Raw genomic sequence first — 72,089 nt, 5'->3', positions numbered from 1 at the left:
ACTCAGCTCTATGTGTCTCCTGATTTACTCTCTTGTAACTGTATTTCAAATATTTAAGCCTGGAGGTCACAGAACTTCTTAAGCTCAAAACAGAAGTACTGATGATTTGTTAAAAGGCTCAGAGAGAGAAACTGGCCTACAAAATTAATGCACTAGGACTCAACCCAAGCCAGGTAGCAGGAAATCTAGGAGTGATAGTTGACTCTGATTTTAGTTATAAGGCACATGTATGCCATGTCACAGAAAACAGCATTTTATCATTTAAAAAAACATTTCCAAATTAAGTCCAATGTTCTCCTTCCTGGTCTACAAAAGAAAACAATAAGTCATCTGCAATGAATTAAAAATTCTGCTCACCATGAATGCTGACTGAGACCAGCGGGAGAGTTCACATTACATCTCTTTGAAAGTCTTCACACTGGTTGCCTGTTAGTTTTCATATTGATTCTTTTAATGGTTTATAAACCCGGACTACATCACACAAATTCATTGGTTTATAAGCCAGAGAGGCCCCTCAGATCCTCCGACTCTTCTCTTTTAGCTGTTCCACAAAGCAGAACTAAGACATTTGGTGATGCTGCTTCCAGCCGGCCTGGATTATAAATATTGATAAATCAAAACCCTTTTTATTCAGTCTGGCTTTTATGTAGTATGATTTTATGGTCTTAGTGTTCATAACGTTTGTTTCTATCATAACTTTTTATTCTTTTTTTATCTACATTTCATTTTAAGTTTAAGTTATATTTCACTGTTGCTATTGTAATTATAATTATAACAATTATCAAAAGAAATGTAATCAACTTTTACGTACAACATTTTTTCGTCTCCGTCATTTTTCTTGCTTGTCTTTATTTTTTCTTTTGATATTTTTCATTTTTTTGCAATCGGTGTGCATTAGTCCCTAAACACGTTTTTGTTTTCTTAATATCCCATGTCACTTGGAAAGCACTTTGAAATGCATTTGGATTTGTTTCATAAATAAAGTTTGATTTATTGACAAAATACACCTGATCTGTTAAGATGACACATTCATTTTATTCTGATGATTTAATCTAATGGGTGGCGGGTGTAGGACAACAACTAGCTCCAAGGTTAACATGAGCACCAAACTGTGTTTGGATCTTTCAAAAGGTCACATTTCCCATAAACCTTGCTGCTTCCTGTCTCCTTGTCGTTGTCTTTACATGTTGGAAGTGTTTTTTTTTTTTTCCACTGAATGTTCATTCCTCCCAAAAATTGCCACTGCCAGATGTTCTGGAAACTTTTGGGTGAGCCCTGCTACTGGTTAGTGTCATTCTGTTACTGTCGGGAATGTAGACAGATGAGGAGGAAGAACAGGAAATCACACGATGACAGGTGGAATAAATGGGACTGTGAAGTATACAATATATGACTGACTTTGTCCTGTGACCTTTATATGTCAAAGATCACATTAAAATACCAGGCAAGGTATAGGTTCATCATGTACAGTGTGTGGACATTTAAAACCTGTTTTATCCCAGCAGAAACACATCCACTTCGTCACAATTTATTTCAACACTATTCTTATTGTTCATCAAGTTTTATTGAGTTATGCAAGTCTTTATATGAACTGCTGCCATATTATTTCAATATATAAATACAAGTTTGCTATAAAGACTTGACCTGTTGTTGCTTTATGTCACTTGCAGTCACAATAGATAGCATAGTTAAACCCAGAATATGTCATTTCTGCCACCAGGGGTCTCTCTATCAAAACAACAGACACTAAGTGTTGTGTGGGCTGGACCGGGCAGAGAGGGGCAGCAGAGCCTCTACTCAGCTAGCCGGCCAATTCAGGAGGAGAATTCATATATTACTTTAAGTTTCGTTTCGGTTTCGTTTTCTTTCGTTTTCTTTTCCGCTTTTTCCGTGAGGGTTGCGGGATGTTGCTGCTTTTTATCCCCCTGAGGGGTTGCGGGGCTTACTGGGGCCAAATCCAGTTCTACTCATGGGCGAAGGCCAGGGTACACCCTGAATGAGTCGCCAGCTCATTGCAGGACCCTTACTGATGGCAGTGGCTGCCCCACAGGGTGCCAACTGCACATCAGGAGCAATTCTGGGGTTCAGTATCTTGCTCAAGGATACTTCGGCATGTAGCTCAGTCCCACTCCAGGGGACCCGGGGATTCAAACCAGCGACCTTCCGATCACTGGTCCACCAGCTCTACCCACTGAGCTGCAGCCGCCCCTACTTTAAGTTTGTGGAATAAAAAAAAGTATGCTTCATGAACACAGCGTAACAGACAGGAGAGGAGGAATGGAGAGCGAGACCGGGAGTCTCTGGTGAGTGCTGAGTTTAATGAGGGCTCAACTGAATCCAAACACAAAGAAGGAACTTTACATTGTTGGGCTTGGCAGCACCATCAGCTGCTCCAGGATCCCTCTCTCATTGGTAGTTCTGGTCTTGCTCAGATAGTACAGCACTGTACTGATGAGTCTGTGAGCAGGTCAGGAGGCTAAAGACCGGATCTGTAAATCTTATCATTACCTGATAACCTGTGCCGAACAGCCCGGCAGAGGTATCTACGACAACGAGGCCGTGCTCCGTACTCATAATGTAAGTCACGTTTACCAAAAATAAACCATTGTGGCGGCCGTTCGGAAATACTATGGATCTTTAGTTTTATTGTGATTTGTATTTGCATCGGACACAGTCTGAAAGGTGGAGAGAGGTTGTGTTTGATGGGGAACATTTCAGAGAGCTGAACTAACTGTGTAGCTCAAGTCAAAGTTGGAAGCTGAATACATACGCAGCGAAACAGTGTGAAGCAGGAAGAGCTCAGTAAGAAATTAACTCCTCCTTTCTCAATTGTAAACAAAAACTAAACAAAAAGAAAAAAAAAAACCTCTATTTACTCTCTGAGCACAGATTCAGAACAGAACACATTGTTCTCCACAGGCAGAGTGTTGGGGCCAGTAAATATGGATCTGGGCACAGGATTATGCTCTATTACAATTGAGAGTGACATTTTCCCTTGTAATTGACCACATTTCATTTATGAGCAAGTGCTTAGTGAGTCAACCATGAGTGCAACATGCCCATAAATCATTTGGGTGTTGCCTTTGTTGTGTGACTCTCATTTGAACGGCGAAAGATTGAAACATTTCTTCTGTTATGGCAAAGATTAGTTTTCCATTTAGTGTTTGTTTTGTTCCAAAGGAGAACCGTTAATAGGAAAGTTTTACCACCAGCAGCTTGCCTTGGCTGGAAAAATACAGCTGCTGAGACACAAACTCAAAGTCATCTTATACAATGAGACCATGAAATAACAGAGTGACATGAGGTCACGTCTTTTACATTACTGTAATTGAGCTATGTTTGTATTGCCATGAAAACTGTAATTGCCTGAGAGCACATTATGGAAAATACCAGTACTACTAGTAGTTGTTTGTTTTGGTGTTGGTAACACTGGCTGGGGAGATTATTAGGCATTAGGCTTGTCATTTTCTCCGTTCAACTATAATTTATGGACAACTTTTGACTCTGTCATGATTGTGATTCTCACTTGAGTCCTTCAGTTGTTCAGATTGTTTTTAGTTGTTAGATATCTCTTGCATCCAACTGACTGTATAATGTCAAGTGTAAGTATTATTAAACAGGACAGAGGAAACCATAGCATGAACGTGACGCTAAAAGAGAGAGATCTTTGCAAAGTCATGGTAGGCTACTAATATTTTACTATAGAAGGAAAGCAGAAGTAGCCTGACTCAAATAAAAGGTCAAACAAATTGCATACCAATAATAAATGCTGTCCTATTGATTATCAAAGGACATTGTTCAAGTCATCTTTTTCTTTTATCTAACACCAAAAATGTCGTATTGTAGAAAACGTATTGCGATGATATTGTACAGAGAATTTTTGGTATTGTTACATCCTTGATAGTTATCATCTGTAATCTATCTAATGCTAGAATAATGATTCATGATCATTAAATCAGCATTTATTGGTATGTCATTATTATTATTATTATTATTATTATTATTATTATTATTATTATTATTATTATTATTATTATTATTTCCCCGGTTTGTTTCCCAGCTGGGAGAATATCTGTGTCTTTTGTGCATTTAATCTTTGGGCATTATTGATCAATGCCACGCTCATGAACGAGGCAGCTGTACTGTAACTGTGCTTTATTTAATCTTTCTTGAAAGTGTGAACACATCGCATGTTACAAATGTAACTAGTGTTCATGCTACTGGGAAGAAGCAAACTGTATTAAGACATACGTAAAATATGGTAGCGTCACTGACTTCTATAAAACGTGAAACTGCACAACAAATATCAGCAGGGAGTTCCTGCTGCACAGCTCTCGACTGTTGCTTGAACAGAGCTGCCCTCCCACCCTCTGGCGCTGACTCGCATTTTTTTAGCCTTAGGCATATTGAAATAATTCTGGGACTTATTTTGAGTTGCATTCAATTATATCAAACTTGTTGTACAGCAATAAATGTGTATTTTATGGACTTAACCAGTGTGAAAGACATGACAATATATTTGCTGTGGAGCTGAGCATAATGGGCAGAGCTGAACGAGGATCAGACCCCGATGCAGAGCGTTACATTGGGGATAAATTTATGAGCTTTATAAATATTGCTTGAGTAACCAGAACACTGGGCACTTTCCCATTTCCTGCAGTGAGGTTTCTCTTGATCTTTATTGTAACACACTTTATAGTGTGGCCCAGCGCAGAAAACACTAATGGTACCATGGGGATAGCTAAATGGCTCAGAGTTATTTCAGAGGTTAGAAGGTAAAAAAAAACAAAAAAAAAAAAAAACAAGCTGTTCTGTATTTTGATACACATACTCATTTTGGACATTCCGTCATGGGTTTTCCTCCCTTCATTCTGCTCACAACGTTCCCATGTCCTCGGTCTGCTTAAACAGGCCATTATGTTCAATTCCAGTATTTAACCCAACTCCCTTTACATTAAACACAATTTATTCTACCAATTACATTGCGGTGACAATGTCTGGGTCAAAACTACAGAACCATTAAGGATACTTGCTCTGAGAATGTATGAACTCTAAACTTAACTTAAAGGGGCAGAGGTGCATGGCCCAGAAATGTTATGTCTCTTTAAAAAGACACCGACATAGTTCCTCTCATTTCAGTTTGTCCGTATTTGTGTTTTGTGTGCCTTCTGAGTTTTTGTGGTGTCTTTTACTCTTTGTTTGTGTTCCCCTCCACAACTGCACTGCACCTCCTCTGCGGGCCACGCCCTGCTCTTTTTGTTTTTTCCACTCATTCCCCTCACCTGTGTTTCTCTGCCTCACTCCACCTGCACCTCTTTCCCTCATTAGTGTAGTTCGTATTTAAGTCCAGTCTTTAGTTCAGTCTTTGTGGAGTCATCTGTTGAGTTTTCTTGTTGCTGATGTACCATCACGTTGCCTGTTCCTTGTGTTTCTACGATCCTGAATGAATCTCGATCCATTGCACTTCCTGCTGTTGTCTCCTACATGTGGGTCACCTGCTCCATTTAAGCTCTAATATTGTAGACAATGTCTTTAACAATTTTTTACACGTTAACATTTATCCTGATGTTGGTTGTTCTAACGTGTATACAAGTCTACGTGCATCTAATGCAATCTCATTAGAAAGCAGAGGAAAACAAAATGAAATGGAGACTGACGTGGTGCAATAGCTTACTTTAACAATGCTTTGCAGTGGAACAAAATAAAGGTTCACTCAAATTAGCCATGGGTCCTCATTTTCACAAACAAATCCTAAATGATTTTGGTGACCCCCTGACCTTTACTTTAGCACAACCTGGAGGAGACATTCTTTACTTGTGTAGTTTGATATAAAGTACAGGTAGCCACAGAATTTACTGAGTATACTCATCCCCAGAGAATTACCCTTTTGTAAAAAAAAAATATTATTATTCTTTACCCTTACCCAACCAATACAATAAAATCCTTGAAATGTGAATGACCTCATGGCCTCTCCTGTAATGACACCCCCTCGACCAACTTTACTTTGCTGTAGTATTGATAGGACAATTGGTTCACAGCAGTAAGTCACTACCATGGCATTATGTTCCATGATGCCAATGCTTCACAAAGCATGCACTCTGAGGAGGACTGGTATGAAAACTGATGGTCACACTTTATTTTAGAGTACACTAATTAAATGCATTAAGATATACTTTATGTAAAATAGGATTAAAAACTAGACGAAAATGAGTTCAAAACTTGTTAGACCTAATTTCACACCTGTTAGTGTGGAATGTTAGAGAAACACACTGACAAGAAGACAGTTGATGATTGATCCTGTTGCCACTTTTCCTGCCAGGCATTTTAAAAGTACATTTTACTGGAGATGTTTGTCAGAAGTATGGAACTGTAGCCAAACAGGTGGCGTGTTGTCATGTGTTGCTAATTAACCTCTATGAAAGTAACAAGTTGGAAATAACATGGTTTTGTAAGATGGTTTTATTTTTGCAGTACGATTTTCTTCTAATGTGTTGCTAATTAACTTAGGTAACATGGTTGTAATTAGCAACAAATTACCCTGTAGTAAAGTGAAAATATGTTAAATAAAGTACAAATTAACGTGTCATCCTCTGACCATTATTAATATAGCACTACATTAGAGCCTGTGTTGCCTAATTAAGCCATCATGGGTCTATGTTGGTAGCATTAAGTGTTGTGTCTACACTATTATTTGGTAATAAGGTTAAAATAGTGTGAGTTATAATGAGGTTATAAACATTACATACATATATATATATATATATGTGTGTATATGTATATATATATATATATATATATATATATATATATGTGTGTGTGTGTGTATATATATGTGTATATATATATATATATATATATGTGTGTGTGTGTGTATATATGTGTATATATGTATATATATATATATATATATATATAACGGCACACACTCTACCAACTGAGCTACTGGGGTGCCCCAGTTGTAATTATCTTAACAACCGTACGCTATCGTCCCCAGCAGTGGCAGCTGTTACTGTGAGCTCTGTGCTATTATGGCTGTGTAACCCTGCTGTATTAGGGTGAAAAGGCCATCAAAACCACGTGGAAGTGATTTTCATCAAGACCTGCTTTCACCTTCCTGGCCTTCTCAGATCCTGCTCTATAATTGTTGGAAAGGAGGGGGAGGACTTTTCCTCCCTAGCTGGAGGAAGTCTGAGGGGGAACAACCGGTCCCCGTCGGCTCTGTGTCTGTCATTTGACTGTGCGTCCATCCTGCCACCCTCCAACTCACCCTGCCGGTCGGAAACTATAAATGTGTCAGTGACCCAGAGCAACATCTACTGTGTGAAGCACCACTTTATCCCCTTCATGCCCTCTGCTAGTCCATCCTAAATCATTCAGTTAAGACAGTAGCAGTGAATGACATTTCCCCCAGGCCCAGAGGACACAGAGGTAAAACCAAGGCCAAGGGGGGAAAGTCATTCCCCTCAATGTTAGCTGAGCTTATATGAAAAAATATACTGTAAGTAGTACTTTTTGTCATACACTGTGGATTCACATATGGAATGCTTATGTAGTGTGTGTGGAGCATATATAAAATGTATTGTTTCATTCCTTATAAAACAAATTAAATCACAAGAGGGTTGTCAACTACAGACACTTTGGGTTGGCAGAGCCACAAATCCTGTCGTTGATGACCTGGGGATAAGACTCATCAAACTTTCTCTTTCTCCAGAATTGCTCTAAAAGTTACAAAGTCTCGATTTGAAAGGTTCTTTGTAAGAAATGGCAAGAATTGGAAGGAAGCTCCAAAACTAAAAGGTGTAGCATAACCGACTGGTTCACCGACTGCTGCTCACTGTACTCTTCTAACCTAGCTTTAGAAGACATCTTTGTTACACATCGCACTGACATCTCTGACATTACATCAACACTGCTGTTTTTACTCACATTCAGTTGATGATGTGTACTTGTTGAATGTGTTCAATTCAAATTCTGGCCATATCTTACAAATTGCCCCTCAGTGACAAATAATTAATGTATCACGCTACACCCTTCCACCAAATTTAATGGCAATTCGGTGGGCAGTTTTTCTGTCATCCTGTGACCAATCCAACAACATAGCCTCCTTGGCAGAGGCAATGATCAGACAATATCTACAGCCCTATTCATTTAATATTAATTTTATATTAATTAATGAAGGATATCTCCCAATGGGACAGTTGTTTTTAAATACTAAACTCTGTCTTTTTAGTTCTGTCCCTTTATCACTGCTTAACAAACTAAAAAGCGAAGTAGGAATGTTGTTTAATGAAACAGGGTAACTGAGAGATTCCCACTTTATTTGATGGCCTCTGTGACTGTAGATTTTGTCCCCCATCACTGACATTTCAATCACTTCCGAATGCAATGTAGTTGCTATGTAGAGAATAACAATTTGACAAACCAATGATGTTTCAGTGCTAACATTTTAACAGTAAAAGGCCAATTTATTCAATATTTTTTATACCCTGAAACAATGATGTTCCAGTGTTTCAGGGGTCATATCATGTAGAGATTGTTAGTGTGCACCACCCATTCTGAGTAGCCAATCTATCCCCAAACAAACAAAACCAAGTATGGCATGGATATATGAGATATGCAGTGATGATGCCTTAAGCCTGTGAATTATAAGGCTGTAGAAACTGAGCTAACACACATGACCCTGCATTAGGACATGACCCCTGCGGGCACCACTACACCACTGTAATGTTTGTGTTATACACATATCTGGTAGCTGTGCTCTTTAATCCCCATTGTTGTAAGGGTCCGTCATTTTTCCAACAGCCTGAGGACAGAAGGCCATGTAGCAGGAGTAGTGTCCCCCCCCGCCACAGGCTCGACAAGCCTTATGTCACGTACACCATCCCCTGCCATCTCAACCTGCCCAGCTGTGTGATAGTGTGTGTGTGTGTGTGGGTGTGTGTGTGTGTGTGTGTGTCCCTGGCTACTCAGGGAGTTGGTGACAGACTGATGAGTTCCTGAGTACAAGAGAAACGGTGAGCAACAGGCCGGCCATCCGCTCAGTTCTCCTCCTTCCCCTGGACCAGCAGCTCTCTTCCTGCATGACACGCTAAAACATGCCAACACACATAAATACAGACATGGGCGGAGGGCAGGGGCTAGCTGGTTAGCATGCTAACTTCAGTACAAATCTCTGCAACACAAATATAGACGTCTATGGCAAAACAAACAAACTTGATTTTTTTTTTTACCTTCTGTTGATAATCTTTTTTTTTGTTTGTTTTGTTTCATGTTATAGCCATTAATTCCTCCATATATAAAATGAATGCAAATGTCTCCACACAGGACAGTATGTGAATCATAGCCTTTAAAGTCACTCTAAACCAAACTGAACACCTTTTTTTTTATTTTGAGATTTTGGAGCAATGTGTTAGACAGCACTGTCCATCATAAAAAAAAAAACAAAACACCAAACAAACGTAAAACGTTTTGGAAATACGGTGTTCATTCCTCCAGTAGACACACACATTATTAACCAGAAAGACTGGAGATCAACTAGAGGTTTGTTGTGGCCCTTTAAACCCTTGGGTTGACAGAAGACATTTCTTTTTCCTTCTGGGTAAAGCAGGGAATGAAAAGAAATATACAAATATATTTGCCTTGACCACCGTGAGTAAGTTCCTCTAGAATAAATGTTCAAGCAGGATTGCTGAAGTGAAATTTCTGGATCAAGTCGATCATTGAGACACTCAGATACAATAGAGATTTGCAGAGAAGCAGAAAGATGTGTTCAGTATTCTGACTTCTCTCAGCAGGAATGTCCTCGTTTCATCACTGGTGGACTGATCTGCAGTCCATGGAAGAAAAAAGTCCTTGATCATTTCTTTACTATTCCCTCTATCACATGCTCAGTAGTTTGCTCCATACTGACCACCACCTCGCCAGAGATTTGTTTTTTTCACACAGGCAAATATTACATTGTGATTTAAATAAATTAATAAGTACATCAATAAATACTGAACATGCCATGGACACTAGTTTCTTTGTACAATCCTGGGAATGTATTGTGTATACATCTCACACTGACACACGGAAGTGAAAGACATAAGGCTCAACTTTACAAATGCTGTGAAGTGCTTTGTTGTAAATTTGCATTAAACACAATCGAATAACATGTTTCTGTCTTTGTAAAAAAAATGTCAGTTTTTGTAGGTTGTCAATGTGTCGCAGACGTCAGCTCTGTATCTAGCAGGCTTGATATCTAGCTGGGCTGCAGGTGGGTCAGGCAGAGAGCAGATCCTCCTTGTCTCTCTCCTCTGCTGCCTTCCGCAGTGGCTGTCTGAACCCAGTCTCATGTGGCAACTCTGTTTATGAAGCAGGCACAATAATAGCATATAGTTTCTATCAGAAGACAAGCTGTGAATCCATGGTTAACCACAGTAAAAGCAGGCAGTCACACGTTCTCAGTGCAAAAATGGCTGCTTATCACAAAACATCCCCTCACACATGTTTTTATTTTTATTTATTTATTCATTTTTCTTCTGTTTTTTATTTTTTTTTATTTTTTTTTGCTGCAACTGTTCACCATCATTATCCTCATTATCAGGATCATGGTGAAAACATTATGCTGTCCGCTGAACTTCATGTAACTTCTAACAACCTGCTGACATAATTCTTACCTCACACAGCAACATTTAATTAACTAACTAACAAACAGACACACACACCTGATAGTTACAGTAAAATACTTTATTTAGAAATGATTATTCATTTTGAAAATAAGTTTAAGAAATCCAGTGATATATGTAAATAATCAATAATCAGGTTAAAGTGCAAAAATACATTTTTTGATATAATGTATCTGTACAAAAATAACATTGGAATGTGATATTGAAAGGGAGGAAAATGTGTCTATGCTAACATGGCTTTGATCATTCTCAGCTTTTTGTAAAAAAAAAAAAAGAATTGCATAAGATTCATGTCCCTTTTATAATGTCTTTGGATTATAAGCATCTGAGCGATGTATTTGCAGTGAGCACCCACAAGGCTTCTTTTTTTTTTTTTCCCGATGTCCATTCCACACATCCACTGAGCTCTCAGCCAAGTCGGGCTTGGACAACTAAGCGTACACTTCTCCACTAAGGCTTATTTCGGTATTACTTCTTAGGAACTGGCTGGTGAAATTATTCATCCTTGAAAAGTATTCCCATAGAGGCAGAGGGCTCGACCTCCAACAGCTGAGATGAAAAAGTCTTTGGTTGATCTTTGGCTGTGGTTGTTTTTGGTTTTGTTTTTCCAGTGTCCCCATCCCTTCCCTGCTGGCAAAGTGAATCACTTGATCTTGGCTGGCTTCAGTTCCTTGACCTGCATGTGTAATGTTTTGTGGACAGCCAGAGTCCTGGACTGACAGAAGCCCTTCCCACACTCCTGACATTTGAAGGGCTTTTCTTTGGAGTGAATGTACCTGCAGGGGGAACACAACAGTGACGCCTGTTAGTATTTAAGAAGATTTGTGAAAGATTTGAGAACATCATCACTAGTGCTGAACAGATCAATGGGCCTGACGTATCCTTCCAATTAAACAACAAAAATACACATCTTCAGAAACAATGCTCAACAATGATTTGGTGCTAAAGTTTGTTTGGGTAAACACCTACGCATAAATCCCTGATTGGTTTTGAGAATTCACATTGTGGCAGTCAATGTAGGAGCTTTTCCTCATCAGAAAAACAACCACATAGGATGGAATTGAATGGAGGTTAACATGACCCCTTTTTATGTTTGTAATAACGTGGTTGTCGTAATTATTACACCTCCAAATGAGGGAGAGTAGCAGTAGTGTATGGAATGAAACGCCTATATGGTGAGGAGGTTGTGGATGGATGGATAAACAAGCACAGGACTTCCATTTAGGAGACCACTGTTCATGACCAGTGAGAGACCAAAGGTCAACGGTGAGTTCTTTTAGCCCACTAACTAAGCGAAGTTACATCACATACATTGCATTAGTTTGTTAAGTAATGGCGGTATGTTTGTAATGGACATTTCAAAAGTAACAATGTTTCCCTTCACCTAACCAAGTGGTTTTCTTGTCTCAATCTAACCAAACTGTGACAGTACGACGGATACTGGCTACATCTGTCACTGGTCATGTTGTTTCTGGAACAGTGATATATAGTCATTTTGGAAAACGGTGATTTGGTTGGGTGATACACGGTATTGATCTGTTTTCTTACATGTCACAGCTTGGCTTGGAAATTCTCATGAGTTCCAACACTGCCTGAAAGTAGCATAAAACGCTGCATTACAAGATATTCTTTACCATTATGGTCACTAAAGTGTCTTCCTGGAGCAATGTAAATTAATGACATTGAATCAGGCATTAATTAACTGATTTGAATTTGGTTTGGAATTGTACTCTTCTAGTTTTCTATGTTCATTTCTTTGGTTGTATTTATTTATTAACCACACAACTAGTTAATCTAACCAGCAAAATATCTCGACATTTGGACATATTCAACATCTTGTGTCCTGTTGTTTCAGTGACAAAAACCCACCAAAGAAACAAACTTTTACTTGTAACATTCATAACTCTTCGCCAATACACTGAGTAAGATTCCGTAACTCACTTTCTGTCATTTAGAAGTAGAAAATGTAATTAATGTGATTGCGATTGGTACCACACCTATGGAACAGAGTCTTTAAACTCTGCCTGATGGAATATTTGTTCACCCTGATCCAAGCTCTTTAACCTGCTGCTGCATGTCAGGTTACTGCTGACATAGAGCTGATTTATGACAGAGATGAGGGCAAAATATATTAAGAACATGATTAATCAAAGTCTTTGACAAGCTTGGTAAAGTGGTAATGAAATGCAGATGGCAATCAAATGGTAGAATCATTGTGTTCTTTGCACTATTAGCATTTAACAACTCACCCTTTCTCAATTATTCCTGACAGCATGTCTACACAGAGGAGGCGTTTCAGCTTTTCATGTGGCTCATGAGAATCTCATGTAACAGTTACACAGTGTACACGGGCTTTGGATGGCTTGTGTGTCACTCCCGCCACACACATGTAAACATAACTCTTTTGGGTTTTATTTGACTAACTACAGTGCATTCATAATGTGCCTGAACGCCTCCACTGGAGGACTGAAACTGTATTCCCTCTCGCTAATGTGCTATTTATGTGTGGTCTCCGGTGTATACATGATATGCAGTTTTATATATTATCAATAAAGTCAGCATTATACATTTTTGTCTGATGTCGTCCAACTAGCGAACTACCACAACCATTTTTTAATCCTCGTAAAATAAACAAGCATACTAGTCTTCTGTGACAGCAGCAGTCTACAAGCTTCTTCACCAGCATTCAAGCTATTCAGTCGTTCCAGCCTGAGTATGTTTTGAATTATTAGTTATAATATGAAGAAAGATAATGGCTCATATTTTTTGGGCATTAGTTGAAAAAGACTGAAAAAGTGACAGCCCCGAAAAGACAACAATATAGGTTGATTTTCACAGTCGCAACCCTTTGTGACCTATAATTACGTTGTTATTAGGCAGCGACCTCTAGAGGCTGTAGTAATTATTACATAAAAGGTAGTCAGGTAAAGTAGCATAAAGTGCTACGACATCCGCAAAGGGAGGAGGAAGGGCAGAGGATGGGGTGGATGTACATAAGATACTTATGTTCGTAACTGAAGTTAGAAAAGGTAATACATTTTAATTACGCTAATCCAAACCACAATGTTTTCCTAAACCTAACCAAGTAGCTTCCTTGATTAAACCTAACTGGCCTGTGTCTGTTCAACGAAGGTATGCTTGTTGCTGCTATGCTGCAGAGGTCATGTTGTTTTGGAAACAGTGATTTGTTGGCATTCAAGCTAATCAGTCATTTAGGTATGAGGATGTTGTGAGAACAGTGTTTGAGTCTGTTACCACACCTAGTCACAGTTTTCAGAAAGTAACCCTTTATTCACACTGAAAACACAGTGTTCACTATGTCATTTGTTCTCACCTGTGGTCCCGAAGGTGGTCCTGTCTTCTAAAGGCTTTGTGGCAGATATCACAGGTGTATGGCCTCTCATCCGTGTGCGTCCTCTCATGGATCAAAAGGTTGTAGGATTTGGTAAAATGGCGGCCACAGAACTTGCAGACAAACTCTTTCTTGGTCTTGGAGGGCAGTCGGCCTCGGCTGGACTTGCGCTCAGGAGAGGAGAGTTTGGTCACATCCAGGAGGCATCCCAGGCCAGCTGAGGTTTGGTGGTGAGATGAAGCCTGCGCGGCGGCGGCAGCAGCACCCGACATGCTCAGGTCCTCTGCCTTCAGATGATCCTCCTGGGTGGCTGCTGCTGCCAGGTTCGCAAAGTCAAAGCGGGGCTTGTTCTTGGAGTTCTGCAGCAGCCCTGCTGAGTCCTGCTTGGGCTGCAGTAGGTGAGGGAATATGGGGATGGAGGCCATGGAGGAGAACTGGGCCGGGAGCTTGGAGATGGCGCAGCGGGGCAGGGCCAATGGTGGGTAGCCGAGGGTCCACTGGTGAAGGTGGATGGCGTGTAAGGCGCTGAAGCTGTAGATGCTGTGAAAATGATCCGCTGGCAGCTGGAGGCCCGTGGAGCTCTGGAGGAGGGAGTAGTTGGCCAGCTGGAGAGACGGGTGTAGGGGGACTGGTGCTGGCAAAGTCTTGCTGCCCATGGCTGCTACACAAACTCCAACCCGCCTTCTGGTAGAGACAGAAATCATGAGCAGATGAAAACATGCTTTTTGGGCCAAGTCGCATTGATTTCACAAGTGAATTCAGTGAAGACAGCAACTAAGACGAGCAGGTCAATAAAACACACATGCACACAAACACAGTACAGTACATACATATACAGTACATATAGTTTAACTTCAATAGTAGTACACCGGTACGCTAATGACTGCTAAAACAAAGTTTACAGGAAGACAGTAAGTTATCAAATTTCTCCTCTCCTCTCTCTGTGGAGAAATGGACTCAGTGTTCCATTATTTTTCACGTTTGTTCTAACGTTCAGGCATGGAGCTGGAGCTGAGCTGTTCACTGTCTTGACAACACCGGACTATGCATGTCAATAAATATTTTTTACGAATTTAATTCCCATTAAAACGACATTCATCATTTTTACATTTTGGTTTGAATAAGAGCTAAACAAATTAGATTAAAAGAAGGTGTTAATTATTGAGCTTTAGAAGTGCTGCTCGCTATTTGTTACCTTTACGTTGAGCCGCCTGCTTTCGCTACTTATGCTAAGCTAACCACATCCTCACCCAAAACTGAAAATTGTCATTGTGTACTTCATAGACATGACTGAAATGTATATTACTGGTCTACTCACTCCCCACCCCCCATCTACCCAGATCCCTGCTGCTTCCCCACAGCCCCTTTTGACATCACACACTTCTATCAGGAGCCAATACACATCCAGTCTGGCTAACTGATAAAGCTGTTGAAGGGGACCTCTTTATCAGTTTATTAAGGCTGTGCATGTGAAAGGCCCTTGATTTGGATCCTCACTGTAGAAAGCTCCAAAAGTTCCATCAGTCTGCTCTGACCTGTCCACCATTTCTTTCTTTTTTACTCTAAAAACACTGGTATGGTCCTTTAAAGTTGAGTCGTTTTCAAATCAAAGCTGTGATTACAGTAAAGATCAGGATTATCATCATCACACCATCACTGATGGTCCTCACACGTGTACTTAGACACTAAGGCAAGCATGTGCATATGTGTAGTGAATGTGTCAGAGAAAGTGAACACACAACAATTGGCAGCATTAACACATACACACACACAGACACGTCAGACAGAGAAGAACGCAGTGTGTGTGTGTGTGTGTGTGTGAGGGTGTTTCCTGTTCCCAGAAACATGCCTGGGGCTGTTCAGGGCAGAGGAACAGAATGGCAGCATTCAGCCAGAGAAATACCTGTGAGCTGTTAAATCAGGTTTGATAAGCAGGAATAACAATAGACAATAATGTATCTTTGTTTGAGGCTCACGCTGATGGACGGGAGCCACAGCAGCTCCGAGTCCCTGTTCTCACAGGCCGCTCCTCTCGCCTCATCTTCTCATCTGACAGCAGACAGCTTTCTGAGCCACAACTGCTGTATCACTGCCGCACACTCAGTAATAACCCAGGTGCTGCCTTTCAGCAAAAGTTTTTTTCTTTTTTTTTTTCAGTTAAATCTCAGGGGACAATATACATTTTTTTTTTTACTTCATTGCAACATTTATCTGATGGCAGTAGGTACTACCCCAGGTGGCAGAAGAACGTTTATATAACAGCTCCTTGTCAAATAAAAAAATCGCATCCAAAACTCATTAAATCAAACTACTCAAAAATGTATAAAGTACATCATCAGGCTGCTGTTGATTTATCAATGCATCAATATGAAAATTCAATCACATAATACTTTTTAATAAAAACAATGCAGGTGCATTTCTGCAACACCAAGATCGTTTTCGGTTCTGAAATGTTCAGTATATGTTGTTTTAGTAAAGTGAGTATTTGTATTTTTGTATAACTGCTTTAATTCTTCTCCTACTGGTTACTACTGTAGTTACACCAATCCTACTACTGTGCATATGACAAATATGAAATTATGAATGATGAAAGATTACTTAAGATTAAAATGACAAAATCATGAAAGAATCATGAAAGATGACATTGTAGTTGTGGTTTAAGTGACCCAAGTTTGCCAGTGTGCATGTACCAAGAACACTGAAGTAGAGGACATTTTTCAAAATGAGTACTTATACTACTTGAATTCAGAGATTTGCAAGTTAATAGAATATGTTTTCCTTGTGGTGTTGCTGTGTCTACATTAGGACAGGGTGTGTTTACTTCTTCAACAACTGTTTACAGAGTAAATCATTAGTGAAACACATTTGTAATCATAACCTGGATAAACATAGATAGGATTTTCTTCGGTTTTTCAACCAACTCATTACCGTAATTACAGTAATGACTTTAAGGAGTTGTGACGAGTAAAAAAAAAAACATTCAACTGAGCACGTGTCAGGCCGAAGATTTCTTTGTAATTTTTTTTCTTAAATAATGCTGATTAAAAATTATCATTCAAACCCAAATTCCTGCTAACCCTGAGCTTGGGAAAGAGGCCAGACATGTTGGTCTGAATTTGGGGACATATGTTTGTCTTCAGTGATGGAAAAAACAAGTAGAACATTTATATTTTCAGTAACACTGAGCCTTTGAAAACATATGATTTTTATTTCATTTTCAACTATTCAGGGTAATAGTTATTGGCAAATCGATTTTTGCATAGATTAAAATTGTTTATCAATAATACAAATAAAAACAAACAAACAAACATAAGAAAAAGAAGAAGAAGAAGACGAAGAAGACCATGATTAATATGTCAATATATCATAGTGAGTTCTATAGCCAGTGGATTCGATGATGCATGCCGTAAATTAATTTGTGGCCGCCAGTCATTAAATATAAAAGAGACCAGTGCTGCTTTAATAAACATTTACATAAACACAACAAATTGTATTCATGTCAGCAAGGTGAGGTTTTTATCGCTTTGAGGTGACTCATTCTTGTCTGGTTGTTATATTGCTGCCTGAAGTGTTGGTGAAAGAATAAGAGCACCTTACAGCCAGAGAGAGTTCACCTACATGTGGCAGCTCTGATGCTACATGCTGCTGTTCAGAAACAAGACATTTAGAGAAGCCTTAACCCCGAGCCTGAGGCCGGGCCGCTCATCCAGTAAACTGCAGTGAAGTGGTTGTAATGAGGAGCAGCGGAGCCCAAACAGCCCCCTGTTGTCTCTTCCCCTCTGATCATGACGCAGAAGTAATTGACTTTTACTTAGGAGGTCATTAGAGGAGATAAGTGCAGCGCTGCTGAGCCTCTGCTCACCTTTAACCCTTTGATGTCTGCATACCAGGGGCCTCCACATCCAAACAGCCATGTGGCCCTTCGCTTTGGTAGAGACTGTGAGATTTAGCACCTCGGACGGCCTCGTCGTGAAGACTGAGACGCTGCTTCTCACCTCTGCGTAAACACGATCAGGCCGGGTGTAGTACACACTCCAGAGCCAGGGATGATTAACGGAAGGGAGCTTCTCTTCTTCTACAGTAGTGAGCAGGTCCAACTCACGCCAAACTATTAAAGACATAGATCATGTCTTCAGATTTTTCTTCTTTTTTTTTTTTTTTACCGCCCCGGTGAAGTTTATGTTCTATAATTAAAACCTTACACAGGGTGCGTTTGTAAGCTGCTTCCAATAATTTGTCCCTCAGTTTATTTCACTTTGACGACTTTTAGGTCAACAGAATTTTAAGAAAAATACAGGCAAGAAAAACCACGGTGAGAAAATATTTAATTTAAAGCTCACCACTCCAAACTTGAGAGTTCACAGCTAGCATCGTCCAGGCTGGCTCATGTGGTCGTGGTTATAACTAACTCAAATACTGTTTCACAGTTTAACAGCCTTTTCGACTTGTGACCCCTTAATGTCACACATTATGACCCTGTAGATTAGATTAGAGCTGTGAGCAGCTCGGCTGTGGTGAGTGTTTCCCTCTCAGACTGATTGATTTGAGGAAAAGAAAAGAAATACTGAATAGTGTTATTTAAAATCAAGAATTAGATAAAAGTCTGAAAAAGCAGTAATGCTGATCGACATGGGATTTTTTTTTTTCCCCCATTTTTCTAAACATCTGGGGACTTCTCAGATGTATCTACAGACTCCTCAGGTCTTCTCAACTCAAAGTTGAGAACCACTGGTTTAAACTATGAGCAGGGTTTATAAACTTGTGTTAAAAATAAAAATTAAATAAACACAAATAATAAAAAGTGCGCACAAGTAACTGTGAATTACGATCACTGCCACCCTCTGACGTATGGCACGTAACAGGTTTTCATGTGCAATAACAGGACATTATCCGCAAATCCCATTTCCATTTAACTGGTTCCACTTACCTGTACTTCAGGTTGGAGACATATACATACACACAGACACAGCAATAGGTCCCATCTCATACGTTTCTATATGCAACCAACCAATTATGAGCCTCATGGAAGCCTGTTTATAATTTTAGCATTGTGTATATTTTTGGATGAACACCTCACTGATATTAAACATTAGGCAGTCCATGTACTTGTATCTCTACTGCTTTGCACTGAAACTGCTGCATAACAATTTTCTTTTTACATAAATAACTTATCTTATCTTATCTTATCTTATCTTATCTTATCTAGAGCCATCAGATGAAACAGTCAAAGAACAGTCTAAAGCCGTAAAATGTGACTTAGTTAGGGGAAGTTATTAAAATGTACATGTGAAAAGATGTTATTACTGTAGTTGTGATAACTTTGGTTATTGGCGTAATAAGACACACATCATTGTGATGGTAAAATGAGTTCTCCATGATGTCTTTGACATGACACTGACATACATTTCTGCCGAGTTTTGCACGCTCTCTGTTTGGCTCAAACATAGAGAGCCACACCTTACGGCCCGTTCGCATGTCGTCTCTTCATTACGCAGTAAATCCATATGATCCTCATTTGTACCTTGGCATTAATACCCCAGAGGGTCACAGGGGCGTGGTTAGATATATCCTGGGGGCCCCTGGCCTGTCTATGGCAGAGGGTCTCGTTTTACCCTGCTGGTCAGAGTCTTAAATCTGTCCTTCATCAGAATGCAGCAGTGACTCAAGCTTACACTGCTGTGTTCAACTCAGGTGTTTTCACCTGAGAAGTAAAGTCAAAGTAACAACACAACATCAACAGGTAAGAGGAGCCGAAATCTTTTAAATCAATATGTTCCCAATTGAACTCCTTTCAGTTTGATTTTGTCTTCAAATGAGGGAGAAAAAAATAATAATCTGCCAGTCCAGTAAGAATGTTTAACCTGTTTCCAATAAAAATCAAGTCTGTGATTTTCTTTTCTTTTTTAAATTCCACAGCAGGGACCTGGTTTGACTTTTACTGTGATGCTCAGAAAAGCTGTGTTACTGCTAGACAGATGTTTTATTTTATTTTATTTATCAAATGACTTCTAGAAACAATTAAAACAATTGAACAGACTTACTTGATTACAGAAAAAAAAGACTTATTAACGCGTACATTTCACGTTAAACAGCCACCTGTAGTTACTCTAAATCTAAAACAAATGCTGGGAGTCATTCACGTAACGCGGACTGCTGTTAAAGCCGTTTGGATTTCCATGAAATAACTTGTAGGTGATTTGTTCCCATTAGTGGTGGAACACTTTTGCACCTTCACTTATTTACTACAATTTAAAAGGAACGTATTGGATGGTTTGGATATGTCCAGGTTAGGATCCTGCGCGCAGCCCAGTGTGGCTGCTTCACGGACGGATCTGGATAGTTCTCCAGCACCGGGACCTTCTCGGTAACCACTACACTGGCAGGAGAGAAGTGAGCGGTCCGGTCTGTCAGCTGGTACCCCGCAGCCTGCCTCCACAGCGGAGAAGCGCTGAGACACATCCACCACCGCGGTCTGATCTTTACGCAGGGAGGTGATGAGGAACAGGCCACATCTGCACTCAGCGCCTCTGATCTCATGCAAATGGGACTTCATCAAATGCGGGTCTTCATTAAGCGGAGCAGCGTCATTAATTAGTGACCGAGCCGGCGGAGGATGAAAGTGTCAAAGCTCTCGACTGATTCCACATTAATGAGCGGAGCGAACAGACACATGCAGTGGGATCAAAACTTCGGTTCTGTCTGTCTCCTGTAGAAATATGTGTGCTGTTAAAATTGACAAAACTGTGTATGGAGTGTTGCAAAGAGACGGAACCAACGCATGTGCACCGGGAATATTATTCTGCTGGTCGGCTGTATTTAAAAGACGTTTACATCTTATTTCCATGGGAAGGACATTTGAGCGCAATGCCCCTTTAATCATATACCATCAAATTGAAAAAAAAAAAAAATAAATAAATCTATTTGTTGTCGCTTGAAAGCCTCAATATCATTTAACACATGCAGACACATCAGAGCTGATATTGACAGTATGGACGCACTGTGATGGTACCATGGAGGACTGAGTCACACCTGGAGCGCAGTCCTCAGGTCTAAATCCTCCAACTCCTGCGGACTTTTAATAAGTGGAAATAATTGCCATTCACTTTGAATGTTGAGCTGCAATTTAAAACCTAATAAAAATCCAGATAATGTCACACAGAGCGGTCTCCTTAAGTTCGTCTCATTAATTTCAAATATATATATAAAAAAAGTGAAGACTTACCAGAAGACACAGATCTTGTGAAATTCTCCTCCTATATCTCGGGGGGTCCTGGTGTGTGTTCAGGGTGTGGAAGCCCGCTGGACAGCCGTGTGTACCCGCTGTGGATGAGTTAACGAGTCGGCTGGAGCGGCAGCATGTTCCTCCGCTGCTGCTGCTGCTGCTGCTGCTGGTGCTGGTGGTGTGAGCTCAGACAGGAGGGTGAGCTGCAGCCGCGGCGGTGTGGAGGAGGAGGAGGAGGAGGAGAAGGAGGAGGAGGTGGTGGTGGATGGTGTGATGGTGTGTCTGTGGTGTTGGGACGTCTCTCCGCTGCACTGTCCTGCGCTCTCAGCTGCCGCGGCCTCTTTATTGCAACGCAGAGTCCGACTCCTACTGGCGCGTCACTCAGCCAGCCCACATACAACACAACGCACAGGACTCAACACCACTGCTGCTCTGCGAGCCCCGCGTGTCCGCCGGGAGCGCGTCTTATATGTGGAAGAGCTGTTGTGTTTTTTAATGGGCGCAAACTCGACCGGACTGAGTACATGCAGCAGTGCGCACACGCTCTACTTACATCTGGAGGACTGATTTTTTTCAATATAGATATATTTATTTTTTAAATAATAATTAACTGTAAATAAAAGTAGTGCACTAAAAGCATTCGAAGGCATACGGACATGTTTCCCTTCTTATTATCAATATCGTGCCAGGCCTTTCAGCTCAGCTTTGCAATTTAAACGATTCTCTGGGGGGAAAAAAAGAGGTTCAGTCCATCAGATGAGGGTTTGTGACTTCACAGCATCGAGCATTAAAAAAAACAAAACAAAACAAAAACAAGCTCTGTCGACCTTTTGTCCCGCAGCCTACATGTTCTCTACGTGTTCTCTACATGTTGTCTTTAACATCAATTAAACTTATTGGGGAGTTTGTAAAAAATGTGCCGTCGCTGATTTCCAAAGCGCAAAGTTGTGTTATCGGATATTAAAATACAACCAAGTCAGATGTGAATTAAAAAGGTGCCCGAGGGTTCAAAGAACCAAATGAAATCTCAGTGGAACTAAACTTTAACTTTAAGCTGCATGGTGCTGCAGAATATAGGTCACCCTGAGGTTGTTTTGAAGTTCTGAGCAGATGTTTGTCAGCGATGACAGGTGTTAAATACATGTGATGAAATATCACGTTTCACACTATGGATTTCAGTATCACTAAAAGAAAGATATGTAATATTATAAATTGCTTCACTATTAAGTGTCAAGTCATTTCACCTTCAAATGAAAACATTAAAACATCTGCAGGTTTGTGGATGTGAAGTCAAATCAGTTAAATCATTAAAAAAAAAAAAAAAAAAACATAAATCAGCAGAGACAATTTTGTTTAAACGCTAAAATCATATTAGGAAGCACTTCTTTTTAATATACCATGGATGCAGTGAAGACGGTCAGTGTGGGAAGCTGAGCAGGATGACAGCCTGTGGTGCTGCAGTGAACAGCAGCCTGCACCGAGCAGGACGACCATGCTAGAGTGAACAAAACCTGCCACCTGCTGGAGAGCTGCTCCACTGAGGTGACCGCTGATCACTCAAACCATCACCACTGACTGTGGTCTGCATGGTCAGCCACAGCACACATGTCACCGTGAGCGTGATGAATTAAAACAGACTGATTCTGCATCATTTGACTAAAACACACATGAAGTGGACTGTCCCGGTGTAAGTGTGCCTGATGACAGCCGTTTTGGAGTTGAGGCTCGAATAAACTGGATCGCATTTTCACAAACATTTTTTTTTACCTAAATAGACAACAAATACTGTACACTGAGAAACGATCCTCTGCTTTCCATGGTCACGGAATTGCTCGTCATGACCCAACTGTGCTGTTACAAGTACTAATTTGTTCATGTAGATGCAGCAGGCTTCCCTCTGCGCAGGGACACAGCTGGCTGGTGTAATAAGAATATAGTTTGCGCATGAATCTGTTCACAGCAAGGTCAAATGCGTGTGCCATTTAGTTCCATTATATTCAAGAGAAAGCTGTCAGTATCTCCAAAACTCTGCAGCCCACAGCAAAACAACCAGGATGGATAAAGAGCACTACGGGTATGAGGAAAACATGTATTTCTGATTTTAGGGCGAACAACAGGTGATTTGATTGGTCTGAACTGACGCCAGCACCTGTCACTCTTATATGCCTTCACATCCCAGTCTGTTTCCAAATAACGTTTGCGGGGGGGGGGGGACTGAAAGTGCATCACCCCAACCAGAACACATCGGAGGGTAAAATGACGACAGAAAAAAAAAACCCAGAGATTTGTTGCCCTGGAATGTTCCGTCACTTCTTGGATCACAGCGACTGTCACTCTGGGAACAGCATGATTAGATGAGAGAGCAGCGCACCCAGCGCTGCACAGCGAGAGGTCTTCAGGCGAGTCAATGAGATGCCCCCAATCTGAATTATGATTCACCAGGTCTTTACAGAAAATCGCTGTCAGCAGGAAATGACGAGAATGTCATGATATTACATTATAGTCTTCTCGTGCCAGTTTCTGTATCCAAGTGGATGTACACTATGCTTAAATATCAAGTTATATAATTATATCTGATCAGGGAGGAAATTGAATCAAAAATCACCGGGTCACATGGTCTCAACACTGGGCAAAGTGTTGGACGCACAGTGCAACGTGATCCGATCCACAGAACAGATCACAAACTCAAACTACGAAGTTAACCGACATCTCCTCTCGTCTGTATTTAAACATACATTTTACACACATGGGTTAGAAGTCACCCACTATGGAATTTTAAAGGAACTTTTGATATCTGGAAAAGTTTGCACTCAGGAACATATTTACTGCAGCAAACTATTCACCTGCCACACATGACCCGACCCAACACGGCTGCTTTTGCACATTTTATGTATGCAAGTCTTTTTACCGGCCGTGACACCATGGCTGGTATTGGTTTCAGCTTTTTGTGTGTGTGTTTGTGTGTGTGTGTGTGTGTGTGTGTGTGTCATCATGGTCCAGGAGACACCTCTTGTAACAAAAACTACCACATAAGTGGATTTAAGTATTTTGCCAGGTGTACGTCCTTCCGTCTCTTGTCTAGGATCTGTGGGCAGATTTTGTCGTAGCGTCACAAACCTGCAGAATGCAGTCAGGACACTTGAAATGTGTTTACATGAGAAATGAACACGGGTCATTTCTGACCCATGTTGCGCATTAGTAGGCAGAGCTTGAGCATCAAAGGGTTGAAAGTATTCAGAATTAGCCATTAGCAGTCGATAATTGCAATGTGCCCACAGACGTACAAACAACTATAACTATAAGCAATGATACTCAAAGTTCTAAGCCTCTTTTTTTTTTTTCTCTAAAGGGTTAGTCAAAATGAAAATTGGATTAAAGTTCTGACTGTTTTTCTACAGCGTCTCTCCTTCAATTCAACCTTTTGGCTTTGTCCTGTGGTTTGCCCACGTCTGTTACCATCCCAGAATTTATCGATGTTTAAAATGCTGTTGAGAACGATGGCTTAAATTAGCGAGGAACTGAGTGAGTGTACAGTCATCACCTCCCGCTTTAAATGTTAATGGTGTCCGAATGGGGTTTTATTTAGATTAACATTTTCTTTTCTGTGTCATAAAACGCTTTGCTGTTGCAGTGACTCAGTGTAGCTATGGGCGTCAATTAAGTTTTATCTCGTCTAATCTTTCTTGCTGTTTGGGGTCCTAGTTAGTCGGAGCTGAGCTCAAACAGCAGGACATGATTAGAGCTAAACACAACACCGTGGGGCCAGAGCTCAATCTTCCATTCTGCTCTCGCTCTCTCTCTCTCTTTGTCTCCATCTGTCTCTCTCCCTCCTACTGATCATTTCTTTTGTTTTCCTCCGTAAGTGCATGTAATGCTCTTCACCTTGTGACAATATACTTGAGGCATTTTAGCACTTGCCTTTGGGTGAGATCCAGTGGACTATAAAGGAATGTACAATTTTATGATCACAGAGGGTGGTTGTTCAAAGAAACCAACACACTGTTGACTCACACTGGAACTATTTGTGGTTGGAGCTGCTTTTGATTTGGACAAATTTAGGACTACATGCAGGTGCGCTACACACACACACACACACACACACACACACACACACACACACACACACACACACACACACACACACACACACACACACACACACACACACACACAGAAAGTGAGGCCCGGCTTCTATGACTTCAGCATGCCTGTCCTAACTGCTGCTGGTACAGAGGAGATTTTTATTGCTTCAGAACTATTTTACATTGTTCTCTGTACTGCCACTATCACAGAGAATTTGCTATGGTTGTATTTCCTATCATGGTTTTTCAAGGCACACCCACATACTATCCAGTCAACCTAAACACCAGATGAGTAAAGAGAAAAGAAAAAGCAGATTCATCAAATTAATTGATATATATATATATCAAGGTGCAAAGTTACACAGTAAAAACAGAACAGTGATTAATACATTTTTCATTTTAAATGACAGTTTTATCACCACACTCTCACCTTTTGCATAACTGGCCAGGACAATTTCCTCCCATTTATCTTTAGCCTTGCTGCTGACAGCATCTGACTGGCAATAGAAGAATATCCTCATCAAGTCTGATTTGTCCAATTTGGGCTACTTAATTAGTTTCCAGCCACATCATAGACGAGACCCTGGACACCCTGGAACCCACAGGTCCTAAAGAGGATCAGGTGTCCAAAGTCCCTGCCCTCCTTAGTCTCCTCCTCCAGACAGAGGAACAGAACTTTGACAGACCTGGGGTCAACTATTGCTGCTCTTCCAAGGAGCCTCAAAGAAGACTCAAATTCGATCGGTTCTCATTGGTATAAATTTTCTTCAACTACATTGGGTTGGCTGGAGCTAAGGAGGTAGAGTGCCAAGGATGGTTGCTGGTTCAAATCCCTGGTTCCCTCAGTTGCATGTCAAGTATCCGTGAGCAAGATACTGAACCCCAAATCACACCTGATGAGCAGTCACACCAAAGTATGAAACGTGTTAATATGACAGTTTTTTTTAAAGAGCAGTCAGCAGACTGGAAAAGCGCTATACAAGTCCATTTTCACTCACAAAACCATCTTCTGACTTTGATAAGTGGGAATGAGAATAAAACTGAATACCATCCCAAAACACCAGACAGGCGACCACTGATCACCATCTGTTTTTCTACTATAAAATGAGTGAAGAGTGAAGATTGCTGATATCATTATTTTTCATGCAGTGTGACCAACACGCAACAGAAAATGCTCAGAGTTGAGAATGCGACAAAACATATAAACATAATTGAAGACACAGTACAGTACAGGCTACAGTAAGCTTACATGCTGAGACATTCACGTTCCCTTGTTTGTAGACACATCGCACCAGACGAATCCTTACACACACTGCAGAGTTTAAAAGCCTTACATGAAAATCTCTGAAATCCCTGTGAGTAATGCCTTAAGATGTGCAAGATCAAATGAATCATTGAGCGGACAGTTTCTGTGAAAGTATTTTTTCACAGAGGCAGAATAATAAATGAAGAGTGTTTGGCTCGAGCAGGGATTATAAATCAAGCTGTCGGATGCACTGTGTCTTGTTACCAGACCAAAAGATGAAAGTATGGATTTCAGCGATATATAAAATCTGGCTAGAAGCTGATCCTCAATCTTCAACTGCCTACCTTCATCCAGTGCAGGAGGTTCCCCCCTGCCTCTCTCTGCCTAGCATGGAAGCTGGGCGTATAATTTACCAAAGAGAAGATCTGGCTTTGATGGAGAATGTGTATTACCTGGGTATCACAGTCATATTTCCACTGATGAAACCCACATGGAGAGAAGACTACAGCCTATAGGTGCCTAGCCTGTGTCAGGACACAGAACACGCTCCAGCCATACGGGAGGCTAATTAGTGTAAGTGTGTGTGTGTGTGTGTCCATAATTTGTGGATATCATATGTGTGTTTGCAGCGTGTATCCATGTAGACTGTGGCCATTCTTGTGTGCTCGTAGATATGTGTCAACTCCAGGATTTACTGAACTGCATCCTGACTTTGTCACTGCAACATGGTACGACCATTATCAGAACGTCAGACATCCTTCAAAGTGAAGGTCTAACCGAAGATCACAATGTTCAGTGCCTCTCCAGCAGCATTACAATATGCAGCATCATCAAAGGGGATATTCATCTTTTCTGCAAAAGGCTTATGTAGGTTACAGTATTCAGTTTGCAGCATTGGCTACACCATACACATCTAGATAAACAGCTTAATATTACAGGTTCTGACTGACCGGCCTGACCCAGAAGACAAGGCATTTTAATAGACTACAGCAGGGATGGCGCATTTCTCTAAGGTAACCAAGCTTATGGTTCCCTCAACCAAAGCTGAAGGGCGTCACACCCATAATACCTTGTATGTAGAAAATGCGTTGGCCCGTCCACTTGGTGCTCTTTTCAGAGCGCTACGTCTGTGCTTCATTGGCTAGTAAACCCATTCTGTTTGTTTACTGAGAGAGTGCTTAAATGAATGAAATTCTCTACCACGTTATCACTGCTAACTTGCACCATAGCGGATAGCAAATTACTTTTAGGATTATGGATCCTTCTGATCTACCTACTCTACCTTTGATTGGTTGGCTTTGTCGCTTGCATTCTCTATGCTTGAGTCAAACTGCTAACTCACATGACTCACACACAGTGGCTCTAATAATGTCCGTTCAGCAGTTTACAAGCTGTACTTTTGCAGGTAGACAACCGGCCTGTCTGCCCTATTGAACAAGCCCAGAGACACTGCAGCTGCGATAGCCAGTCATGGCGGTGTGTTTACTGGGGCAACTACAGCTCACAGCCTACAGCCTCAGCTCCACCGCTGGCTGTTTGTTTTTAACAACCAAGAGAAAAATACAACCATAGTGCATTGGCACCAGACAGCCACTGAACATACAGTTAGGCAAAAATAACATTTCAGTTACGCTGACAGAGATTTTCGTGGCCCTGGTCATCCACTGGACAAGAGCAAGGGAGATGACTGGGATCCACGGCACAGTGTCTGTTCTCGGCTGTCCTCCTGTGTTCACATCCCCCTGGGTGACCTGGTAGTCCGATGTTCAACCAGAGAGAGGGAGCGAGCTCAGTGGGCAACAGCAATTTTACTGTTTATTTAGACTACAGAAGAGACAATAATTATTTATCTAATGTGCTATTTTCTAACTGTATGTTCAGTTCGGTGTTAATGGGTTGACATTGAGTTTTATGAGGGGTGGGTGTTAGCCAGGTTTAGTGATTTAAGCCATTATAAATTACTCCCTGAATCAATTTCCATACTTATTTACATAACTTTTTAATATATTCAGATATGTGGGGCATTTCCCCTGGATGAAATTGTAAAATGTAGGCCTACCGATTAATAATAAATCACCTATTAAAATGCACCAGAATACATGATATGATAAATACACTTTAAACAAATGCACAAAAATGATCGGGGGAACCTGGAAACCTCTCATAAAGTTTTCCCAATGGCATTTTAAATGTTTTCTACACCCAGGAAAAAGCCTATTGGTTTACTCCAAAAAATAAGCCCTTTGGAGAACACAGACACTTGCATTATAATACTTAAACATATCAGGGCCCCTCTTTCTTTCTCTTCAGTTCCTGTCACCTCTCCCCTATCGACTATCATTGGGGCAGAGGAGTATGGATGGCTTAAGGGCTAATTCAGCTGACACCACGAAAAGTATAACTTGCCACAATGTGTGTTTGGTGATTTTCACAGACCGGACCTACTCCTGTATGCTGTGTGCCAGAGCAACATGACCTCTGTCGATCTTTCGTTCTCTCTCTTGAAGTGCATGAGATGACTGCAGAAACTGATGAAATGCAAGTGATAATTTTCACTGTTCCTGGGCCACTCTGTGTTCGTGACACAGCAGAAAGCGGTGTTAACGACGGAAGAGGATTTCAAAAGTCAGAAATGGAGACAGTGTGGGTGGACCATCCTCTGGACAGTCAGTTTTATGCAGGGATGCGTTACTCCTCTGGAATGTGTTCAGCATTAATACGGTCCTCCTGAGCTGCTGCATAAACCAAGAATGTCTCTGTGCATACTTGGAGCCATCTGTCATCACTTGAGAGCCTTAGTGGTATCACACTGTTTATATTAGCTGCTACTTATTGCGCTGGCATTACAAGTGAATTGCACTTCACACATAATAAATACTCATCTTTCGAAATTATTATTGTTTTCATGTCTCTGGAAGTCCAGTATGGACTGTGGCCTAATAGTGATGAGTAGCCTAAGTACTGAGAAAACATTTTCAAAACCAAGTACGTAAGCTAGAAGCAGTACTACACCTGAGTATTAAAGTCATTTCATAATTCACAACATATTCTTTAAAAGTGAACAGTGCATTGTATTGTAAATGTGTTAACTTTGTATGCTACATTGTTAGACTGTCATAAATTAGATAATTTGTGCAAGTTGTTTTATGTATTCAAACTCATTATATATTAACAAAGAGCTAGTTTTTTTTTCCAGAAAATACACAAACGATTACAAGGTTGTACTGAATGATCATCTTGCTTCTATTTCACAACTCCCTTTCGCCATCACCAAACACGCGCACACACACACGCGCGCACACACACACACACACACACACACACACACACACACACACTTGTTGAGCTGTACAGTTGATCTCCCTGGCCACCATCATATTATATCTTGCCCTAGATAAAATGCGCTACGGGCTGTAACTTTTTCTTAAGCCAAGTCTTGTAAATGTTATATTATTTGGACATGGGAAAAAATCGTGGAGAACTCAGAGGTCTAACACATGATTCAAATTTTCTTCTCCTTAGATTGTAAAACACATCTAAAAAGCTTCTATTTCTGGTGGGAAAAGAGAAACATGGAAATATTTTTCACTGTCCATTCCTGTCCAGCTCATTTTTTGAGGAATGTCCGTCACACCCTTTACTACTGTTCTCTGGACAGAAGGCTGCTCTTGAGCAATAGGTTATTCATCGTTCAGCATATATTAGAACACATGGATCAGATTCAGCTGCTGCAAAATATTTCTGTGAGTGTGAGAGGGCAGATTGGAATGAACTCATGGCACCAGTTTCAGGTTAAGGCTTCCTTATATCCCAGTATTTGCACACAAAGAGACCTGTTAGCACACAAGCCACACAACCTGTCATTTGTATCCATGTTGACATGACTTGCATCCCAATTGCAAATAAGACTTACTCCCCACAATGTTTAAAACGGACTCACTGATCAAACATTAGCCAAATTAAGTAGTTTTGTTTCGATTAATTTCAGGTCGACAACATTGGTCAGGGCTAACTTTGTGACAAATACATTGCATTTCCTGTTGTTTTTCACAATAAAAGCCACCCTATACGCTAGTTTAATGCTAAATGCTTAATGTGAAGCAGAAGTAGTGGGAAATGTTGGTTTTGTAAGTATTTATGCTGTGAGGGGTCTCTCTGTCAAAACAAAATGGGAGTTGTTATGCTTATTGTTAAATCAGCAACTCAACATCCTTGCTGATGAAAATCTGTCTACATGGTTCAGGCAGAAATGTTTATGAGTAATGTTTTAAAGCTTTGTTCGCGTCATGTAACCTTGAATAAAAGTATAAATTACTCTTGGTATAAAAATTGGTGGACACATTTAGGATAGATTAATGATTCAAGCATCACAAAGGTTCTAGTAATTGTAAGACATTTTAATGCAGAAATCTTTAATAGAAACATTATACCTTTGATACAGCTCTCTCTTCACTTATCATTCTAGCATTGGTATCCGAAGGAAAATGAGGGGTTATCCAGTAGGGACCAAATATTGGTCCCACAATGTTAAGTACACAAGTTCATACAAATCCAGTCATTTATTCTTAAAATACTTGTCATGAAGTATAACTGTTGGTAAAGTAGACACTTTGACCTGATATCACCAGATAGTTTGTTATTGGACAAAGGTCAGGAGGTCACCCATACACCACACACCATGAATGCATGCCAAACGTTATGCTATCTGACTGGACAGACTGGACCTAATGACAGACTGAGTGACACGTTTTAGGCAACAACTAACAAAGGAAAAATATATATGAGTTAGAAAAGCTTCCTGTGTCAGTGGATTTTAGTATCTTTGAATACTGTCCAGGTGAACATATCACAGCAGTTAGTCAGCAGTTCGGGGGAATCTGATTCTATCACATCAAATTTATCTCCCTCTTGTGCAACTAAGCCAACTGACCTACAGCTCCCACAAGATCGGATTTAACAAATTTTTAAAACCTTCCCATTCGTATAAAAGTACAGGTTTGAATTGTTAAGTAGAACAGTATATCAATCAGGCATCAAACATCCACTACATTAGTAATTTGCATTTACATATGTACTGCCTCTCTGCAGACTTCACAAAGTGCTTCACACTGATTTTACAATAACAGTAATTTACTTTGAGGGACCGAAGATAGATACAGTAAACTGCCTGTACCTTGTCAAACAGGCTTCCTGAGCCAACCTGAAGGTCATTCTTAGGATACTGGGTTGGCAGATTGTATACTAAGTGTATTTCTGTTACCTGGACTTTTGTTCTTAATAATTTGAGTCCAGCCTTGAGTATCTTCCAGTCAGATATTTTTGATATATAGTGAGGATGTGTTATATAGAGCTGCATAGTAAGACTCACGTGACAAGATTATCAATATCACTTTATTTTCATTTTCAACCTCCTTTTTATTTTTCACATGACTTTTGCCCAATTGCCTTTTATATATTTTCTTGCCGGGTAAGTCATGTTATAAGACATTTGTCAAGCTGCTGCAGCTGCTCAGAGCTGTCCAGCTCTGGAGGAATAATCACCTGGAGTTACATCACATTCTGCTCTGATCTGGAGCCAGATTTTTCTTCTTAACTTTTGGAATCAAAAAGTGTATTTATCGACCTGACTGCATCAGCAATCTGCAGAGGTGACCAATGCCCGGTGGTTATGTACTGTAACGCTGACTGCTGACTGGAGCTGGAGGGGGACTTACTTGACTTCCTGAATGTAACAATAACGATAGGAGAGGGGAAAAGAAGAGTGTCCGATGTGTGTTCAGTTAAGTGAGAGGTTGACCTGAATTCAAAGACACATACACACATACCTTTGGTTTTGCTATCTTATGGCTGATGTATTGTAGAAGAATCTGGCTGTTTGGCATGAGTAAATCCTCAATCCATGCAAATAAACACAAATGATCCTGCAGTGTAACTGACATAATTAACGCAAGGCAAACATTTGCTTTGCTTATGGTAAACAGACCATGACTAATCCACCACTACTGATGAAAATCAACTGACTCAAAATCAAGTGACTCGCTAACTTAATTGAATATTTTCATCTTTTTATTGAACAGCCAAATCTTAGAAAAGCCAAAAGTCACAAGGCAATACAGAATCAATATCGATCAGCGCTAATTATTTTTGACAGTGTCCCAGTGATTGTTTCACCAATACCAAGTTTGTAGCTTAGATTGTTGAAATCTGTGTCGAGGATTGGTCTTGTTATAGTAGAAAGTATCATGGTAATTCAGACAATGCTCACTGCTTGCAGATGGTTGGAGATGGTGACCAGACCATCACAATGTAGCGTTATAAGGCATAAAATATAGTGCGTCTCCTGACCACATGGATAGAGAGTTCACTGCGTCCTTTTGGATTCTGATGCAGGCCGCATACCTAGTTACATCACTGATTTGTACATTAACGCATGACAAATTGCACCACATTCAAAAGCATCGGCGTAGGAAGCATTTGAACCATGGGTGGAACAATTTCATCAGAGGTTTCTGGGGTCATCCCCCAGAATGTTTGTGTATTTGTATCAAGTGTACTTGTCATATCATGTTTTAGTTTAATATTAAAACTTACATTTCATCTGATACCCAGCATGTGTGTCAATCTGCCTCGATGTACGGTAGCAGTGAAAACATGGTATGGAGTTTCATTAAGGGCACTCTCTCAATAAGCACTAATGAAGCACAGACACAGTGCTCTGAAAAGAGCACAGAGTGGATAGACCAATGCATTTTCAACCTAGGAAAAGTGGGGAATTCCAAACTACTCATTTTAAAAAAGTGGGTGGGACTACTCCCAACCAGGTACAATGGGTGTGGTGCCCATGTTCAAAAGACGTATATGTATACTATTAGTTACATCTCAACAGTTCCATAGTGACAGACTGAATGAAGTGAGTGGCAACTTCCTTTACATGACAAGTCCTGGTTGTCTCACTCTAGTATCACATTTCTCTGTGCAGAACTGAGTGACTTAGCACAGAACGCTGTTACTGTCACGTCTAATTTCACAGACGAGTGCAGTCTCCTCCTTTGGGCTCTAGCTCCTGTACTCTTTACTGTGAGCCAGGTGTCTAAGCTAACATTTGATTCCAACGGGTAATTTCCTATATTATTGTAATCAATGAGCTAATAACTGACATGGGCATAGAGATTTGTTCCTCCTCTGAATAACTTTAATCACTGACAGCAGCTCAATTTAGCACAATTAGACAAATTGTCCTAAGTTGAGGCAGATGGGGATAGGCTCAGATGACAGAGGCCGCTTCCTCAGTGAAGGGATGGAACAACATATTTTCTTCGTTTTCTGTAAAGCAGAAGTGGCTGTCAGCTTTCTCTCAATAATACCTCATAAAACATGATAAAGGCAGATAGGTGTATGTATTTTGTGAAATCATAAAAATTATACACAAATAAGGATTAGATTGGTGTTCCTGGATTCCTGTCTTGCTGTCAATGCATATCGCACGATCTTATATGGGTCATAAATAATGTTGCTGCAGAACCTTCATTGCAACTGACCAATCATGTCTTTGTTATGCCATAGCTTTACAACTCGGGGAAGATGACCAGGAAAAAGTGTTAAGCTACTACTAGTACTACCTAGTAGCCTTGAAATTGAAGATCAGATCAAATTCTCATACAGATAAATTAAAAATGTAACATTTTCTAAAGTTTCCTCATCCCTGATGTTTCGCAACATTCTGTAGGAGTTGGGTGTTGCCTATGCTTAACAGTTATTTTGTGAATTCACATTTGGGACTCTGCAAAATGAGAAAATGGATGTACTCTCCAGAGAAGCTGGTCTGGGGTCCTGCTCCATTGAGTGGGTATGGTTTTGCTTTAAAAAAGAAAAAGAGAGAGAAAGGTGAAGTGATTGATCACGACCCCATTCAGAATGTGAATAATGGAAACCAGGAACAAACTCCACTTTTAGCTCCTGGTAGCAGCCTTGATTTGCTACTCAGATAACAGATGTGCATGGAGCTTAGCAAAAGTTCAGTCAGGAAGATTATTTCTTTAAGCATCCCTCCTAAGTCAGAAACACAGTGTCCTCCAGCTCATTCTCCTCTTGATCCAATCAGAACCTGCCACTTTCCTCTCTAGCCAATCATTTGTAAGCCATCAGACTTAAAAACGTTTCTCTTTCTGTGCTATTATTCAGCTCTCACTTCAAGTACACGTATTATGATGATCCTTGATGGATCTGGTGGCTGACCTGAGAGGTAGCACATGTACAGGTTTCCTCATAACATCACTATTTTTAAGTGCCATCATCATGTGACTCCCTCCGCTGTACTTTTGAGTCCTATTGCTGCATTCATTACAACTGGCAATACTGTCTCCCCACTCGTGAATACTAGTGTAAGTAGCATAGTTACTACATTACATTCATGTATAAATATATATGAAAATGCAAAAGATTTCAAGTTGGTACAAAAAAATAAACATTGCTGCTTTATTTAAAATTTGATGGTCTTCCTTCTTACCTGCTTTACCTGTCATCCACATAGATAATCAAGGTGATTATTGCAGCCATTAATACTATAAAAGACAAAAAATAAATAAAGTGTATGCATGTATGTATGTATGTATATATATATATATATATATATATATATATATGTGTGTGTGTGTGTGTGTGTGTGTGTGTGTGTGTGTGTGTGTGTACTAGGTCTATACTCAGCAGCCTTTAGTCATCTGCCTTCATCATGTTTACGCTACTGTGGAAGAGAACGTGTTCAGTAGGCATCATAGAGCATGATTGATCTGTGTTATCTTTTTATCTTTTTTAAATGTGTTATATATTCTGCAATTTATTAATTAAATTACTGTTTGATTTAATAGAAGGGAGCTTTAATTTCACTGCTGTACATCTGCATTTTATTCCATGGGTTCCTCCTCTTGATCAGAGTGGGAACACATTGGGGAAAATGACGGGCTGAGCGAGCCAGGGGGCTGAAACCAGATCCCCTTTTACAGCCATTTGCAAAACAAGTTCTTTTTATAATATAATGCAGTGTTGATCAGAGCCCTGCTGAGCCAGCAAGCTGCAAAGGCATTTTTAATTGTTGCAGGTGGTCTGGCTCAGGGAACATAGCTGTGATGCTAAGGGATCTGCAAATAAAACTCCAAAGCATGCATGTGCGAACGGGTACGAAAACAAGAGAGCTGGGTCCAAGACAGCTGTGGCTGGGATCGCTGTGCCAAGGTTCAAGGCCCGAGGTAACAGCATGGCCTCCTTTTTTTTATGTCACTGATTCAGTCTGCAGAAAGCCACTGTGGATTCAGACTGTCTGTTTTATCACCAGCTCCTCTGAGACTCCACTGACGGGTTCTTCACTGTGACATTCTCTGAAGACGTCATACAATTTTTGTTTTGTTTTGTGTTGTTTAGATGGAAACTGCTGACTTGATTGAGAAATTGCAAGCTGAAAGTTGCACCAAATCAAGTAGATTAAGGAACAAATGCCTCCTTAAAGTGAAAGATGTCAGTCTCCTAAATAAAACAACCTAATACAAATGTGCATTTGATATTTTTCAAAAAAGTTTCATAAGGACAATACTGCATACGCTCTCAAGGGCCGTAGAGACAACAATCTCAATCCAACCACAATACAGATGTGTTTCATGGTACAAACAAGACGCTGACACAACTTACCATTAGTAAAGCCTGTCCTGAGGGTAAAGACCATGAGGTCATTAAAGTCTAAAAGGATTATCTGCTTAGAAGCGTGAATGTGATCCAGAAATGCCATGGCCAGGACAAAAACACATCTGAGGGAGTGTTTACAAAAATATCTGAAGTTAAGGTGCTCTCAGCTGCTTCATGTGCAAATTATATTAGCTCTGTCTCAGTCACCTGATAACAGGTGGCTGTTGACAGGTACAGGAGGAGACGGTAACCTCTGTCTCTGTTCGATGATGTTCTCTACTGGTATCAGGTGTGATGTCCCCCCACTGAGTCCTGGAGCCTCATTTATAAAAGTTGCGAATGCGCAAACGAAGGCGTATGCCACTTTGTAAGGAAAGTTTAAGATTTATAGAAAACAAACTTGATTGGAGAAGTGCAATCCTCTGCGGAAACTCTGACTCATGCCTACGCACATAACCTGAAGAAATGAGAAACTGCGACTCCAATGGCAGACGGATAAATGGTCCATGAACTCCTGCCTGGTTTCTGGTTTTCTGTTTTGTTGGTTTGAGCAGCGAGTCTTCCAGAAAAGCTTAACTCAGCACTCCATTATCCTGAAAAAAAAACCTTCATGTCAACTATTAAAGTATTATGTTTATTATGACAATAAACATTTAGTTTAAAATAACAATGCTGTCGACTAGCTGTACTGATTCCTGACTTGTGTAATTCACCAGCGCAGCATGATGTCTGCTTGCTTTCTCTAAATCATCAAAAAATGTATGTGAATATATTCATTTTGCAGCTTTCTGTAATATGTATTGAAGAAAAGGAATCACAGCCAATTACTGAGTTATTTCTGTACCCATTTTCACATGTTATCATCCGTATGTAGATGAAAAAGAGTTACACAGGAGCAGTTACATTAGTACAGTTGTGCTGACCACAGAGTGCTGTAGGAATAACTCCTAAAACCTGGGAATTAGTCGGCATTTCTTTCACTTCCAGTTCACTAATCTCAAAGTCAATACGTTGTTGGAATGAGTTTTTGATGTAATGCCAGTCTGTGGTTAACACACGCTTTAGATATTTCCACATTTTGTTCTAAGACATAATATACGGCAGTAGTTTGATTTGTGTTTGATTTATCACAGCATCATTACGCCAAACATGGACACATCAACTCATGTCTGTCTTTACAGGTGGACCTTAGCTGCAAAACTACTCTCACTCTAACTTCACAACTTACTTGACCAATTAATAACAAAGTGTGCATAGTATAGTGGAGTGTGTGATTAATGGTGGTGACCTTGCAACCAGAATGTAGTTCACTGTAGCCTATAACTTTAGCTTTCTACCTCAGGCGATTTAATTTAGGCTTAAATAATCATCAAAGTGGTGTTCATCTCGGAAGACTATCTTGTTGAACAAAACGTGCAAGTATCAATCAATCAATCATCAATCAATCAACTTTATTTATAAAGCACTTTTCATACATGAGTATGTAGCACAAAGTGCTTTACACAGGAAACATAAAACAATAATAAAGAAAGCCCCTCCCTCCCACCCTCCGTACTATATACATGCACACATACGTACACACACACACACACACACACACACACACACACACACACTTACTACAGGAAATAAGGAGACATGGCAAGGCCCTGAGGATTGAGGAAACGCCACCTTTGGGGCCGTCCACACTGGGAGGAGTCACAGGCTGTGCCACGGGGGGCACCAGTGCCCAGGCCCCCCGACCCTGACAGACAACGACTGGCTGGGCCAAAGGGACCCAGGGACAGCACCCCCAGCAGCATCCCAGACACAGCTCCCAGTGTGGAGGACCCCCCTGAGGAAACTCTGGAGTTAACCCTTAAAAACTAAAAACATAAGATAGGATAAAAACCCTGACAAAAGATAATTTAAAGAAGTGAACAGTTAAAAGGATAAAATGCATAAGATAATAATAAATAAAATAAAATAGTATCGAAGATAAATAATAAAAATTAAAAAAATTAAAAATTATTTAAGATGAAAATAGTTTAAAAAAAAAAAAAAAAACAAGATAGGAACAACAACATAAAATACGATAGAACCACATAAGAATGGAATAAGAATTTAAAATATTAGTTAAAAGCCTGATTAAAAAGGTGTGTCTTTAACCTTCCCTTAAAAATATCAACAGTCTCTGCAGACCTGAGGTTCTCCGGCAGGCTGTTCCACGCTGTATCATAAACTTATGTTTAGCCCACAGCTTATTTTCTGCAATAATCCAAAAATCCCATAGGCTTTTTGGCAATGAAACCAAGGTAATGTGAACTTACAGGTTAAAAAAAATAATAAGTTGTCGCTGCAGCACCATGAAGACACATGCAAATCACCCCCTGTCCTATCTTACCTGCTGTATGCTGAAACAATTCTGTCATCTTCAGTTCAGACTGAATTGGGATACACTGGAGTTATGTGATGATTCATTAGTGATTACTCTTTTATCAATGGGAGTATGTATTCATTCAAAAGCAGCGCCTATCCTATATGCTGCTGTGCATTTGATGATGTAAAAAAAGAAACTGAGCTGAGAGTTTTGAACTGTAATAATGATTTAGGTTCACCAGTGACATTTACTGTGCTCCCCAAATGCAGCGCACTTCCGGATGTGCATGAGAGATGTGTTCCGACTTGACAACACACTGTATGGAAATGATTTGAAAGAGCTAAACCAAATGCATTAGTTCCACTGTGCATGTCCCGCACTGACACTGCAGACTCACATGTGCACGAGAGCTCAACATGTCAACAGATTCCTCTCTGCGAAAAGGGAGAAAAAATAACCATTCCAGCATATATCTGTCCCCTGTCCCATCTAAACACTAAACAGTGAAACTAATTCATCATTTTCAGGATGTGCATTCACGTCTCCCGTCCATAAATACACACACCGGTTGCATGACAGGATCCTGTTTAGGCATGAAGCAGGATTTAGATCAGTACCTCCCAACATTTGATAATAATCAATAATTCCCTAATAAACTAACATGTTCTCCTGTTAGTCTTCACATTGGTGTGTGGGGTCAATTATGTCAACCCCCCCAGTGCAATCTCAGGCCAGAAGTAGTCATCACTGTACTGCTCTGTAACCCTGAACTGATCCATTTTGCTGCTGGCTCGTCCCATGGTCCCACCTTCTCTCCAAACTGTTCATCACCACCTCCTACAAACATTCCCGTTGTGCAGAACAAATTCTGTTGGACTCACAGATGGAATATAGGAATTTAACATGCTAGCTAAAGCAGAACAAGAAATATAATAAAAAAAGTACTTTGTAGGTTTAATGTAAGTATTCCAGGGGAAGGGTTTATTAGATGTAATTTGTAACAAAAAAGGGTAGGCACTATTTTGCCACCTGTCATTTAGGTGAGGTTCAATGGTCTGGCATGCACTAGAAGCTCTTGCTGGTGTAATGCACACTGCGTGATGAACAACTTCCCTTTCCTGCCGCTCTGCAGCTGTAGCCCGGCCGGCAGCTCCTCTGGGCTGTAAATCAGACCCTTTGTACTCCAGAAGGATCCTATCAGCCACAGGTGTGGGCTCTGCCTGGGGATTAGACAGCCCCGTGCTGGAAACACTGAAAACTGGGGAGCTAGCCTCAGCCAAACATAGGAGGAGAGGAGGATAGTGAGACAACTGAGGCAGGAGTGCAAAATCCAAGATGAAGACAGTGTCAGACAGTTTATAAGTGTTTACTGATTGTCTGTGGTGAAGTTAGGTAGAGTTTAAGTAACTAAAACTACTCAGGGAAATATCATGGTTATGTTATTGTCATTGTCAAACAGTTTTTGCAGATGATTTTCTTGTGAATGTTAAATATGTCAATTTGTGTAAACATCATATTGTTTCAATTAAGAGCTGAAGCAGCATGATGCACACACAGTGGTTTACTATGTGTTCAACAACCTCAAACAGGGATTCAACGGGTCCTTGAAATCTATGAAATGCGACTTTTAGGGAAACAACAAAAAAATGTGTTGAAAGTTTCTGAAAACAGACATACATAGATATGGTTCACTGAATTGGGTGGTAGAATTGATATATTTTGTGCAAGAATAGAACTTGAAGTTAATTGGATATTACATCAACTAAAGAGGCTCCATTCCACAGAGCATGTGTGTACAGCTGGGCTGCACAATTAATCGTAGAAAAACTCACAATCTCAATTCATACATTTATGGGATCTATTGCCCATTCTTGGGCACCTATTGCCCTGCGTCAGGTGACGCTGGATTTAAGTGTTGGATTATTTGCTTCACAACAATCCCAGTTGCTATATTATTCACAATGGGCAGCTGTGGCTCAAGAGGTAGAGTGGTTGTCCACCAATCAGAGCGCTGGCAGTGCGATTACCAGCCCCTATAGTCAGCATTTCAAAATACGATACTGAACACCAATTTGCTCCTGGTGGCTCTCCCATCGGTGAGTGAGTGCATAGGAATGGTTATGGTTAACGCTCCTGATGAGCAGGTGGCTTGCATGGCAGCCTGTGTGGTCGCTAAGACACAAGAAAAGCTCTACATAACTGTAGTCCATTTACAGGGAGTAAAGCAAAAATAGTAATTAAACATTCACACATATTGACTCAATCACCTCTGTCATTTCTTATTCACAGCGTTCCGCTGTCACCCGAACCAGTGTTGCCTGAAGCACATGTAGTACAAGCGGGTAGTCCGCAGTCAGGCACGGATTAGCCAGCCTACGTTTTTTGAGCGTCTAGGACTGCAGTAAATGTTTTTATTGAAAAAAACAATAACAATCGTGTGAGAGAATCGTGATCTTAATTCTCAGGGGGAAAAATCGTGATTCACATTTTAGCATCTGTTATTGTGTAAGTCCTTTCCTGAGGAGGGCCATAAGAGAAAGGAAATGATTCCGACCCCTTGTAAATGTTACATGTTTTACGCTGTTTTTTTTAAGAGATTTGGAAACATTGTATGGCTTCATCTTTGTACCCAAGGTAAACTGTACTGTAGAAGAAGTAGGCAATTATCAGCTTTGGAAAACCACTGGCTTATATTTTTTCCAGTTCCTAATCAAACCATTAAATTGATCTAAATATCAATCAATTTTGGTATACTGACCTTAAAAAGGAATTTTAGTACTTACTGTAAAATAGATAAGTTGAATGTGCAAATATAATTAACCTGAAATTATGGAATGATAATTGTTGCACTCAACTTAAAAAAGTGTGTAATTATATTTAGTTTTATATACATTTTTTATTATTCAATTTGTCTAACCACTTGACGTCATCAAATGAATACAAACAAGTAAATTTTTTTCAGTGTTGTTGGTATACTCCTTTCAAGACAAACTCTCACCCCCTGGAAGGTCCTGTATGACGCCCCTTTTCAGGCTCATACTTTTATTTTGGGTGCCTCATAGAAAATGTTTACATTCTTTGCCACATTTCTTTTTTCTTATACCATCCATTGTTGCAGCACATCTATTCATCCTGCCTGAACGCTCTGTGTTAATTTGCAGTGCCTGTCTGTTAACCATCCCAGTGTTTCCACATCATCTGGTGGTGTTTTTTGTTTTTGCTGTGGTGGCATGGAAGGGGGTGGTGACAGGGCTCAGTCTTAAAGGCACAGTTTCTGAATATGGGCTATGTGTATTTTTTTGTGAAATGACCAATGTGATAATTTCAGTTTTTATATAGCAAAAAGACCCTAATTAAAAGAAAAAATAAGACATGGAAATCCTTCTTTCTACAATATGTGACCTTTAAGCCCCTGCTCACACAAAATTCTGTGAGAGTCAGTCACTTCCTTTTCAAAACAGTCAAATATATGAATTAATATGGGAATGATGTTGCATAACATGACACCACAGAAGCACCATGAATTGCAGAACCTTCTAGATGAGAGATTTGTGCTGGATCAGATACTGTTCTAATGAAAAATAGGCCATTTTAAATCATCACTAAACCAACTGTTTTTTTCTGAAAGCAGCAGGTTTAACTTAACTATTATATCTCCCTCCAGAGCTGCATTGCCTCAAACAAATGTTTGTAGAAGTAAAACTTCAACCTGCATGCCAATTAGTGAGGGGCGGGTGGGGATCTGTGGCAGGGGTGGGGGGGTTTTGGACACCAGCGAGGGGAAAATTCACTGATGAAATGTGGCACAGGCCCACGGAATGCAATTTCAAGCTTCCACATCTGCAGGAAAGATGAAACCAGGTTCCTAATTTTACAATGATGATGTCAGTGAGAATACATGACAGCACTGGGTTGGGGTGCCAAGTCCCCCTCCACATGTTTCCTCCTCCTCTTTTCCTTTTTTTTCAGCTTATTTATTTATTTCAGTTAAAAGTGGTTTCTTGGGAAGTATTACAACATGCAGTATTTTCCTCCCATGAAAGATGATGTTGCACGAAAGATTGATTGCTGCTTTTAAATACATTTGTAAGCAGGGGGGAGACATTTAACTTTCACAGCCAACTAATGTAACCTAAAAATTTTGACATAAAGCAGAAATTAAAATACATGTACTTGTTTTATGTAATTGTAATGTTTTATCATGTGTAAATGTGACCATAATTGTAACCTCCAAAGAAAAGATACTTTCTTTTCCTCCAGCACCTGGTTCTTGATGTTCTCCAGTAGTGGCGACTATTTATCATCCAACATCCACACCTGGATGGAAAAAAAAGCTAATGCTAACTAGACCTTTTTTAAAAAAAAAATAAATATGATTTACTTATGCTAGCTACACCCCATCCTTTCTAAAATGTGGTATAAACACGGCCCTGAGTGTTCAGGAGCTGTCGATGACTCAGCAAACCTAACAACACAATGGGTATTCCAATTGGAGAAGATCCGAATAACAGAAAGGTCAATGAAACCAAAAGTGCTGATGATTCACCATCCACTTGGAATTATGTTCCCAATGTTTGTTCATTTCTTGAGCATGAAAGCCTGTTCCTTTTGCACAAATCATACATTTATAAGAAACAGCTTTCCCTGGCTTTTGTGAGGGACAAAAGCACCAGCATTTGTCCAATTTGTTTCTTTCCAACTGTGTTACTCAGAGTGTCTGATATATTCAGATCTGTCAGCATCAATACAACACCAACAATTATTTGTATCCAATGATAAAGAAGGTAACAGTATGAACCAATTAACTGCAGCTATATGTGGATTCCCATTATATCCCCTAGATGGCATGATGTCCCTTTCGCCTAAGTCTTCATATTCCACATTACTGTAAATTGAACAAAGATGGAAACATTTTCCCCACAGTGTGCCAGTAGCACTTTTACATTTTAGAGGATGAGGCGAGGGAAAAACAGCAAAGACACCAAGGAGCTCTTGCTGAAGAAAATGCTGCACAAATACATCTACCTACCTGGGGCCTACCTGAGGATCAGATCCACTCAGCCATATGCTTTGATCAGAGGAAAAGCACTTTCCCCAATGTCTGTCATGGTCCTGGATTTCAGACAAAACTCGCAGTGGACAAGTTCACATTCAAAAGTAATTCTGAAAGAGCCCAAATGGAACCACTTTGTAGCTCTCAAAAGCTGGGCTACTATCAACTGCTTTCAATCAAGGCATGCACATGCATGCACACACACACACACACAATTTTTCAATCTGATCTGTTATGTAGGACTAGATGTCAATAACCCTTTCTGGTGAATGCTGCTGCTTTGACTCAGTGGGATGATCAAATGAGTAGCATTTTTCACACAGAACCAAGCAGCTCCGGCATAAAGACGCACCAGTGTGTCAATTCGTACATACGCTGCGGATCCAAAAGGGGTGTGACAGTACACGTCATGATGATGACGTTGATCGAAACATGTACCTGCTGACTGCTTTATAATCATATGGATGATGTTATAATGTGTTGTGAGTGAGATCCTGACACACCAAACATCCTTGCTGTAAATTACAAAATTACATGATCACCATCAGTAAACTGGACCCTATCTGAGTCTCTCACTTGCGGGGAGCGAGGCTGTTTTCTGGGGTAAAGTTCACTGAAGTCTCAGTTGTGAGGGCTGACCATCACAGCGAGACAGTCACTACAACAACACAATAGTGGAACGAGACAAATACTTGGTCAGTGAAAGTTTTTTTGCCAGGGACAGATGCTGTTTTTGGGCAGAAATGTGACAAAGAGTCGGTAGGACAGATGACAGACACTTCTCCAAGTATAGCTGCGGTATTTTTTCCTCATATAAGTTGCCAAAGACACCAGTTACCACATTACAGTTGTTTGGTCATGTAAGGTTGCTTTGTGGGATCTGTTTAGTTATCAGACTGTAAACATCATCAGATTGACATGCCCCCTGCTCCGCACCACCAGCACTCCCATCTCCAAGAGTAGATTTGATTTATATGTGGCTATAAACCCTCTGCAGCCTACTTCGGTCTGACACAGCTTTCCAGCCACTTTGTTGTGCTTTGGCCGCAAGGGTGATGGTAATGAGATGGAGTGAAGCTGACCATAGCACAAAGTTTGGGCTGAGGGTGGTTGATGAGATCTCAGCTGGGAAGCAGAGCCTCTGTACACCACCATCTTCCGGTCATGTGCCATGCCTAGTCACCCAGTGTCAGGTCTTAATGTGGCGAGTCTGGCCTGACCCATACCTTCCTGGACAAATCAAGGACGAAATTGCCCCCATCACTGATGCAAAAGCGTTGGCCTGACAACTTCCCTTGTTGATGGAAATGCTAACCCTAACCCTTTCTCAACAGCCGTAGAGCACAAGCCTTGGTTCTGTTCATGTATGCTCTGATGGTCGGGAGCCTACGGCCAAGCCTTATACATTGTCCCCCTAACCAACCTTTGGGATGCTCGGATGATCACCTCCATGGCCATGGTGAAGGCTATCAGTACATTAAGCCATGATTCTAACCTCCAAACATTGCCACGCGGTGCCAAGCATATCTGAACATCCTGGCACTAGGTCTTAATAAGGTTTGTGAGGGCCAATGGGAGTCTGAAGAAATGGAGGGCAGTTCAGAGCAGGTTATGAAGGACCTTGCCAGAGGTGTTGGCGAGGTCCAGGAACACCACACAGAGATCCGTTCCCTCCTTCTTGGCAAACTGGATCTGATGCAGGTTGGTGTTAGCATGCACCAGACTACCAGAGAAGCATGAGATCCCTGCTTTCTTGTTCAACGTGTCAATCAGGTGGTTTCTTTGTAAGTAACTTGACAGTCTTTGAGCCACCACACAAGATTTTGCCTTCAATGTTTAGGAGGCTGATCTGGTGTAACTGTCTGATCTCCAATATGTCATTTTCCTTGGTGATCAGGACCCCTCAAGCTCTCTGCCGGGATGTTGGCATCTCTTGCTTGCGTCATACCACCTTGATGAGCCTCCACAGGAATTGCAGAATATTTGGTGCATTCTTGTAGAGCCTGTATCAAACTCTGTTGGGACCTGGAGCTGATGAAGCCCTTGCTTTATGCATGGTTCCATTTATGTGAGCTGGTATCTAGTTGGTGCTCAAGTGGATGGATACTGTAATTTGAAAAATTAATGGAGTAAATATGAAATTAAAAAAAGTGGTTCTTCAGCTGGACTAGGTCATATTTGCACCCATTATCCAAAATTATTGTTTTGTTTATCTCTACAGATAAGACCGTAAATATCAAACATGTTTGATATTATTTGGGAGGCCAGGATGAGTCTGTGAACAGTTTGGGAGGTTTAAGACTGGATCTGTAAACCCCTCACATTATTAGATTGTCTGTGCCAAAAATCTGTCACAACTAAGGACCCAGACCAGATTTCTCCTCTGATTGCCAGGAGGGGCGAATCAGGATTAAATCTGCCCGAACCCCTGTTGTCTGAACCCAACATTAGTCAGTGTGGTGGTCCATACAATATGCTCCAGAGCAAGCTACGTCAAAAATACTGGGCTCAGACAGTTTTGTCCGATTTAATCCTGATTTGCCCCGCTTGATAGTCAGAGAAGACAGAGAAGAGAATCTCGATCACAAATAAGACCAATACTAGAACAACCTACAGTTGTTTAGTATTTAGTTGCTAAAACATTAAGCAATTTAGTGTATATGAAATATATTAATATTTTAAATCTTTCCTTTTTAGCCAAAGCATGACTTTTTCCGTGAAATTTGCCTTGTGGCATGGTGCCTATTATGTCATATTCCCCAAAATGAAATAGATAATTGCCACTGTAATGGCATTTCCATTAATCTGTCACTCAAAATGGACTTCCTGGATTGTATTTTATTGTCTCAGCAGTGCACATCCCCACAAACGCATCCCAATGCGTCGTTTTAACACAGGGCTGTTTTGGTCTGAATCCCTGGTGTATCTATGTTTGATAACCTTGACAGGCTGGGATTTGTTCTCATAGATTATGTCCAGCACCAATGCCTCAATAAACAGAAGACAGAGAGCTGTAGCATATTTCCTCCTGGAGAATGGATAGAACAGCTGGTCGGCAGAGTTTTCACATAATATGGAAATAGAATCAAAATGTATTTACCTCCTCTGAGGAGATTTTCTGGAATGTCCATCTGCATTTATGCAGACTAATGGTTTCCATATTGCTGGTGGGAGATGTAAGGAGGTTGGGTCGTGGGGAGGAACACCTGTAACAAATATTGTGTGCTGCCACTGTTCATCAAACCATTAAAATCACCACAGACCTACATTTGTGAGCAAATTTTGGCCAGACGAAAATATTTTAAAAGCAGCTAGTACAGCATGTATTCTAAAAACTACACTAAAATTAAATATCACAAAGTCCTCTAGTTTCCACTTCAGAGAGGCACAATTTATCCTTCACAATTTATGGATTATACCTTCTCAGCCCATGAAAACAGTTGTGTGATGTCCTCTCTGCCTTGTCTCAGCTCTGACAACCTGAGTGTAATCTTGTCTTGGGCTTGGAGGCTTGAGGTTTAAATGACACAGGCTTTCACCAGGGAGGGACGACTGATTAAGGGAGAACACTGCATTGCATCATGGAAGCCAGTGTTTTTAGAGCTTGACCAGCTTTAGAGACTTAAGTCCTGAACCTACAGTAAAGATGTGGCAAGCCAGACTAAACTAGCTAATTTTTTAAGTACTGTAAATCATTTTTGAAAATGTTTTTGCCTCCACTGTCCTCTGAACAAAAGAAACATTGTGCATTTCCTTCCTCCTGTTTCCCATCCTCCATGGATGGGAGTTTAGGAGCTGAGTAGCCTTGGGAACAAAGTTTGCTCTCCTCCTCTGTGTTCTGCAGCCCGGGCAGCGGAGCCGGCGTCCTGAGGGGAGCCACTCAAACGCTGGGAACAGAGCGTGGGAGGGGTCCTGAAGGATCCTGCTCGCCATCCTCAGTGTCAGTGTAAAAAGTCAGAAGAATGTTCTTATTGACCCCAAAAGTGTTGAGCTTCCTCAGGAGATACTGCTGCTGCTGGCATCTCCTGAAGATCTCCTCAGTGTTGGAGGCAAATTTGAATGTACTGTCAAAAATTGTGGCCAGGTGTTTGTACAACAAATCAACTACTCTATAAGCTAACCGGTAGACCGTACGAGCAGCCACCCACAAGCAATTACAAGTCAGTTAAAAGCTCAATGCCTCTGAATGGCTGCTGATGGGTACCTTGTATGTCAAAATATGATGCTAAAGGGTCCTGACAAACCATTGGGTTTTGACGACCTGGGAGAGAGACTGTGTTGGTTTATGGTCTCTGAGCTTCCAGTCCAAACAGCTAGCTGACAGCTTACTGAACTAACCAGCTATCAGCAGCTACAGTTAGCTGCTCCCTTTTTGTTTTGAGTATGAATTTGGAAGTAGGCCAGATAAAGGTGGCTGAGATATCAGTTTCTTACATATCTGGCTCTTTACATTAAAAAGAGGTTTAAAAAGGTGCTTTACAAGTTGAGAAAAATTGCAACTAGAACTCATTGTGATATCCACCCCCAATAGAGTCTTGACACTGGTGGAGGTAGCCCCTGGTCTGAATGGGTGTGATGTGGACCAGGACTTCTGATGAGCTCATTGGAAAGGCACATAGACACTGGATATGATGTAGGCTGTAGGTGAATGGGCTGCAGGAGGGCTGCAGCAATCAAATACTAAATGACAAAGTTGACAACTGACAACAAAGGAGAGAGAGGGGAACGTTCTTTACGGTTTGACAGATATGATATGGCTCAAAGAGGTCATGGCAGAATCTAAAAGAATGAACAATCTAAGACAGGTTATTCAGATGGAAGTGGGAAAATAGAGAGAGAGAGAGAGAGAGAGAGAGAGATAATGGACTGTTCCTGATAGAACATTAGCTAGGTTTCGCTCAGTGAGGTCAGTTTTGTGTTTATTTAATGTTTTTTTTATTATGAAAACATTTTAGGTGACAGTGAGCTGACCAGGCCGCTACAGTAATTTGTGATTAGCACACCTTCAATACGTCATCAAGGTACCAAATGTCCAGAGAGGAACAAGGGTGTATAGCCTTTCTCAACCCCTCAGACTGTAATATGTATTTGAATGTTTTGAAACAAAATTTGATTGACTTTGAATGCTTTTAAATCAATTTGGAAAAAGGCCTGGAGACAGACCTGTCAGGGCTTACGCTAATATTTTGGATGTTTTGCTTGTACTGCACTTTGTCTGTCTGAGAAGCTATATTGTAATATTGTCTGTTTTTTAATTTTGTGTCTGTTTATAATCACTTCTCCTGGTTCACTAAAGGTAATCAGCATCATGCCAGTGTAGCTCTACTGTGCAACCGGCAATGGAAAAACCTCTGAGGCTCTACAATAGTCTTGTTAATAATTCAGTTAAAGTTGCCCAAAATTGTATTCAATTAAATCTTTTCCAGCTGCTTTCTGTGGCACACAAGCTTGTTTCCTGGACTGGAAAAATTAGATAAAATTAAATCTATTGAAAACTATACCCCCATATCCCTGAACAGTAATGAATGTTTGCTCTGTTGTGGTCGTGTAGTGGTGTAATGCTTCATCTGCATTGTAACCTTATGTGGTCATATCTTCTAATGGCCACCCTACTGTGTTGAACATCCAGACAGTACTGTTCATTAGGTGATTCATCAGGAGAGGGTAATGAGCTTTCTGTTTGAAGTATCTTAGTGTTGCTATATCAGGCCCGTCTTTGTGGTTTTTAAACCACAGTGAGACACATTCACAACTCCAGTGGAGAAACCATTAAATCCTGAATAAACACAATGATAATATACAATATATACACTCGATACACAAGATTCATGAAATAAATGTGACCTGTCTAATAGACTAATATTTGGCGACCTGTCACCGTATGTATGTCATGGTTTTGGTTCATTTGAAGAATACATCTACCTGTCACACCTTGGCTGGAGCACAGGTCAATGCCCTGCTGAAAAAAAAAACAGCATAGACCAGCATGATGAAGCTGGTCCACCAGCAAGGTCCCATTACAGAGACTGAAGTTCTCGGCTTGTGGTCCTGCTGCTGTTTCTTTTGTCAGGTCGTCCTGTGTTATCCACCTTTGTTTCACCTGAGACAGCAGAGATATTAGACTAACCCGCTTCTTTCAAATCAGTTGTGTGTGAAAGTATTGCAGAGCAATGGGTGGAATGGATGAGGACAGTGTGTCGGTGTTGCTCAACAGGTATGTGAGAAGAAAACCCATGGAGCAACTTCCCCTTGCTGTTTTTTATCAGCTGAAGGGCCAAATACATTAATGAAGAATAAGAATAACTTACTTACATAGCGTGATTTGTCACTGCACTTGTGGTGTCTTGATTACTGCTAGCTACCACCTTTATTAGTCTAGGCCACTCAATACTTAAGCACTAAGAATAGAATAGAACACAGTACTGCTGGTTGACACATGCTTTAAGTTGTTCCCTCCAAAACTTACAAATCACTAAAAGCACTAGTATCATGATTCTGTTTGTTTCAGTGACTTCCTGTTTTATTGTGAAAGTTTGCCTTCATGTGTTGTGTGTTGCTTTTCAGCTCCTCCCTTGTGTGGATTTCCCACCTTTTTTCTGTGTTCACCTGTGTGTTATTTGTCAGTCAGCGCTGTGTGTATAGTTTGCGTGCTCCCTGATGTTTTCGTCAGGTTGTCCTGTGTTATCCACCTTTGTTTCACCTGAGCCTGCTGTATTCCATAAGCCTGTTCCAGTGTCCTCCACTATCTACCTGTGTATCCCCCTGCTGTGTGTCTGTTTTTTTGCTCATCGTGTTTTTCAACTTGTTTCTTAACTTTGCTTTTGGTTGTACTTTGTATTAGCTTTGTGTGTTGCCACTTTGATTTTAGATTTTATTTTCTAGATTTTCAGCTTGTTCATTAAAGCTTGTTTTCAGTTCACAATCCTGTTTCCCTCCTGTGTTTTTCTGCATTTCGGTCCTCAATATAATTTATGGCTAAAAAAAAACGTGACAGACCCAGAAGACACCAGCACTGAGTTCAAGAATATTCGGGACAATCTGGTTTCACGTTTTGAAGGATAACAGAGACATTGTGCAATGCTAAAGCCATTTCTATATCTAATATGAAGTTGGTCTTTAAGCCTTGATTATGGGAAGCTCCAAGCGCAGCAGAGCTCTTTTCCAGATTGGCTATCCTTAAAAAGATTTTGTGAGACAAATTATATTCCAGTGGTTCTCCGTCGGCGGTCTGGCCGACATCCGCCGTGGTTCTCTGTCGGCAGTCCGGCCTACTCAAGCTCCTGCTCGCCCTCCAGAGGGCTTCCGCTTTTGCTGCTGGCCTCCTCTATTGCCTCAGTTCACCACCTTCGGATCATCCCTCGGCCTGGTTCTGACACAAGTTTTGGGATTTTACTTGCGGGATTTCTGGCTTATTGAGATAAAGCTAATTTTTAGTTCCCAATCCCGTTTCCCTCCTTTGTGTTTCTGCATTTGAGATTCACCAAGCTTTTGTCTTAAACGTGACACATTGGTGTGTTCCCTTTAAATACTAATAGAACAAGGCAATAAAACCACCAGGCTCATTTGCTGAGAAGCTCAGAGATGACTGCATTGTTATTCCACAGTGTATCATTACAAACTACAACAAAGTAGAACAAGATGGCCAACAACAATCTATAACAATACAACACAGATGCAAATGAGTCATGGCTTAAGCAAACAAGCAGGTGCTATACCATAAAATCCCTGCTTGAATACAAACAGCAGCAGGACCACAAGCCGAGAACTTCAGTCTCTGTAAACCATGACCTCAGACTGATGGAAGTTTCACATACTGAGTCATGTCACTGCAAATTTGCTGTTACAAACACAGGCTCTCAGTGGACAAACCACATCTGTCCACCCATGAAGTTAGGTATCCAAACAACAGCAAGAGAGGTTAGGTGATCACCATGATGTCATTGAAATGTTGTTTTACAACAGGAAACAATGCTCATTCTTTGTCATCACCTATGAAAAAAGCGTTGACTTTGGTTAATGACCCCAGAAAGGTTATTACATCAAAATGTGTGAATAACCTGTAATGGAAACTGAGGACCTGGCAAACCCTAAGGTCTGACACATGCTCTATAAAAGTATTTGCAGTCCAGTTGCTGGAAAATTTCAGCATTGTAATGCAACCCACAGGTACGTTTCATACAGATCATAGAAACATTTCAATAAAACCATACCGCACTGTCGTTTCACATTCAGACGCATGTATATGAGCTAACCTTCGAGTCACGAGGGTAAGGAGATAGACAAGATGGCTGCCAAGCCAGCGACCACTGTTCAGCGTGGCTTACTGCTGAAAACTGGATTTTTTTAACGAAACAATGTCTAGCCATGTCTATGATAAGTCCTCAGGCTTTATTCTGTTTCATTCTGCCGCAATCTAATGTTGAAGTTGGGTTGGGTTTAAGCTGGTATGATTACTTTGAGATTGTTATGACATGATCAAGGTAAGATAAGGTAAAGGGCCAAAAAAACAATGTAGACTAATCAAGCATAATTCCTTTACGATGCCCCACCCAAGAATTTTTTTGTTTGTTTTTGCTAGTTAACTTTTTATTACCAAACATATAACTCAATTCCACAAAATAGCAGCATCACAATGTAACACCTAAGAACAATAAAACAAAAAAGGAAAATCATCTTTGTTAACACAGAACAGGTCACACAGGTCTTTACATTGTCACCTGCTGATGGACTCTCAATGACAGGACTTGTGCTTTCAGAGGTGGTGGTTCTCTGCTGTGTATCTGTCCCTAAACTGCTGGTTGAGGACGATTGATCAGGGCTTGGTACTGTTGTGGAGTCTACAGACCTGCTGGCCGGCCGGGGTTGATGTGTGCCTGAACTGCTTGTTGAGGTTGCTCTTCATCTGTATCTTCCTCTTGGCCACGTGCTCCTCCTTGTACATATCTCAGCGTTGACCCTGCATTAATTTAGAAATGCAATGAAAAAAAGGATCAGTATAGAAAGAGACAAAATATTCAAACAAAGAATCTTGTACCGAAAAAAAACATTTAAAACTGAGAGCACGCAGCCAAGGAGCTCTCCCCCTTTATTACTTCTTTATCAACTATTTGATTCATCTAATCTGGTCTAATATAAAATGTGTAATAGAATAAATTGCAATATTGCACACAATTCAACAATACAGTTTGCTTTATAACATTCATAATGACATTTTATATTTATATCTTACCAACAGGAATAAGAGCAAAATGATACACCTTATATATATATATTACACAAGAGTACATTCCTGAATCTTAAAGGTCCCATATTATGAAAAACACATTTTCACTGGTCTCTACATATATAAGCTGGTCCTCCCTGTGCCTGCCAACTCCCAGAATGAGGAAAGCAAATGAGTCCTGCATGGTCTCTGCAGCCCACCCACTGGTAAAACGCCGCTCCTACAGGCTGTTCAAATTCAGCGCCTTTCGTTACGTAACGTATGTCATTTTCATAGGCCAGCCTCCTCTGCACGGTGAGAGGAGATATCCGAGAGGGGGGCATCCATCCCTGATAGGGATGGGAATTGATAATAATTTACAATTCCGATTCCACTATCAATATTGCTCATCCATCCAATTCCTTATCGATTCTCATTGGGTGAGGGAATAAGTACGAATTTGTTTGTTTGTATTGACTCCCTTAAATATCTGCTCAGAGGACGCAGCACAGAGTACACAAATTATGTGTAGAAACCTCAGAACAAACCTAAAAGTAGGTGAACTCATAGCCCATGACCCATAGCCTAGGGCAGTGTTTCTCAACCAGTATGCCATGGCACGCTAGTGTGTGCTTGACAGGTTATCAAGAGTGCCTTACCTAAGTAACACTGCCTCTGTGAGCGGAGTAGCTAGAGGTGCAGGAGAGCTGCTGCAGCCTCTGAGGCAGCCAGACTCTGATCGTCAACATCATCTAAATTTGACAGACAGTTACATTGGAGATTATTCGTATAGTAAAGTTTACACAATGAAATGGCACTCACATCACATTAACTAAGTAGACAGAGCCTGGTCTGCCTGAAGAGGTTAAAGTTACCTTCAGCATTAATAACAGATGGCGTACCTTTTGCTCCGCTGCTGCTTGACTAACTTGCATCGCTAAGTAGTAGTGTATTAAACATGCGACAGTCCTGCAAATGAATTGCATGCTGTGTGGCCAAATGTTTCTGTATACTGGAGGTAGTTCCCCCCTTTGATGAAATGGAAACTTTACAAGTGTTGCAAGTGACCGTATTGTTGTCTTTTCGCGTGCTATATAACCAAACTTTAGAGCGCTTCTGCCTCGACGCCATGTTTGCTGCGTTCTGAACCAAAACAACGCAGCGCATATGTGACGTCATGATGCATTTGCAACGAGCAGAACTGATATGCAGAATAGTTGAGCAGGCATGCTAACGATTCCAAGGAATCGACTCACTGGGTGCTGGTTCTGAAGAAAAACCGGTTCTCGATTCCCATCCCTAATCCCAGAGGTGAAGTTCGGTGTGTCCAGCAGTAAGACAGCAGTGTTTCACAATGTCGTCGCTCAGAGCTAGACAAACACATTGCTCTATTGTTGGTTGTAAAAATCAACATAAGTGCCTATATTCTGTCCCAGCTACAGAAGAACAGAAGAGACAGTGGTTGCGTTTCATTTTTAACGACAACGTGCCAGCTGCAGTTCGTGTTAGCTTGTATGTGTGTGTTATCCACTTCAAATCGGACTGCTTCAGTAACAGTCAGTACAAAGCTGGCTTTGCCTCGACACTGACCCTTGTAAAAGGATCAGTCCCAACCATACTGCACCTAGCAACTGCACCCGAGCCACAGGTAAGTGTCGCCACATTGTGATAATATTTACAGATGCCTAAGAGTATGGTGAAGTCAGCTGGAAACTGGCTAACTAGTTAGCTCCACTTCGGTCCGCTATGCAATGGCGTTTAAAGCGAGTTTAATGTTTATAATATAACGAGGGAGCTTGGTTGTCACAGTAAAAAGTCTGGAAACATGTGCAGACTGGAGACAGAGACAATGCGAACAGTGTCCAAGAGTTTAGAGACTGTGTTGGAGACACAGCTTTAGCTAGCTGTAAGCTATTAGCTACATGGTAGTAACTGTAACAACACATAGAACAAACTAATTAACATTATTCAGACGCACTAACTATTCTGAAACTCTTGTTCTGCCTGTTTTGTGATATACATGCCTAAAAGGTGGCTAATATTTCTATACTGTACTATACTATATCGGTATTATAATTATTATGACTATGATGATTTTTCATTAGGCTATTTTTGGTGCCCCCCTCAGCACTTAGTGTCCTACGCACAGCGCGTGATGCGCGTGGTGGGAGCGGCGCCTGAGACTAATTGTGAAAAGAAGAGATACAAATGTCAGACCTTTTCATTTATCCAGACCGCTCTAAGGCAACACAAATACTTCTTGGCCATTTTAAATGCTGATAGTTAGATGTCTAACCTATTACATGCAGAAAAAAAAAATAAATTACATCACTATTCTTAGCCCTGCCAATAACGGCCTAATTGGTCAATCTGATCAAACTTTAGTTTGTTTTGAAGTACCACTTCACTAGAGTCACAAATTCTGTACATGGCCTTAATGAAATGTTTTATGTCAAAGTCAGTCATAGGCTGCTTTTAAGCTTAAGACTTCACGTCTGGATACACTGCATGATCTGGCTTTTGCTGTCTCCTTTCCATTGGAGGGTCAGAGCTCCCTCAGAGCATTGGGACGGTCATTCCACTACAGGGTAGTGTATATATAAATTTCATAGTTTTTATAGTATTTCTGTACAACATGTTTGTTTGTACACTGAATTAATAGAGAAATCCCCCCCTGTGTTTGCTACCCTATAAAGCATTCCTCCCTCTCGCTGACATTACCACCACAGGACTTGAAAACAGATGCAGTCATAAAGGCATTTATTAGGGAGGCCTTAGCGCTCGCTTTAATGTGAAGGTTGCACCTGCTAGCCTGCCAGCCTAATGTGATCCCTCCTCTGCTTTGTGGGAGAGGGCTCCTGGTGCTTTAACACCTTCTGGGAGTCCCAGGTGCATACTCCCGCATTTGGGCCAAGTTTTTTGTCTCTCTCCATGTCTGTTTTATTCCAAGACAAAAGAGAACAGCAATACACGGGTAAAGGAAAGAAGTGGATTACCAATATGCTAAATGCTCACAGCTTTCTTTTGTGTTCCTATACTGCAAGTTTATCTAGTGTGATATTGTTGTTTACAAATCAAATTCGTAAGTTAGTGAGATACCTCACTACCTTTACTGAGTTTTTTAAAATTCTGGCTTGATGACCTGGGGGTCACCAAGATCACTCGATATCAACCTCTTACAATCATTTGTGTCTTTTCCATTATTAATTTCATGGCAATCAAAAATTCACCCGTTGATGTTCTCACCACATATTTAAGACCAGGTCATGGGGGTAGCAGGCTTGACTACCTGACACACCCCTGTGTGTAGCGGCTTTGTCCAGCTCATGGGCCAAACCCAGGCCAGATGGGATATGTATTTCTCCTGCATGTTCTTGGTCTGCCCCAGGATAGCCTTCAAGGTGGAGGTGCCTTGATTCCTCCACCTGCAGATCTACAAAACCAACTCAACTAGCTCCTTTAATCAGAGGATCAGCAATAATAGTAAGCGCTCATCCAAATGTCCAAGCTTCTCACCCTGTCCAACCCTACAAAAAAAAAAAAAAAAAAAAACTCATGTTGGTTGTTTGTATGTATGATCTCATACCACAAGCTCAGGGCCACAGCACAGGTGAGATGCGGTAATGAAGATCTTTGCCTACTGGGCAGCCTGGACATATAAGAGTGACTGCATGGCATGTTAACAGCATAACACAGCATCAATGCTCATTTCACCACAGAAAGTGTTTTATGGGAATTATAATGATGTGCATGGATGTAGTTAATTGATAGGCAGTGGAGCCAAAGGAGCATGTGGACAGAAGACGGGGTTGTTAGATAAGAGTTTAATAATAACTGTTATAGTGGAAACTACAAGCTCAAGGATGTGGTTTAAGGACCGCATTTAACCCTGTTACACCTGTTTTCTGCAAAGTAAACAATGCTGTTACTATTTTATGAGTCTGACTCATAGCTCACTTGAAAAGCCTTCACTGTGTACTTTAATCCATAACTTCAGCCCGAGCCATCTGGGATGGTTCGATGCTAATCATCTTTCAAACACTCATCAGAGACAGTACATTTTTCTGTAGTGCAGGCAGAATCGCTGGAAAACACAAGAGACAGAGTGAATGTGTGTTATACATTTTGCATATTTGTCCCAAACTACACAGAAAAAAGATACCCTGTTTTTTTTTTTTTTTTTCTTGACTTGTTTTCTGTCATGGGTCACAAGTATTTTTGTCAAAAGAGACAATGTTCAGAAAAAAATAAAAAGAATGACAAAAACTAATACCCTTCCTTTGGAAAAGTGAAATGTTACATAACCCTGCCCCCTCTGACCCCGTTATAATTATCAGAGTCTCTTAATTTATCTGTTTTACAATAGTTTGTACATACATTTTGGTTGATAAAGATGAATAAGCATTTATATTGGATATAGAATTTGTCTTTACTGTATCTTTTAATGTGACTTACACTTGAGCTGGGGTTAACGAGTTATAGAAATTATGACAGGCCAGAGACAACAAATTTTGTGAATGAATGAAAGAACAAGGGAAAAAAGAAAACCTCAGGAAGTTTTTTTCAAACATCTCACCAACATGTACAATTAACATTGATGGATTGTTATTTATGGACTAAAGTTCACATGTGAAAGACATATTTACACCAATGGCCTCATTACTACTTTCAATCTCACTGTTAATATAATGTACATCTTAATCTGAATCTCATTGTCATGAGAAGTTCTTGTGTTACACATTCCATTTTAAGGTGATACGGTGTCACCTAGTGAGCAAGATGCAGTAATGCAGCCATCGTAGATGAGGCTGCACTGGTGACTGGCATTTTTTCTGAACAACCAGACACTGACAGTGAACTCAGAGAGAAGAAATCAAATATTAACCACTTTCTATTGATATGTCGCTGATTAAGAGAGAACTAGCGGCTTACCACAATAGACAGTTATAGCAAAATACTTTGCATTTAGATATAAACTATAGCCTGATTAGAATGAATCAACATTTATTTTAATTGAAAAGATCTCAGTAACGTTTGGTGTCGATATGGATAAAGGGAGTGATTCTGGAATTATTACTTTCATTTTTCACTTTCTTTAAAATTGAACGCATTGAATTCAACGTTTTTGTTGTTTTCTGTGTGTGGACCAAGGAGACGATGACTGAGCAGGCCGAAGCTTCGCTGAGTGGAGCCTGAGCCACACGACATCCTCTCCACCGTGGTGACCTGGAAGAAGGCAGGACACACAATAATTAGCAGTAAAACAGAATAGATCAGAGTGAAGAGGCATCAAATTTGACAGAAATATAGATATAAGGGAAAAGTAGAACAGAGGAGAGCAATGACCAAGCGGAGCCCAGAGTATGACAATCCATAAGCATCAGTATGTGAGGCAGCAGGAACCAGGAGAGGTTGATGTTCCATCAGAAGGAAGTCTGAATGAAAAGAGAGGAGGAAGAGGAAGAGAAAGCTATAGAGAATGGACAGTGAGAGAGCCACACAGCTTGCAACTTGCGAAACACAGAAAAACAAAAAGTTAGAGAAATGCAATATTAATCAGAATGAACGCATTGTTTCTCATCGGCAGGACGATGTAAATTTTAATACTATAGGTAAGAGACTCATTGAGACTGAGACTGATCCACTAAAGAAGCTTGCTATCAAAGTCAAGGACTCATTAAAGGCTAAGTCAAATGAGTAAGTTTTGAGTTTAGATTTAAAGGCGTCGATAGAGCCAGATTGTCTGATGTCAGCTGGGAGGTAATTCCAGAGAAGGAGGCCGATAGGAAAAAGCCCTGCAACCAGCTGACTTCTTCTTAATCCTGAAACAATCAGGAGCCCTGAGTTCTGACAGTGTAATGTGCGAGGTGGAATATATGTTTTAATGAGATCTGACATGTACGATGGGGCAAGGCCTTGCACAGTTTTGTATGTCATCAGCAGTACCCCAAAGTCTGATCTGACATGAATTGGGAGCCAATGTAGTCAGGCTAGGATGGTTGTAATATGATCAAATTTTCTTGTATGTGTTAAGACTCTAGTTGCATCCTTCTGAACAATTTGAAGACTTTTAGTGTTCTCACTTGTCAGACCGGAAAATAAAACATTGTAATAATCCAGCCTAGATGAAACAAAGGCATGAACCAGGATATCTGCACCAACCGTGGACAGGAATTATGTAATTTTAGCTATGTTGTGCAGATGGTAAAATGTGATCTTGGTAATTTCTTTGATGTGCTGATGGTCAGAGAGGGTAGAATCAAATGTTGTCAAGAGTAACTGTCACCTGATCAAAGTGGTGTCTCTGTTGAGCGGGGCCAATGACATCTCAGTTTTATCCGAATTTAGGAGCAGGAAGCTTTCTGACATCCAGGCCCTATGGCTAATGAGGGCCTGGACATGTCCATGGCTGTTTTCCACTGTTCTTCATTTCGTACTAGTTGCCCCACATGCAGAAGCAGTACTACATTGGTGGTTACTATTTTTTGTTGTTGTCCTTGCTCTGATGTGAAGTCACAACTGCCTGACCAATGCTTGAACATTTTCCAGCAACTGGTAATGGGTTATAAGTGAGCCCCACGGAAGATTGTACAAGAAACAAAAAATAACTACACTGTTGAAAAAATCTGTAATTTTGCAGAACTTTGCCAGTTCATTTGACAGACTATTCCTGTATTTTTTTTTTAATTCAAAACATATCCTAATGTAATTATATGCTGCTGGACAGTGGTTTTCATTGTGAAGGACTTGGGTCGGATTTCCTGCTCCAGTCCAGGGAATGTGACTTGATGCACAATCTTAAGTGCCTCATGTCAGTTCCTCTCTCCGCTCTGCCGACAACCAGCAACAGTAGCAACATTACTATAGAAATGGAGTCCGCTAAAATAAATAAATAAACAGCTGACAGCATAATACAGAAGTTCCACAGAGCCCCTTTGAAACAACTTGTCATGTTATTTTGTTTCTTCCATTCCTCTATGAGAGTCTTTTGACTGATGCCTCTTGTTTTTTAACTCACAAGTATTTTTATCATGACATTTGGGTGACTTCACCTCTCAGAGGGGAGGGTGTGTGCAGCAGCTGACAGGGAGGAGCTTGAGGTTACAGAGAGCACAAATGATTGTGCAACCTGTTGCAAAGCTCAGATTGCATGTGGACTGCAGATCAAGCCTGACCCGATGCAGCACACACTCGGGGACATAAACCTACTCTGTTGCTCAGCAAAGGTCTCGTTGGCAGAGCTAAATTTAACCAGTCATCTGCATTGCTGTCATGGCTGAGAGGGCCAGTCAGGCTGATCATGAAGGGGAAGAGGAACTGGGACAAGACAAAGATACAAACTCTCCTGATGATCAACATAGAGACACTGTCACTGTTGGGGAATCCCCAGGTGTAGATTCTGTTGAGGACCAGCAGCGTCCGACCCAACCTGAAGAAGACTCAGAGTGTCCAGGTTGCCAGTCGTTGGGCATACTGACCCTACCATGTGGCCACAAACTGTGCCCAACATGTATCGAGCTGAGCCAGGGTGAGCTGGGCCAGGCCGGCTGCACCATCTGCTATGGATCACAGCTGATGGACTCGGTCCTGCAGACACTGCTGGAAGCCCTGTTCCACGACCAGCCAAGAAGACCTGGGGTCCTGCCTGGAGCTGTAGAGGAGAGAGTCAGGGCGGCAGAGGATGGAGGGAAAGCTGTGGGCAGATACAGAGGAGTGGAGAAAGACGAGCTGTGTGTGGAGCATGGAGAAATGCTCACTGTGTTCTGTCTAGAAGAGGGGGAGCCACTCTGCCAACAGTGCCAGCAAGACGAGCATGAAGAGCACCAGTGCTGCTCCATTCAGGAGGCTGTCCTTGACTGTAAGGTCAGACACCAAATCAGCACACAAACTGCACTCCGCTCAATAGTTAGGCTGGGCTGCAACAACATGTGTTAAAGGGACACTTCACCTATTTAAGACATGAACATCACTTCACTTGTCTCGAGAAGTAGAGTCCCCTCCAAAACTATTGGAACAGCGCAGACAATTCCTTTATTTTGGCTGTACACTGAATTTGGGTTTGATATCAAACGATGAATAGGAGACAAGAGATCAGCATTTCAGCTTTCATTTCCAGGTATTTACATTTTAATCTGTTAGAGAGCCTAGAAGATAGCACAATTTGTAACAGAACACCACATTTTTAGGTGAACAATGGTATAGGAACAGGTAAAGATTAAACTAGATTAGAGGGAATAATGCTAAAGGTTTCTCCCCTCAGTGTCCTCTTCAGCAGGTAAAATGCATGCTCAGCAGGGTTTAAATCTGGAGATTGACTTGGCCAGTCCAAAACCTTCCGCTTACCCCTGATGAACTCCTTGGTTGGGGTTGTTTTCTTTTGCTGCATGATGAAGGCTCTCCAGATCAGTTTGTTCCACCTCTCTTTAAACTTGCAGACAAAATGTTTCTGTAGACGTTCTGTAGAGTTTATTTTGCTGCTGCCTTCATGTGATGATCGTGATCATCATCAATGAAGATCAATGAGCCCATTCCAGAAGATGCCATGCAAGCATAAGCCAAGATATTACTCCCAACTTGTTTTACAGAATAGTGTGTTTGGGATCGTGAGCATATCCTTTCTTTCTCCACACATTAGCCTTTCCATCACTTTGGTAAAGGTTTATATTTGTCTCATTAATCCATACAACTTTGTCCCAGAACTTATGAGCCTTGTCTCTGTACTTTTTGGCAAATTCCAATCTGGCCTTCCTATTTTTATTGCTAATGAGTAGTTTGCATCTTCTAGTGAAGCCTCTTTACTTTTGTTCTCAAAGTCTTCTGCAAACAGTGGATTGTGATACCTTCACTCCTGCCCTCTGGACGATGTTGGTGATGTCACTGACAGTTGTTTAAGGATTCTTTCTTTACAGCAAATTGAAACCCCAAGGCTGGAACTGAGAGTAGACATTCAGTGCTATTTATTGTTTGAATAATCACAACTGGGCAGCAAAAAACACCTGTCAGTTACATGTTCCAATAATTTTGCTCACTTGAAAAATGGGTGGGTTCAAACAACAGGTGCTATCTTTTAAATTCTCATATTCATCTGTTGCTGTCAAACCCAAATGTTTTCAGTGTACAGCAAAAATAAAGGGAATGGTCAATAGTTGTGGAGGTGATGGTGTGTGGTGTACATGGTAATGTACAGTATGTCATCAGGTACCTTATCAGATATTCTGTCTGCAGAGAGAGCTGCGATCGGGCATCAGAAGTCTCCAGGAGCAGATAGAGAGTTTAACCTCCATCAGACAAGGCTACGAGGATACTTCGGCTCATATCAAGGTACTGATGGAAAAATGATTCAAGACTCTATTGTTTATGTATAGACCAATCTCAGAGAGCTTTTTATTGACATAGCTACACTGGAGTACCTGAGCCATGTGCAGTTAGGAGTGACATCAAAACTTAAAGTATTTATTTTCATAAGAGCATGTCAATTATGTGATCTTACTGGAATTGCTCGATTGTATATCATCATCAGAGATTTGGTTGTTGTATAAGTCGCTTATGACTAAAAAGTAACACAATAACTTAAGTGCAAGGAGATCAAAGAGAGAATTAACATATTTGCTGTCAGTCTCTGATAATGCTAACTGTATTTAAATTTGCTTTACAACCCTGGTTATCATTTTAACATGCCTCTCACATTTCCTCCCAAAGAAACCGGTTGAATATGTCTCACAGTGATATTAAGGTTTAACCCATTAGCATCGATTGATGACTGAGGCCTGGAAGAAAAACAAATTGACACAGTTTTATTAACATTGAGTGTGAAACAAGAATTTGCAAACCATGCTGCTATGCACTGTAAATAAGTTAGAGCTGTGTAGAAACTGACAGAGGAGTTTTACCAGTTTAACTGTATATAACTGTGTCATCTGCATACATCTGAATACCCGCTTGATAAGATGAGTAAGAAGGTTTATCAAAAAATGTATGTTGTTTTTTTTTTTTTTTTTTTTTAAATAAGGCAGTTTCTAAGTGAAAAAGATATTTTGAGTGACTGTTCGAAGGTTTCCAGACGGACTACAGCAGTTAATCATTTCTAATTACAACACGTTTAACCCCATCTGCTTTGTGTTAAGGGAAGATTATTCAGCAGTTTCAGTGATGTGTCTTGTACTAACCCAAAGTATCCTCAGCTTTAATGTTGCTCACCTACCACAGAAGTTGTAGCTAGATGTTGCTGTTAAGGCTTTTCCACAAATTCTTGGAAAATTCACAAATTGTTCTAGGTCTTAAAACACATATAGGCTCAAAATCGCCGTTGTTCGCCATTGTACCATACTTGATCAATTACAGTATTGCTTTGAAAAGTAATGAAAGTAATATGAAATAGAATATGAAAGTAATCCTCTAACAAGATGTTTCATTACCTATTACCTAACAGAGCCAATCAGTACAAACAGCCCAGATCCTGAGGGAGGAGTTTGAGAAGATGCAACAGTACCTCCGTGATGAGGAGGCTGCTCTGATGTCACAGCTGAAACAGGAAGAGGAGGAGAAGAGTCAGAGGATGAAAGAAAAGATTGAAAGGATCAACAATGACATACACGTGCTGACCAGCAGTATCAGAGAGACAGAGGAGGCCATGGGCTTGGATGACTTTGTCTTCCTAAAGGTTATTGCTATCCCCAGGAAGCAGGGTGGTTCTAACTGCAAGATATTGTTTATATTTATCACATAGTATAGTTTTGTATCCCAGGGAACAGGACTAACAACTGCTTTATGCCACTATAAATTCAGTTAAAACAATTCAGCAATGTAAAACCTAGCAATAATCTTAAACATACATTCTTTCACCTATTTATGAGAAATGTTATATACTTTTACCTCACAGTAAATTAATTGCACTTGGTCATTATTCTTCTAAAATAGTGTAATATTGGGAAAAATGCAGTCTCACCACAGGGCCCATTTAGTAGCTGTTCTGGAGCTCTCAATATTACGCCATGATCTGCCGTACATCAATAAATAGACATTGCCCAGTTGTGATGAATTATTTAATGGAAAAGGTAATCTCATCTCATGATGATGAGAAAGTATTTTTAGTGATGTGCTACTTTAGGTCTACTCAATTTTCAAGGTAAACATGTGGAAATCTGACAGTTTGATTTGATGGTAGTGGTAGATTAAATTTAGGCATCTCTGGTGTCAAAGAAAAACTTTTGACCAGATAACAGGTCACTTGTGCTTGGAAAACTTTATTAGTTTATTTCTGCTCTGTTTCCATGTGAAGATGTGAATTTATAGTTCATCAGTTTCTCTGTCTCTGCCTCTGTCCCCACAGAGCTACAAGAAGGCCTCTGAAAGGTGAGTTCATTACTAATGTGTTCTACAATAGATTATTTCAACAATTATGTTGGAAATGTAATGTAGAGAAAATATTAACATAAACTACATTAAAATCTTATTATGTCAGGCTGTCAATTTACACAATGATACAGTCTTTTTTTTTCAAAACAAGGGAATTTTCCATTTCTACATTTCTATAACTTTACACTAAACAAAATGTAACACTTTTTTTGGCCCTCATTTTTCACAAGTGGAAGTAATAGATGCAGGACTTTTTAATGCACACACAATCATTATTTTTCTTTGACTATTAGCACAAATTTCTTAAAATTGTGTTGGTGAGCACTTTTACCTTTATCAGATAATCAATCCACCTGAGTGTGACACATTGAACTACTGATTAAACTACATAATTAGTGCATAGGCGGGCTTAGAGCTGGACTGGTCACAATGAAAGGCCACTCCAAAATGCACAGTTTAATCACACAACACAATTAACGCAGCATTCTGCACAGAGTTGTTTCCTGTGAACTGAATGTTCCTTTCACTATCATAAGTCATCTCTTGTGTGGTTTCTGATCATTTGACAGTACATCCAACCAGCCACACAAATGCTAATCATGTGCAACCACGACAGCATGCTGTCAGACAGCACCACAGGAGGCTCATTCTCATCCTCTCCAGGGTCTTGACCCCACCGCACCTCAATTGCATCTGGCACTTTGTAGAAATGTTCTCTTCACAGATTAATCCCGGTTCTCACTGTACTGAACAGTGCCCAATGGTGGCAGTGAGGTTATGGTATGGGCAGGCATATTAAACAGAAGACAAACACACCAGCATTCTTTGGTGGCAGTTTGACTGCAGAAACATGCTGTGATGAGATCTTGAGGCCCATTGTGTTGCCATCCAGGAACAGCTGTAGACACACCTGTCAACTAAAAATGCTCTTAAATCGGCATCTTGATATGATATCCTGTTGTTTATTCCAGGGCTCAGTGCAGAGTGAAGGAACCTGACGACGAATCAGGAACTCTGATTGATGTGGCCAAACACCAGAGCTGTGTGCAGCACCAAGTCTGGGACAAGATGCTAAGGATCATCCAGTACTGTAAGCAAAGCTTCACCCTGTGGCCATACAGAATACTAAATGATTGTGTAGTTCAGATCTTTTGTCAGAGGCCAATATGATTTACTTACCAGTGTTACAGCACACATAGTAATGATGTTAGAGATGGTAAGTAATTTGAGATTAAGAACCAACAACAGGAAAGAATGCAGGCCTATTGATGCTGCCGCAAGAAATCTAATTTGGTTAACTAAATATACTTAGAAGACTTTAGGATTATAAACTATAGGAACATAATCAGAATTTTGAAAATGTCACCTGCCAGCAGAAAATGCTATTCAATTGAGTTTACTGCAAAAAGTTGGCTCAAAACTATTCAGGAGTAAAATATGCATAAAATGGAAAAAAAAAAAAAATGGCAAAAAACCTAAATCATTAAGCAAATATAAGTCTAATTAAACAACCAGACAGCTACTGCAAAAATGCACTAGTGTAATGTAATTTACTACTACAGCCTCATTGCAACTTGTGAATGCTTACGTGCTTTGTAAGCTAACATTAACAACTCACGCTCCTACCCTGCCAGTCTGCACTGATATGAGAGGTGCAGTACCAACTGCGGCAACTTCACTGCTGTATTCAAGTTCAAATTCAGGCATCATATGCCATCAAAGGGGCATGTGATAGTCTGCCCAACTAGCAAACTAGAAGCTATTGTTTTATGCTTGTAAAGAAAGGGACCATAATATATTGAAACAACAGAGTTCTGATAACCCTCAGCTTTAAGTGTGCCTCTGAAAGGCCTTCATTGGAAGCGTCAACACTTCGACCTACCCCTCTATCCCAACAAGAATTGGGATGCCCTACCCTGTGGCATAAACAGCCAAAATGGAGGGAAATAGCTAAGTGGTAGTGGCTAGGGGAGTAATGGGATGTGGCCATATACATGTGCATTTTCAATTTGTGTGGATTTTTGGAATTGATTCCTGTGTTTGTTTCATATTCACTCAATTATGTTCCTCAGTTCCGGTGACCATGGACCCGAACACAGGCTCAGTGTGTTTAGGTGTGTCTCCTGACCTGTCTAGTGTGTTTGTGTGTGAGGAGCAGCCTCTTCCTGATAACCCAGAGAGGTTTGTGAGTCCACCGAGCATCTTGGGTTCAGAAGACTTCAGCTCGGGGAGGCACGCCTGGGAGGTGGAGGTGGGAGATAACAGTCACTGGTCTCTTGGTGTGGCTAGTGAGTCAGTCCACCGAAAGGACTGGTCCAATTCTGATCTAAACCTCAGTCCTGCCTTTGACTCAGACATAGACCCTGGTGGTGGCCTGTGGACTGTGTCCCTCTCTTCTGGGGAGTTTTGGGCCTCCCCTGGTCACATCGGCCCCCTCAGACTGAGACGAAAACCAACCAGAGTCAGAATTCAGCTGGACTGGGAGAGGGGGTGTCTGACTTTCTCTGATGGCAATGACAACACCCTGATCTATCGTTTTAAAAAGCAGTGGAGCAGCATTCTGAGACCCTACTTCTCTACAACATGTTCAAAACACCCACTGAAAATCACAGCAGGCAGAGTGACTGTTAACATAGAGTAGTATCACGCTGTCCCTATTCTAAAGGAACAGTAGAAGTTTTAAGAAATAAATATGATTGTCAACCCAAAAAAGTTCATCTCAAATTCATCTCAACAATGATTGGCCTTAAATGTACTGGTGTATTGCATAAAGACTTGATTACAGGGATGATGCTAGCTCAATACAAGTCACAAAACTATGCCTTCATACAGCTCCAAAGCTCTGTTATTATATTCATCAGACTCTTTTGTCCAGAGCGCCTTACAGTTATTCATACACTGATGGCGGTGGCTGCCATGCAAGGTGCCAACCAGCACATCAGGAGCAGTCTGGGGTTCAGTATCTTGCCTAAGGACACTTCGACATGCAGACCAAGGGAACCGAACCAGTGACCATCTGATAACAAGACGCTGGCTCTACTCCTGATCCACAGCCTCCCAAGAAGAACGTGTTGTATCTTCTTAACTGGGAAGTAGGTTACCGAGGCGGTAACAATCTACTTAGTAACCCCCTGGAAACACATACTCATATCTAAATAAATTAACAGTTCCATTGCCAGTAACTCCAAAAACGACATAAAGTATATCAATGTTCCCAACAGAATACGACTTTTGCAGCACACCAGAGACAGAAACACTGGATTATTTGCGTCATGTGGTTGCAGTTTGGTAAGATTAAGCCAAGAAAACTACTTGGTTATGTTTAGAAAAATATTTGGGTATAGGTTAAAATGACTTGGAGAACTGTTTAAATTGTGTTACATACAGTGTTGGGGAGATGTAAACTACATGTAGTTGAACTACATAGCTTAACTACAATTTGCTGTAACTTGCTGGTAGTTAAACTACATTCATATTTTGTGCTGCGTCAAGTAATTCGACCACTTTTTGGGTCAGTTTTTGTAGTTTAACTACTCAATTTACAGACTACAATTTTGACCAATGACATGAAATATTTTTTTGTTTAAAAAAAGAACTATATACCATAAATTTTATTTTATTTTTCTTTGAAAAAAGGCATGAAACATGTCATGACATGCTAAGCCAACGCTGCCTCTGATTGGCTTGCCCTGGCAGCACTCAAATGCTTCACAGAGTGGGTGGGTCTTTGTGCCAAGGAAGGCAGTGCTCATGGCACAAGCATGTCATGGACCAACCCTCCCGCTACCACCAATGCGCCCCCAAACGCGCCAGCCCAACCACGGTCATATTTGAGCATGCACATGTTGGATATAGATGCATCTACAGACACAACACAATGTATTCACATGTGAGCCCTGCAAGCCGAAGACAACAATAATTTTGACTTTTTTTGACTTTTTCCTCTCGAGTTGAGAGGCATATTTCTTCTGGCATGTGAATTTTTTTATTTATATTTATATTGTGTTTCATATTATATTTGTTTTATTTAACGCTGATTTAAATGAGTATCGTGAGTATAAGTAGTTGCTAAAGCTACTTTTTTTTAGCAGTAGTTAGAAATGAGAAACTACATTTCTCCAGGGGTAGAAATGTAGTTTGAACTACACGTAGTTTTACAAGTTACGCTTGCAAAGTAGTTTCCCCAACACTGGTTACATATTGTACGTGATGAAAGTTTTGGAGTTAAGTATGTAAGTGATTTATAATAACTCACTGTTGACTTTTCATTCCGTATGGTACACAAACAGCAGTCTCCCCCTGACCTCCTCCCCATATAGCCTTTAGCGTTCTTTTTCTGCTTCTCATGACTTTCTCTTTGTTACCGTGGTTATTACTACAGCCACTGTATGGTCAATTTCCTGACGATGATAGGCTGATTCTCGAGGTGTATGTAACGTGTGTGTTTATCAAAGCCTGATATATCTTCTTTTTCTGTGCCATAGAGCTCCATTATGGTCTAAAAACTATTAAAACACATTAGTGAGCCACAGTTTTGTACTGGTGACATGTTCCTTCATTATCATGAACACACACTGCAGTTCATTTGTACCGTCCTCTGCCTTCTCATGTGATCACATAGACAGAAAGTTCAGTGTTATGCACTAATAAGCTTGCAGTGATGTCTCAGACATTGTCTGTCTTGAGACATCTTCTAAAACATACTTTTGTGAAACTGAATTGAAGGTAAAGAATTCAAAAACGTGAATTATTAGAAATTACTATTTGATTCTGTATATACACTGATGATGAGCAAGTGAATAAGGAAGGCAGTTCTAAGGCCTATGCTCCATACAGCATCTACATGTACTCAAGATAAAGATAGCCTGGAAGAAACTGGTCACGTGTTTGCATTAACGCATGGAGAAATACGCAAGAGGCACTTTCCTAAAGAGTCCTTACATCCAGCAGGGGGTGCTAAACATGTCACAAATAAATGTTACATCTGTTAATCTGAAAATAGTCGCCAACAAAAGACTGCAGCGTCCATCTTTTTTTAGGAAGTTACTGAGCACCTTTTTTTTTGCCAGCATTGCTACATAAATCAGTTTAACACCATATAGATATGCATGGTACCTGTCCATCAGTCAGTGGCTCAAATAACTCTGTCTCTGTGCTGCTCCACATGTTAGATCCCCAAACTCCATCCAGGGCAATGTGATGGATTTCTTACTAGAAAACATGTTATCCTCAACAAGTGAGGAAGAAAAGTGAAGTGCCCTAGCCATGAAGCTAGGGCTCAATATTCACTCAAGCCAGGACTTTATTTTCCAGGTTTGCAAAGACATGGGCCTGGATGTCTCAAATGTAAAATAGATTGTAACAGTTAACCCACATTTTTTAAATGCTTAACAGCCAGATCTTCCATCTACTATATATGTGTGGAAAGAAGAGCTTTAGGAGGAGTGCCACAGTAGATCCCCACGGGACTGTAAAACCCACAGTTAAAATGGAAGCAACGTAACACTACTTCCTACAACATCAAGCAGAGTTCTCCTCGGATTAGAACAAATGGAGATGAGACAGCACTGACCTGAGAATGGAAGAAAACTTGCTTTGGTTCCTAACTGTACTTAAAATATTAGTCATTATCGTTCATTGTTAATGTAGCAAATATAACTTTTGTTTGCAGCCAGAATCAACAACAAATGAAAGTTCCTTGATGCAGCTTTAAACACAGCCTACAAATACAATACAAATAAACATGTAATGATGAAACGATTGATATATACATGAAACAAGATTAAAATGCATAAGCAAATTAAACAATAAAAACAGGAACAGGAGCTAACCCTAACCCTCAAAGCTGAATGGGTGTTGACAGCTGTACAGTACTGCAAATCTTTTCATTCAAGACATGACAACAGCTTTTTTTTTCACAGTCTAATAACTACAACTGGAGTTAACAAGCAAACCTACATCAAAGGCTCATGGAAGTTGTAGCCTTTGTAAGGAAAGGCTTCACAGCAGCGATGTCTCCTTGTCACAAAGGGCCTTTCTAAGGTGTCTTTCTTCTGCTGGGACAACACCTGCTGCTGTTTGTCTGTTGATATGTTAGTCACAAGCACCTCTCCGTGTTTCTGTCTGAGGGAAAAAAATCACCTGATCTCTTTTGGAAGTGACACTCACATACAAACACTCAGAAGCATTTGGCACATGTACACGTATCTGACCTTTAGACTCAGCCAGCACACGCACATTCACTAACACCAATGACCTTCTTTCCTAAAATATGCTACCAAGACATCACATTACAAATCACAACAACCAGTTCAGCCAACTCATGAGGGACGTTATAGCTGAGTCGCCTACAGTGCATTGAAGGACAAGGTAGGTGCATCAAAGAAAAACAAAATAAAAACTGGATGAATATTGAGGACGATGGTGTTCATTTGAAGGTTCTTGAAATAATCACAAGAAAAAGCGCAACCAATATATTCTTTAAACCTACGTTTGCCAAATCAGCTATAAATGGACCAGAGATTGTCTGTAGCATCCACAAAACTAAATTGTGGTTACTGAGGTTAATATTGTTGTATTTACTCCTTTTCACTTTTAAATAAAAGGACTGATTTATTAAAATACAAAGATTCAAACAGTTCCGCTTGCCCTGTAAACTTATCACATGGTTTTAGTTGAATACCTTTTCAGGCCTCAAAGGGCTCAAAATAAATAAATAAATAAATAAATAAAATAATAATATACATATATATCAAATATATATATATATATATATATATAAATATATATATATGATTTGAATAAAAAGCTGCATTATATTCAGAAGCCATAATCCCGACTGCACGCACTAACACATGACACTGCCACTCAAACAAATAACCAGTCATACTTAAACACACACTGTATACTCTACCTAATCACTATATTCACTTCCTCTGGACACTGGCAGACCACATTATGTTTGACTGCATATGTTGCACTCTTGAACATTTTAGTGACTAGGACTATGTCCAAAATTATAATTGCTTATCATTAATATTACATTTTATGATTGCTGATTATTCAACAATCATTATTATTTAAAAACACCTTACCATTTCACTTAAAACTGTAGAAAACCCACCTGCTTTCACCTAACAAGCTCTAGTGTGATATTGTGTTGTCCAGTAGATGGCAGTAGCGGCTAGAGTATGTTGCGAGCAAGTAGGATTTCTGTTCATGGCTGTCCTGACTATTGGTAGTACACAAACATGACGTAAACACAGTAATGTCACAAACAGGGACTGATCAACAAACTTAGCAGCCAATCAAACTGTGACTGTAAATTCACTTGACCTGAGGAACTTGATGTCTACATTTACCAAACCACTTATGAATGGAGAGGAAATTGTTTGAAGCAGTTCTACTGTCACACTTTGCTTCCTGACGCTTAACATCCTCGTCCCTTAGTGGCATCCTCACAGAGATGGTCTTGCAAAAGGATCTCAATCCAGCATGCAAAAAGAGGAACAGCCTAACCAAAAGAAAAAAGTAGGGTAATGATTGTATTCTTGAATGCTCTTGAACACAGGGAACTTGGTCACATGTGACTAACTGCTGTTTAATGGTTCCACACAAATGGCAAGTGGACAGTGATTCCTTTTGTATTGGCTCATTCACAAAAAAATGGGTACAAATTAGCCTCATTTTCAGTTCATGCATGAAGCCCTGGGGCAGAGGCACTCAATGAAGCTCTAGTTAAAATTCAGACAGGATTACTACTCTATTGCACGCTTCAGCCTTGAGTTCATTACTCATACCATTATGTCGGTCACTCACAATGTACTAATTTGCTGCCTCATTATCTGGGGCTGTCAATTGATTTCAGCTGTTCACATCA

General features: G+C 40.5%; 2 protein-coding genes across 3 annotated transcripts; one reads left to right on the top strand and one right to left on the bottom strand.

Moving 5' to 3' along the window:
- Nucleotides 1-10,713: 10,713 nt before the first annotated feature.
- On the bottom strand, nt 10,714-21,639 carry osr1 (odd-skipped related transcription factor 1). The gene is made up of 3 exons (XM_030443043.1): nt 21,242-21,639; nt 14,002-14,703; nt 10,714-11,443 (listed from the first exon to the last, which is right to left on the bottom strand). The coding sequence occupies exons 2-3, from the start codon at nt 14,673-14,675 to the stop codon at nt 11,311-11,313; spliced, it is 807 nt and encodes a 268-aa protein (XP_030298903.1). The 5' UTR covers nt 14,676-14,703; nt 21,242-21,639; the 3' UTR covers nt 10,714-11,310.
- Nucleotides 21,640-60,005: 38,366 nt separating this feature from the next.
- LOC115597310 (tripartite motif-containing protein 35) lies at nt 60,006-68,741 on the top strand. Of its 2 annotated transcripts, XM_030443122.1 has the most exons (6): nt 60,006-60,718; nt 62,081-62,176; nt 63,285-63,515; nt 64,185-64,207; nt 65,182-65,300; nt 66,283-68,741. In XM_030443122.1, exons 1-6 carry the CDS (start codon nt 60,128-60,130, stop codon nt 66,849-66,851), a joined length of 1,629 nt encoding a protein of 542 aa, XP_030298982.1. In that variant the 5' UTR covers nt 60,006-60,127; the 3' UTR covers nt 66,852-68,741. The 2 variants fall into 2 exon arrangements, with proteins under 2 accessions (XP_030298982.1, XP_030298983.1); XM_030443123.1 differs by lacking the exon at nt 62,081-62,176.
- The last annotated feature ends 3,348 nt before the right edge of the window (nt 68,742-72,089 follow it).

Source organism: Sparus aurata, chromosome 16 (genome assembly GCF_900880675.1).
Source record: "Sparus aurata chromosome 16, fSpaAur1.1, whole genome shotgun sequence".
NCBI classification, from domain to species: Eukaryota; Metazoa; Chordata; class Actinopteri; order Spariformes; family Sparidae; genus Sparus; species Sparus aurata.
Note: the sequence above shows the minus strand (reverse complement) of the source record. Positions and strands in the feature narration are given on the sequence as shown.

Bases quoted from the DNA above. Each gene is read 5' to 3' on its own strand.
- osr1 (XM_030443043.1), bottom strand. From the start codon at position 14,675: ATGGGCAGCAAGACTTTGCCAGCACCAGTCCCCCTACACCCGTCTCTC. The intron at 11,444-14,001 runs GTGAGAACAAAT...TTCCCCCTGCAG, and splicing joins GACCACCTTCGGGACCACAG to GTACATTCACTCCAAAGAAA.
- LOC115597310 (XM_030443122.1), top strand. From the start codon at position 60,128: ATGGCTGAGAGGGCCAGTCAGGCTGATCATGAAGGGGAAGAGGAACTG. The intron at 60,719-62,080 runs GTCAGACACCAA...TTCTGTCTGCAG, and splicing joins AGGCTGTCCTTGACTGTAAG to AGAGAGCTGCGATCGGGCAT. The intron at 63,516-64,184 runs GTTATTGCTATC...CTGTCCCCACAG, and splicing joins ATGACTTTGTCTTCCTAAAG to AGCTACAAGAAGGCCTCTGA.